Source organism: Staurois parvus, unplaced genomic scaffold (assembly GCF_062004578.1).
Source record: "Staurois parvus isolate SC_StPar_1 unplaced genomic scaffold, SC_StPar_1.0 ptg000274l, whole genome shotgun sequence".
Taxonomy (NCBI): Eukaryota; Metazoa; Chordata; class Amphibia; order Anura; family Ranidae; genus Staurois; species Staurois parvus.
The window spans coordinates 1,157,575-1,220,792 of NW_028318070.1; the positions used below are offsets into that span (position 1 = coordinate 1,157,575).

Here is a 63,218-nt window from a genome sequence, read left to right on the forward strand (position 1 = left end):
CTGATCTGTATTGTAACTGTACTGCCTCCTTTTATACTGTAAAGCAGTGTTTCTCAACCTTCTTTCAGTCAAGGCACCCTCTACAATTATGGACAGTCCCGAGGCACCCCTTTCTAAAATGTAAAAAACCTTTCTAATAGTTTTACATAACACAGCAGCATCCACACATGTAGGACACCAAAGCTAGAGGTGATTTATTCGTCTATAGCAAAAACACTTCTGCACAATGGTCCTGACTAGTATTACAGTGTTTCTCTCAGTTTTTCTCCATCACTGAGCTAATGTAACCCTAGCACTGATGGAGAGGGGCGGGGGAGGGTCAAACAGGGATGCTGTGCAGGCAACTGACATCCTCCTTATCAACTGATGATGTCATTGGTTGTCAGGACGCCGGCGGCTAGAAGGTTGTTGTCACACAATGAAGACCTGTGGCTTTATGTAACTAAAAGGCAGGCTTCTTCCACCCACTGGCTTGTATACAAGTTTTCGGCAATTTTTAGACATTTTGCCAAGGCACCCCTGAAGAAACCTCAAGGCACCCTGGTTGAGAGAGGCTGCTGTAAAGCACTACACAAACTGTTGGCATTATACTGTACAAATACCGTATTATAGTATTTATAAATAATAATACAAAGATGCTTCGGGGTTTGACCGGTGCAGGGAGAAAAATCATGTACAGAGTGAGAGTGAAAATGCATTTTTGTAACAACATAAATAAACAAACCCTGTCTACAAAACCAAGTTCTTCTGTAAAGGCTGAATTCACTCCACTTGCTGACCACAATACATATATATACACTGCAGCTTGCAAGTGGTTTACCTGGGTTATGGCTGCATATCAGCCATAACCCCAGTATTTTGTTTTTATTGAAAGTGGTCTGAGCAGTTCATTAGCCACTGGATTGCTTTCAGTAACATGTCCCCCCCCCGTTGCTCACTGGTGTTTCCTGGGCTTTCCGTTAAAATCAGCGCGCCTGAGAGATGATGCAGTGGTGTGGCTCGCTGGTCACAGGGGCGATGAGAGACTCTATCATCTCTGATCGTCTCTAAGGCCTTGGAGGACCGGAGCAATGTCTCTTCCAGTCCGGGGCGGATGTAAACATTTTTTTTTAAAAGCAAAAGATAATTTTTTTTTTACCTTTTTTTATAAAGGAGAGATTTGGGGTCTTTGTGACTCCAGATCTCTCCCTAAAGAGGACCTGTCATCCTTATTTCTATTACAAGGGATGTTTACATTCCTTGTAATAGGAATAAAAGTGATAAAAACATAAAGGGACAGTGTAAATATAAATAAGAAAAAACATATTTTGGAACGCCCCCCTCCCTCTATGCTCGCACGCAGAAGTGAACGCATACATAAGTCACGCATACATTTGTAAATGGTGTTCTCAGTTCTCTGCACACCAGTAAAAATGTTTAAAGCATCGCCTATGGAGGTTTTTAAGTACCATAGTTTGTGCGCAATTTTAAAGCGTGACATGTTAGGTATCTATTTACTCGCCGTAACATCCTCTTTTAGATTTTACAAAAAATTGGGGTGTGTATTGTGTTTTTTTTGTTTTTTTTTAATTACTTAGTGTATTTTTTCCAAAGAAGTTGCGTTTGAAAAACCACTGAGAAAATACCATGCGACAAAGAAAAATTGCAACAATCACCAATTCATTCTCTATGGTCTTTGCTAAGGTAAATAAATAAGTGTGTGTGTGTGTGTGTGTGTATATATATATATATATATATATATATATATATATATATATATATATATAAAATATTTGGGTGTTATAAGTAATTGTCAAGCAAAAATACTGATTTAAACTTGTAAATAAAATGTTCCAGTAAATGCTTGGTCTTCAAGTGGTTAAAGTGTTCACTGGAAAATAACGTTGAATAAGTGAATGATACCCTACAAACCTATAACAAAATATATTCCAAAATAAATTCATACAGCCAATACAGGTAAAACCAGGTCATGAGGAAATGCACAAATGATTAAATGTTTTCTAATTTTTGCATTTCCTCATGTCCTGGCTTTACTAGTGCTTGCACTGCAGGGAAGTAGTGTGAAGTGGTCCTCACTAAGGGGCTTTAACCTAGAAGCTTTAGGCTTCGATATAAATTATAGCTAAATGACCTTTAAGCTGGCTGTACACGAGTAGATCTTCATATGAACATTCATACAAATGTTCTCAGCAGGGGCGGACTGACAACTCATGGGGCCCCTGGGCAATAGGGGATCATGGGGCCCCTGTGTCCTTGCCCAAACTCAAAAAAGCCTATGAAAAAGGTACCAGGGGCATCTCATGGGGCCCCCTACTGACCCCCCGGCAATAGGGGATCATGGGGCCCCTGTGTCCTTGCCCAAATTCAAAAATGCCTATGAAAAAGGTACCAGGGGCATCTTTTGGGGCCTCCTACTGACCCCGGGCCCTCGGGCAGTGCCCGAGTTTCCAAATGGTCAGTCCGCCCCTGGTTCTCAGCATGTTCAATGACTGGATGAATGTCGTTCAAAAATACTTCAGATTTTATTTGCTCTCAAAGTGGACCTTCACTCTCTCAATTATCATGGACTATTTTGAATCCTTCTGTTGCTAGCCTTAGTAAATATATAGGAAAGTATATCACATTTACTTGTTTTAAACTTTCTTACATTTCTTCAGTTACTTCCTGGTTTCCATGCCTAGGCAAAGGACATCATACATCCTTGGAGTCTTCGGAAGGGAGGGTTCTCAGCTCAGCCTATGGGTGAGCTAAGGGCAGATGGATTCCAGGAAGTAAATCATCTGCTTTTACTCAAGATGGCCACAGCCAGAAATGCTAGGGGGGGTGTTTTTCAAAATGATTTCTCAGCAAAATAAAGCATGAAGACATGAATGGATGGGGGAGTTTGCTTTGAATATTAAAAATTAATTAAACTGTGTTTTCGGTTTGTGGTGCTCAGATGCAGTGTAGTTCAGCTTTTGAAGGAATGGGTTTCCCGAACAAAAACCACATTCATGGTTAGAAATGTGTTCTTTTGAGGAAAATTTTCCATCCTGCTCCTTCAAATTTTCTCATCACTATGATTGAAAATGATGTCAGTTTGACTTCTCCAATAATTAGAAAATCGATCGAACGCTCTCAGTTAGAAAAAAAATTCTAACAAAATTGTACTAGTGTATGGCCATCTATAGTTTTCTATAGCACTTTATATTATAAACAATTGATTTTTTTTTTTAAATAAAATACTTTTTTGGACCTTCTTGTTAGTTTCTTATATTTCGGTGCTCCTGGAACCTCTGTGTAGCCAAGTCCTGCCTAATGCACTCCAGCTTTGGTCGTATGGCATCGCTCAGGGTGGATTTCCTGATTGGGCCAACAGTAGACCATGTCGTCTTAATGTATGTTGAAGTGGCCATCCACTGGAAGCCCGTGTGACAGGTATGGAGCACTGTCTCCCTATAACAGGAAATGCCTGAACAAGGATTTTCATGGCAGGATCACCAGGGATTATTTCTAATAAAAGCTGCACATCTAAAAATATTGAAAACTTGTGGCTAAAATTCTGGTAATTTTATTGTGCATCAATTAGATAAAAATCTATAGAAAGAGAAAACTACATTTGAAATTAAATTACCATGTTAAAGCTTAAAATATTAACCATAAAAACAACATGTATTCTATTGTAGCTTACAAATTCTTAGAAGTGGTGGCTTTTCTTTTCGGGGCTTTTGTTTCTTTTATTTTCACCTGGTGATCTGGCCAGTAAGTCTGCTATTTTTCAGCTTGCTTTAACAGATCAAATGGTCCAGGTAAAATAGCAATTAGAGGAATGAGACCAACCATTTACCACTGACAGGGGTGCTTACGATGAACATATATGTTGTTGTAACGGAGTATAACGTGTTAATTGGAACTTTAACCACTTGCCTGTCGGGCACTATCACCCCCTTCCTGCCCAGGCCAATTTTCAGCTTTCAGCACATTTGCACTTAGAATGACAAATGCGCGGTCATGCAACACTGTACCCATATGAACTTTTATAAATTTTTGAGACAAATAGAGAACTTTGAGCAGCACTTTTGTTTTTATTTTTTGCTAAACAAACTAAAAAAGACCGAAACTTTAAAAAAAAAAAAATTTTTCTTGGCTTCTGTTATAAAATTTTGCAATTAAGTAATTTTTCTTCTTCATTGATGTGCGCTCATGAGGCTGATCTGATGGGCATTGATGAGGCTGATCTGATGGGCATTGATGAGGCAACACTGGTAACTGGCACTGATAAGCTGCACTGATTATCAGTGTAAACAATGTGTCCTGTCAGACCTGCCGTTATCGGCTCCCCTTTCCTCTCACAGAGACAGCGTGTGAGGAAAGGAATGCCAATAACTGGCAAATCTGTTTACATGACCAGGTGTGATTGGACACAGCTGATTACATGATAAAGACTGGCTATGATTGGCCCTTTACCACGATCTGTGATCAGCTGTGTCCAAAGGACACATCGGTCTCGAAGTGTGCCCAATGTGTGTGGGAAGCACACATGCAGGAGGACGTCCATGGATGGAGAACTGGAGAGCCATGCTGTAGCTGTCTTTCAGCAATAGCATGGTAGGAATCTACTAATCTAACAACCCTCCCTCCCCAAACTGACAATGCTGCTGTCCAAGAGTGTCTCCATTGCTCCTGCATCCAGAGTAGAGACACCCTAAAGGAGGAAGTTTGTTACTAGTCAGGTAAAAATAAAGGGGGAAAAAAGCCTAAAAATAAGAAAACTTGTGTAGCCACCACATTACAGTATTTGTAAATTGTATTTTGTTTTAATACAGATCTAAATGAGATTTTAGTAATTTGGCTCACCTATACTTAAAATTCTAATATATTTAAAATTTAATTCTAATTTAAACTGAATATTTTTACTTTAATTGTACAAAAAACAGTTGAAAGCCCCATTAGGTTTGTATGCCGGTGACGGTAAATACTGTTTAGCATGGTTCAATTGCTGTCTGCATCCTTATCTTGCTTCCTGTCCTTGTATGTTAAAGCCCCACACCAGGCAGCAGAAAAAATGACCCTCGCAGAGTCTTGGTGTTCAGATTTAGTGGAGACATAGACAGCAATAAATCTGCTGGAGATTCTGTCCTCTCCCACTCTATCCATTATATTCACTATATCCGCTCTCCCTGGACCCTGCATTCACTGTATTCGCTCTCCCCGAACCCTGCATTCACTATATCCGCTCTCCCCGAACCCTGCATTCACTATATCCGCTCTCCCCGAACCCTGCATTCACTATATCCGCTCTCCCCGAACCCTGCATTCACTGTATCCGCTCTCCCCGAACCCTGCATTCACTGTATCCGGTCTCCCCGGACCCTGCATTCACTGTATTCGCTCTCCCCGGACCCCGCATTCACTATATCCGGTCTCCCCGGACCCTGCATTCACTATATCCGGTCTCCCCGGACCCTGCATTCACTATATCTGGTCTCCCCGGACCCTGCATTCACTGTATCTGGTCTCCCCGGACCCTGCATTCACTATATCCGGTCTCCACGGACCCTGCATTCACTATATCCGGTCTACCCGGACCCTGCATTCACTATATCCGGTCTCCACGGACCCTGCATTCACTGTATCTGGTCTCCCCGGACCCTGCATTCACTGTATCTGGTCTCCCCGGACCCTGCATTCACTATATCTGGTCTCCCCGGACCCTGCATTCACTATATTCGGTCTCCCCGGACCCTGCATTCACTATATCCGGTCTCCACGGACCCTGCATTCACTGTATCTGGTCTCCCCGGACCCTGCATTCACTGTATCTGGTCTCCCTGGACCCTGCATTCACTATATCTGGTCTCCCCGGACCCTGCATTCACTATATCCGGTCTCCCCGGACCCTGCATTCACTATATTCGGTCTCCCCGGACCCTGCATTCACTATATCCGGTCTCCCCGGACCCTGCATTCACTATATCCGGTCTCCCCGGACCCTGCATTCACTGTATCTGGTCTCCCCGGACCCTGCATTCACTATATCCGGTCTCCACGGACCCTGCATTCACTATATCCGGTCTCCACGGACCCTGCATTCCCTATATCCGGTCTCCACGGACCCTGCATTCACTATATCTGGTCTACCTGGACCCCGCATTCACTATATCCGGTCTCCACGGACCCTGCATTCACTATATCCGGTCTCCACGGACCCTGCATTCACTATATCCGGTCCCACGGACCCTGCATTCACTATATCCGGTCCCACGGACCCTGCATTCACTATAACTGGTCTTCCCAGACCCTGCATTCACTATATCCGGTCTCCCGGACCCTGCATTCACTATATCCGCTCTACCAGGACCCTGCATTCACTATATCCGGTCTCCCGGACCCTGCATTCACTATATCCGGTCTCCCGGACCCTGCATTCACTATATCCGGTCTCCCGGACCCTGCATTTACTATATCCGGTCTCCAGGACCCTGCATTCACTATATCCGGTCTCCCGGACCCTGCATTCACTATATCCGCTCTCCCCGGACCCTGCATTCACTATATCCGCTCTCCCCGGACCCTGCATTCACTATATCCGCTCTCCCCGGACCCTGCATTCACTATATCCGCTCTCCCCGGACCCTGCATTCACTATATCCGCTCTCCCCGGACCCTGCATTCACTATATCCGCTCTCCCCGGACCCTGCATTCACTATATCCGCTCTCCCCGGACCCTGCATTCACTATATCCGCTCTCCCCGGACCCTGCATTCACTATATCCGCTCTACCCGGACCCTGCATTCACTGTATCCGCTCTCCCCGGACCCTGCATTCACTATATCTGGTCTTCCCGGACCCTGCATTCACTATATCTGGTCTTCCTGGACCCTGCATTCACTATATCTGGTCTTCCTAGACCCTGCATTCACTATATCTGGTCTTCCTGGACCCTGCATTCACTATATCTGGTCTTCCTGGACCCTGCATTCACTATATCTGGTCTCCCCAGACCTTTAATTTACTATATCTGATCTCCCACAGTACACACAACATGGAAATGCAATTATTTTTGTAAATATAAACTGCTAAATACCTTTTCTCATCACCAGTTAGAGTCCTGTGACTTCTATCAGTGTCCAGCAGAGCACATGCTAAAGCTTGTAGGAGGAGTTTTCATTTTTCTCTAGGAGGATGCGGAACCCCATGTCCTCTATCTGGACAGTACTGATTGGCCCTGTGCTGATCATGTGCCCTCTCCCAAGGAAAAAAAAAACCTCTCTAGCAATACACACTAAACTGAGCATGTGCACAGTGACTCCACACAATATGTCTTATCAGGAGATAAGAGGGGGACATTGGAAGAAGGGGAGGATCAGAGAAGTAAGGATCAAACAGCATTTTTACACAATGCAAAGGACCCTTAGGTTGCACAGTGAGTATAACAAGCATGCTTTGCTGCATATACAGACTGATTTTACTGTTGTGGGTTTAGTAACACTTTTTGTAGTCACTACAATATATTGTTTTTTTTTTTTTTAGTGAAAGCATGTTCTGTGTTTGTTTCCTGCACCACAGATGCATGTGTTGCCCATGCAATCTGAATGGGGGTGCCATGGTATTGTAATTGCACTCCATGCAGATTGCAAATGAAACGTGTTTGCAGGCCCCAGACAGCATTGTAGCATGTGGTTTGATGCGGTGCATTTTGAAACCGTATTGCTTGCACTACTTTTGCAGGTGTTCCAGTGTGATTTAGAACTGAATGGGCTGTCAAAATTGCTCCGCTTGGGAATCCCTGAGATCGTATGGGAACACACACTTTTCGGTGGGAACCGACTCTGAAGGCTTCTCCAAAGCATGCATTAGAAAGCAAAGGTGTTTCTCCCATGTTGCCCTCAAAGTCACATAAAGTCTCCCTGCTGAATATTATTTTGAAAAAAATTGTATTTGAATGGGTTTATACCCCCCATAGCAGTTCCCCTTTCCCCAGACCATGTGTTTGACATTCTCTTGCCTATTAGCCTTGGAAATGGCCAGAATTGATTTTCAAGATTCCCCCTCCCCCCATTGACTTCAGTGGGGTTCAGATTAAAGGTCGCCATTTACAAATGCCACTATGGGTTTGACAAACTGCCTGCGAATTCAAGTTAAACCCAGGCCGATCTACTCATTCCTAGTCATGACCAGTGTTGTAAAGGGAGACAGGCAAAAGTAGAAGAGACCTGCTGGTATACGGTGATTTACTTTTCTTTATATTTTTGTATTTGATGACACCTCTGGTGTTTGTGAACATTCAGCATGTTCTATAATTTGTCATCTAAATGAACATTTCTAGGTGCCCCCTCCCAGGTGTGTTTTTTTCATGACATAACCTAGATAGGAACCCATCACCTGCTCTGTATTCATGCCCCACTTTTATAATTCGGCCACCATGAGGAATGAGCTCAGACAGGCAATGCTTTGCTGTTATCTAGAAAGTGACAGCTGAGGACACATACCCTATATTTGGAAGATTTAGGGAGAATTGGAGATACAGGGATTTCAGGGGATTTGTGGAATAGCTAACAAACTGTTGTACCATTGGCCAATCTGTAGAAAGTTTGGGGGTAAACTTTATTGTTTTACAAGTATAATTTTCTGTAGCTTTTATATCTTTGAGTGCTGTCCTATAGCTCCCCCTGCCTGTCATCTGGAGGTAACGGCAGCACCATCACTGTGCTGCAGAAAGGTACTTCATATGTGGGATCAGCTTGTGTGTGTATGTGTATATGTGTGTGTGTATATGTATGTATAATATCAGTAGTAAGCTATAAATCTCCGTAGTATGAGTATTGCACCATGATAGTCATTGATTGGAGTTTAAGTTATACCGTTTAAAGGCTAACTTTAGCTATTAAAGCTGCAAGCTAAGCTTTTGGGACAACTTCTTCAGGCTTTTTATACTTTTTTTTCTTTGAAGAGATCCACTATATATTGAAAGCTTTCATCTTTAAAAACATAAGTTAGCCAATAAAGGTTATCACTTAAACTCCAGAGTTTGTACTTAATTATTGAAGGAGTCTCCAAACTTTCTAAAGAAAGGGCCAGTTTACTGTCTTTCAGGCTTTAGGGGGACCATACTGTCCTAGAAAATGTCCTAGTGTGGTGAGAGCAAATAACACCTTGCCAGTGGTGTCAGTGGGAGAAATTTTTGTCCAATCATTGCTGTCAGTTGGAGAATTATGCCCCATTGTTGGTGTCAGTGGGAGGAATAGTGCCCCATTGTTTGTGTCAGTGGGGGAAATATGCCCCATTGTTGGTGTCAGTGGGAGGAATAGTACCACATTGTTTTGTGTCAGTAGATGGCATAGTGAGTGGAACAATGCCCCATAATTGGTGTCAGTGGGAGGAATAGTTACTTGTATCGTTGGTGTCATTGGCAGTAATTATGGCCAATTGTTGATGTCAGTGGGAGGAATAGTTCTTTGTATTAGTGGGAGAAATAGTGCTCCATGGGCCGGATAAAGTTAAGCAAGGGGTTACATCTGGCCCCCGGGCCGCAGTTTGGAGATGACTGAATTAACGGCTACCACTGTACAATGTTCCTATTACTGATATACTGTATAAAATGTAGTATGTGTATATATAATTATTATTTTTGCAATAAACCCTCCAGTTTCCTGTTAAAGTCTGCACATCGGAATAGCTTTTTCATTACAATCTTCCCTTTTCCATATAACGTTTTCATGAATTTTATTGCCTACATTCAGCCTGAGAGTAGAATGATTTGGTGCCTATGATAGATTGCTTCTTATCACCAAGTTCTTCCATCACCTCATTCTGATAGAATAGAGGACTTTCAATATTTACACAGCGAAGTAGTTGACTACATTTACATTGCTGTAGAAGTCGGTGAACAGGTAAAGTAGCGGTGTGTGCACTGTAAGACCACATTGGATAAGTTGCACAGGAGGTGTTCACAGATATCAGTGGGGGGCAGCAATGGATTTTAGGAAGGGCACATATTGACTACTTGGCAGATTCTGCTTGTCTGTGCCAGTCATAGAGCACCCATGGACATAGAATGGGTGTTGATCCTTGTGTCTCTTGGTAGTGGCAGATAACCTTGTTTGGGGGGACTAGTAGTTGGGATTTGTTTGCATCTATTTGCTGCCATTTTCCTAGTGATAAGGCCAGTGGTGAGAATGTCTGGAGAACATGGGAAAGGCCGGTGCTCAGAATGTCTGGAGAACATGGGAAAGGCCGGTGCTGAGAATGTCTGGACAACATGGGAAAGGCCGGTGCTGAGAATGTCTGGACAACATGGGAAGGGCCGGTGCTGAGAATGTCTGGAGAACATGGGAAAGGCCGGTGCTGAGAATGTCTGGACAACATGGGAAGGGCCGGTGCTGAGAATGTCTGGAGAACATGGGAATGTCCGACATAGAAGTGTGAAGGCATATGAGCTTTCCTTCCTTTACTGATGAGTGTAGGTCAGTTGTGTTTCCTTGTTCATCTGTTGGAGTTCTGACTTACATATGATGTGTGAGTAGGTGATGACACCGATGTGACTGAGCACAGATTCCACAAAGCTGTTTGTGCAGTAGTTTTCCACCTGGCCAGGTGAGGATTCTGGGCGGGGAAGCAGGGGAGGAGCTGCAGGTATCTCGGAGCTAGAAATAGGACCAGCAGACTGATGGACAGGCACAGGGCTTTTGAAAGCTTTCTTGTCCTGTCTAAAGATGTCAAGGTGTGGAGAAGACTACAGCTAACATTGGCTCCTCGTTGGGACAGCCTCAACCTCTAAAGCTTTTGCATCCAGAAGATCCTGTGGGCACATCCCTTTACTGGTTTAGCTTTTTTTTTCCCTCCTGCAGTCTTTGTGTTTTTTTTTATCCAGAGCAGCAGATTTCTGCCACCTATAACTGTAAAGAATGGGTAGCAAGGTACGTTATAACCCAACTTACAAAACTAGAGCCTCATGTTATTCTACCATGTCCTTTCTGTTATTGTCAATGCAATCAATTCAGAAAAATCTCCTCTAAAGGCCAAGAAAATGTATTCATGTACGTTCCAAATTCTGTCTTTGGGGACAATCAGTTTTCAATCTGTGTAAAATAACCCCGCACGCATCTTCTTTTTATGACTGATGTAGCTAGCAGAATATAGGCATCAGGCAGTGCAGCACATCTATTATTTATTTAGGTGATTTAATTTCTAAGCGCTGCACTTTATTATTGTATATATATGTTTGGTATCAACAAACTATTATGTCAGCTGATTTATTAGCTTTGATGATAGGTAACCCAGCTACAGAATTTCGGTCTGGTTGTAGCTTTGCACATCTAGTTAGCTTGTATTAACACTGGTACAGTTTATACTATCATTGTTATACTGTGAATGCAGGTTTTATTTCTAATGTACCCAGGGACACGGCCACACTGCCTCTCCTTAGCTGGTAATGCAGCGGATTTCAGTGGACTAACTGTGCATTGTATAGCAAGGCTACATAGATTGTGTTATATATAAAGGCAGTAAAAGGGTTTTTTTTCCCAGCCGTGATACAGTAATAATTAAGAAATATGCCCATGCAGTACAGTTTTTGTTTTTTAGTTTATATTTGAAAATAAAATATTGCTATTCTAAAGTAAATCACGCTTTAGTTTTTGTTGCAGATTATTTCCTAACCCCCCTGACTTGTTATTATTTAGATGTATAGGGCAGCACAATGGCTAACTGGTTAGCACTTCTGCCTGCCAGTACTAGGGTTGTCAGTTTGAATCCCAACCACAGCACTACCTGCTTGGGGTTTGCATGTTCTCCCTGTGCCTGTGTGGGTTTCCTCCGGGTACTCCGGTTTCCTGCCACACTCCAAAGACATGCTGGTAGGTAATTGGCTCCTGTCTAGTATGTGTATGAATGTGAGTTAGGGACTTTAGATTGTACGCTACTTGAGGGTTAGGGACTGATGTGAATGTGCAATATAAAATAAAGTAAAGCGCTGCGTACATTTTCGGCGTTCTATAAGTACCTGTAATAAATGTAAATAATGTAAACGTAAATGTAAACGTAATAGAATGTGTAAGAAAGCCAGTATAACAATCTGGAACTATTGCTAGGTTGTGCTTTGATCTGTCTGGTGTGATCAGAGGACCTGACCTGTCTGTGGAGACCATAGTACCCGTCCGGACTACAGAGCAGCTGTCTCATCCGCAACCAGTGGCGCTTTATTGATGTGCTAACATCGCTGTCAGTGCAGTCATTTTCCTTCTACTTTTTATTTTGCAGGAAAACTCTGATATGTACACTGTGGAGATTAATGACACAAAGAATGCAGACTTACCAGAAAAGGTGAATGCAGAAGACGATCACAACAATTTAAAGAACAAAAAGAAGAAGAAGAAGGGGAAGGGCAAAAAGGTTGATGATCTTAAGCAGGAACTGGATTTGGTGAGGAATTCTGAGGGTTTTTTTTATTTGCTACAATCCGCTTACATTCTCAAAGCCCTTGTACTACATATTATGTTTTTATTTTTAAATTCTAGTAGAAAACACTTAGCGTGTGTGAAGGCTAAAACTTTCTGTAGATGACTAAAACTGAAGGTAGATGTCAAGTTTGGTTGTTTCATAACATAACTCTCGGGGTCCTGTCTTTACCTTCCAGATGTGTGTGTGTTCTCTGACATACATAGGGGTTATTTAGTAAAAGAGTGCAAAATCTGGTGCAGCTGTGCTTAGAAACCAATCAGTTTCCAGGTTTTATTGTCAAAGCTTAATTGAACAAGCTGAAGTTAGAAGCTGATTGGCTGCCATGCACAGCTGCACCAGATTCTGAGTGCTCCAGTTTTAGTAAATCAACCCTTGGAAGAGGACTTGGGATAGCATAGGCATCCAGTAGAGGCAAACTATAAGCATCCTTAATAAGTACTACTCCATATTAGAAGAACATGCCATCAACCAATACTATTTCTAATGTATAATACAAAGCAGAAAAGACAGGAAACATTACAGCATAGCGTTTGTGCTTTCCAATGGGAATAAAGATATGCATTGTGTAAGCAAATGTGTGAATTAACATACAGAATGATTTTATCTCTCATCCTAATATCAGTTACATATGTATACAGCTCATATCTTGGCACTAGGAGGTGTAAAGCCTTCTACTTGACGTAAGCATATATTAGTCAAATGAGGATTTCCCTTTATAATTCCCAGTGCTGTGATTGCATCTAATAGCAGATCCTTTCCTCATGATCTTATCACAACCAGTGTCACAGGCTTTGTGCTCTAGGAAAGGTTCCTGCTAAACTGTGAAGACACACAAGGATCAACACCCATTCTATGTCCATGGGTGCTCTATGACTGGCACAGACAAGCAGAAATTGCCAAGTAGTCAATATGTGCCCTTCCTAAAATCCATTGCTGCCCCCCACTGATATCTGTGAACACCTCCTGTGCAACTTATCCAATGTGGTCTTACAGTGCACACATGGCTACTTTACCTGTTCACCGACTTCTATAGCAATGTAAATGTAGTCAAACACTTCACTGTGTAAATATTGAAAGTCCTCTATTCTCCTATCAGAATGAGGTGATGGAAGAACTTGGTGATAAGAAGCAATCTATCATAGGCACCAAATCATTCTACTCTCAGGCTGAATGCAGGCAATACCTCAGCACAGCAATTTCAGCTATGCTTTTCAGTAAGTGATGAGGTATGTCTGAGTGGTACTCTTACACAACCAGCCTGTTTACATTAGTGGGCGTTAAGTGGCCCCACGATTCAAAGCCTCCATTCTCTCTCTGTTAAAGTGGCTGCTATGAAGTATTTTCTTTAAATTCAATATTGAAGAAATTGGCAGAATTGGCAGTTGTTTACCTTTTTGTCACTGAGATACTATACATTGCCCAGATGATTTTATTCCTTACCATTTTGCTGTGGATTAATGTGAATCTATCGCATTTGGTGCAAGATTCCAGTACTATAAATCTGATTGAAACAATGATGAATTTACTTATGTTCATACTGCTTTGTCGAGTGACCAGCAGAGTAGTGGTGGGAGCTTCAGAATGGCTGTATCTAGAAGGGAATTTTGTATTGCTTGGTACTGTAGTAATTGTTTAATCATTACAGACATCTTATTTTAACGCGGGGTTTCTCAACCAGGGTTCCTCCAGAGGTCGCTAGGGGTTAATTGAGCGATGAGCAATTTCTGCCTCTCAGATAAGTTCCCATTGATACAAATGATCTATTTAGCTATCTGTAAGGGGGGAATTGCTCCCAATGACCACAAGTGTAAGGGCATTCTTCCCACTGAGCATCACACTGATGCATCATGTGTTGTAGATGTAGTCATTTTAGCAGGGTTCCCTGAGACTGGGAAGATATTTAAAGGGTTCCTTTTGTGTTGAAAAGATTTAGAAAGGGTGCTTTAACTCATTGGTGAACTTCTACTTGCCTGCATTCCCTTCTGCAGGTAACAAATTTCCATTAACATTTCCTGTCACCAAATTAAATTTTTACACCATTTTTGAGATGCAGTGCTGAGTACTGACTTCCAGTCTTTCCAGTCTGCTTATTTTCTACAAAATATCAACAAAACATTTCAGGTTTTTCTGTTAAAAGGGATGCCTGTTGTTGTCATTTAGTTCTCATTTTATTGCATTATTGTTTTTCAGGATGATCATAAACTTGCTATTGAAGATCTGGAAACAAAACATGGAACAAGTCTTCTCAAAGTGAGTAGCAGAATAACTTTTATACTCCAAGGGTCATAACTCGCCATAAAAGTTAACAAGTTGGCTAGATACCAGTATGTGTCAAGTTCCTTCATGTTGTGCCCTATGGAGACATGTACCTGCTACGTGCCTCATCGATGCTCTGAACTCTACCTCTTTCAAGATAAAATCAAGCATATGTAACCCCCATGACCTGAAATGTTCCCTCCACACCGGATATGGTGATGGTTAATCAGCACTTGGCACTGTGCTGGGAATTCTTTAGCCTGGTCACTCATATCAGACACAGGATTATGTAGAGAGGGATGGAGTAGGCCAGCGCTCTACAGATGGCTATCACTGAGTACACACTGTTCAGAGTGGGAGGTGCAGACACATAGCCGGTCCCCATTAACAGAACTGGTTATGCAGAGTTCTAGGCTGCTCCTGCCTGTTTCTCTGCTCTATCTTAATAGATCAGGGTTAGCGCCTGGTTGTTTGACATATGCACAGGGAAAGCCATCAAGTCCATTAACCATTTTTCAATTAAGGTAGTGTAATCAAATTACTTTTCATACTGATTTACCACAGCTAAAGGGTGTAATGAGACGTGTGGTGGAAATGCCTTTTCTGAAAGCTTGATGGATGGCATGGGACAGTATTTGTCACCGGTGTGGCAGCGTTTAGTTGTGGCCCAAAGAATAGCAGATGAGGCCCTGGAATGGGGCCTGCAGAACTGTAGTCATATTTCACAGTGGAATCAGGTTTAAGTGTTTGACTTAGTTTACAAAACACCAGGCAGGTGCAACAATTATATTTTAACTTTGAATGTGTCTAGAGTTGCCCTTTAAGAAGCATATATTTTTCTAACTGGCTTGTCAGTTTATGCAGTTCTCTACTGTCCCTGTGTTCCTTTACATAAACCCAGATAGATGCTGGATTTCCTAGCAGGGCTTTCTTTAAATGATATATGTTGGAAATGACAGTTGCTCAGTCCTGTGTTTGTCCTCGTAGGGTCTTTCTAATGCAAAAGCTGCAGAGGTTCTGGTTCGTGATGGTCCCAACGCACTCACTCCTCCAAAGGGAACTCCTGAAATCATCAAGTTTATGAAGCAGATGATTGGAGGTTTCTCTCTTTTACTATGGGCAGGGGCATTTCTCTGCTGGATCGCATATGGGGTTCAGGTCGCTCAAGATCCCACGGCACTCAAAGACAATGTAAGCATCATGCAGTATTGCAGTTATGAGGAGAGTAAGCCAGAACTTACACATATAATTATTCATTTTATTGCTGCTGGCCTATAGAATTTTAAAGATTTGACGTGCAATTTATGACTAATGTTCTCTTTTGCCACAGTTGTACCTGGGCATCGTGTTGGCTGTGGTTGTCATCCTCACTGGTTGTTTTGCCTATTACCAAGAATCTAAAAGCACCAACATCATGGCCAGTTTCAATAAGATGATCCCACAGGTGAGTAAAATGGCAGCTACCTGAGAATCACAAGCTATTTTATATTTGAGTGGTAAAGTTGCTCTGCAGTAATATAGAGCATGCACAATATGGCTGCTGTCTTGATGGATGAATGTTGTTGTACTGTGTGAACTGTGCACTGGATTTACAAAAAGGTGAATCACCTACAGACCTGCAATAGAATATAAAGAAAAAAGTATATTCACATCCCGGAAGTTAAACAACTTCTTCCATCCCCTGGTGCTGTGTGTAGTCAACTGAGACTTGTTTTCATGGTCTGTGAGCCAATCAGAATGCACCAGCTTGAATGATCGCTGTTTCAACCGTTATTCAGTGTAACAGCATAAACCTGATAAAAGTTTCTGCTGCTGTGGCCTTCTCAATGCAGATTACATGATCTGACTAACTTAAGTTGCAAAAAACTAATTTTTGTATTTTTGTTTTTTATCCATGTTATAGCTCCATTAGAACACAAACATTTTATGCATTTTTAGTCTCTGCTGACCTTTTTATCATGTAGAATTGTGTTTATCATTAGTTCTCCTGTGCTTCTGTTCTCAATAAGGTGTTTTGGTGAATTCTAATATTTGTATGTAATATTTGCAGCAAGCGTGTGTCACCCGAGAAGGAGAGAAACTGGAGATCCCGGCCACTGAGCTTGTAGTAGGAGATTTAGTGGACATCAAAGGAGGAGATCGAATACCAGCGGACCTTAGGCTTATCTTTGCCCAGGGCTGCAAGGTAATTTTCTTCCAAAGCGTTAACCAAATGCATCTGTGTCCAGATTATGAACTTTAAATTATTTCTAGATTCTTAACAAACCATAAGTCTTATAAAAGCCACCCTGACCTCTCTAACTGTATATACTGTGAAGTAATGTGTCATCAAATATCACAGCAGAGACTCTAAGGTCTCAATGATAAGGATGCTGAGCCATGTATGGCATAAATGAGGCTGTGGCTTCGGCCACATAAACAACCGCCTCATCCAAGCTGTAGGGGGTCTTGCCACTCTTTTCATGAGGCCTTAGAATTGGGTTTCAGTGGGTTTCTAATAGCTTCAGAACTCCTGCCCAGTGTTTACCTTAGAAGGCTGCCACCATCTGCTCACCATCGAGTTGGGATTTTAGTGTCTCTGTTATGGACTTTAAAGAAAATGTTATTATGTCTATAGCTTCAGAAGTGAATGAGAGCTTGTTTTAAAAGGATTTTAATGCTTGTTTTGAATTTGTAAATTCAGTTTAACAGTAAAAATGTTATAGCTGACCTCATTTGTCAATGTGGACTCAAACCGGACGGGTCAGTAAATTTCTCCTGCATGTTTGGTCTCAGGTGGACAATTCCTCCCTGACAGGGGAGTCAGAACCCCAGAGTCGATCTACTGAATACACACATGAGAATCCTCTAGAGACTAAGAACATTGCCTTCTACTCCACCACCTGCCTGGAAGGTAATGACTAGCCCTGAGGCTGTATGTAAAACAGTGTTAAGAGACCTGACACCAATCGGTCTGGAGAAAATGATTGAGGAATCTTTAGAATCTCGAGCATCTTGCTGACATTTCACCAGTATTCTGAAGATCCCTACGTAAAAAAAAAAAAAAAAAATGTTTACACAAATAGGAGTGTTTTAGGTGGATTTGACACTAATCTTTCATATCTAGACCTTCCCTGGCAGGGTTTGTGTGGATTGGGCACTATCTTACATATGTAGACACTCCCTGGCCAGTTGCTAGTGGATTGGGCACCAGTCTTACATATCTAGACCTTCCCTAGCCAGTTTTGTGTGGATTGGGAACTAGTGTTACATATGTAGGCCCTTCCCTGGCCAGTTTCTGGTGGTTGGGCACCAATCTTGCATATCTAGACCTTTCCTGGGCATTTTATGTGGATTGAGCACTAGTCTTAAATATGTAGAGTGTCCCTGGCCAGTTCCTGGTGGGTTGGTGACTTGTAGACCCTTCCTGGCATCCTCAGGCCAAACACTTCTGAAGATGGAGCAGACAGTTGGGATTGAGCCTGATGGTTGATCCCTGTTTTCCCCATAAGCCAGTGCTCATTGCCCCTCTTTGTGTTCAGTGGCCAGATTTTGCATGCATGGATAACCACCATGTAATGTATGTAGATATCATTGCAAAGTATTTTTTTTTTTTCAGGCACAGCAAAAGGTATTGTGATAAATACTGGAGATCGTACAATTATTGGCCGGATTGCTTCATTGGCATCAGGAGTTGGAAATGAGAAAACCCCCATTGCTGTGGAGATTGAACACTTTGTTCATATTGTGGCGGGATTTGCCGTGTCTGTTGGTGTTATATTCTTCATCATTGCAATGTGTATGGGATACTCTATTCTGAATTCCATCATTTTTCTTACTGGGATCATTGTCGCCAACGTGCCTGAGGGTCTCCTGGCCACTGTGACCGTAAGTAGCCGTACTCCTGTCTAGGAGGGATTTGTGTGTGTGCATGTGTGTTTATATATCCGCACCCCCTCTTACATCTTGGTCCCCATCAGAATTTCTCCCTTACAGTTCACTAAAGTGTGGCTGTAGTAACGGGATAGGAGCCGGGAAATGATGTAGCTTGCATTGCTGAAAGTTGCATCGACCTGTGAATGCTGAAGCAAGCATGTGATTGGTTGCTAGGGTATCAGTGGTTCTAGCAACCATCGCCAGGGATGATGAAAGCACAGTGAGGAACCTGTACTGGTTACAGGAAAGGGGATTAGAAGACCTGAAGTGAGACCTGTGTGAGAGCACAGTAGGCCCACATTGGGGATACACCACTCACCCTAGATGTGGGCCAAATTAAATCTTGTAGTGGACCAGATTTAGCCCACAGGCTGTAGTTTGGAGTCCCCTGCTCTAGTTTGGAGTCCCCTGCTCTAGTTTGGAGTCCCCTGCTCTAGTTTGGAGTCCCCTGCTCTAGTTTGGAGTCCCCTGCTCTAGTTTGGAGTCCCCTGCTCTAGTTTGGAGTCCCCTGCTCTAGTTTGGAGACCCCTGCTCTAGTTTGGAGTCCCCTGCTCTAGTTTGGAGTCCCCTGCTCTAGTTTGGAGTCCCCTGCTCTAGTTTGGAGTCCCCTGCTCTAGTTTGGAGTCCCCTGCTCTAGTTTGGAGTCCCCTGCTCTAGTTTGGAGTCCCCTGCTCTAGTTTGGAGTCCCCTGCTCTAGTTTGGAGTCCCCTGCTCTAGTTTGGAGACCCCTGCTCTAGTTTGGAGACCCCTGCTCTAGTTTAATCCTTAGTGAAATCTGCAAGTCATGGGAATCATCAGTTCTTTATCTGCCATTGATGTTTCTTAATATGAACTGAACAGACAATGATGGATTCCAGTGCATTGATCCCAAGACTAGGTTCACACTGTTCTGATATTGATACAACTTTCAGTGCGATTATGTAGTGTTACTTGGATGCTACTTTGAAGTGCTTTGCATATTCTATGAGGCCATAATGACTCTGTAAATCGCAGAAATGGAGTACAGGAACCTTTTCCAAAATTGCTACAGTTGTGACCAAAATTATTCAACCCCCAATGCTGTAAAGGGGTTTAGGGACTATAGTGTACATTTGGAATTGTATTCAGAATCAAATCCTACAAGGACGTTGTAACTACCCAAATGCAACTAAAATGACATCAATTGTTTATGTAATACAGTAGTAAATGGTTCTTATGTGGTTTCTTCATTGCCACAATTATTCAACCCCTTAAAGACTACCACTCTGAAGAACAGAGGTTCATACAGGTGCTTTCCATCAGGTATTGAAAACACCTGTGGATGTCACCGAGCAGCAATCAAGCATAATAAGCACCAATTAGGCAGCTTTAAAATGACTGTGATACTCAGCTCCTTCTAGACATTTACTGGTGTGGTTACAAACATGGTGAAGGCAAGAGAATGGTCCAGGAAGACAAGAGAAGAGGTGATTTCTCTTCACAGGAAGGGCAATGGCTATAAGAAGATTGCAAAGATGTTAAACATACCAAGAGACACCTTAGGAAGCATCATTCGCAAATTCAAGGCAAAGGGCACTGTTGAAACGCTACCTGGTCGTGGCAGAAAGAAGATGCTGACTTCGACTGCTGTGCGCTACCTGAAGCGTAGAGTGGAGAGAAGTCCCCGTGTGACTGCTGAGGAACTGAGAAAAGATTTGTCAGATGTGGGTACAGAAGTTTCAGCCCAGACAATAAGACGCACACTGCGTAATGAAGGCCTCCGTGCCAGAACTCCCAGGCGTACCCCCTTGCTGTCTCCAAAGAATAAGAAGAGTCGACTGCAGTATGCCAAAAGCCATGTGGACAAACCACAAAAGTTGTGGGATAGTGTTCTGTGGACTGATGAAACAAAATTAGAACTGTTTGGGCCCATGGATCAACGCTATGTTTGGAGGAGGAAGAACAAGGCCTATGATGAAAAGAACACCTTGCCTACTGTGAAGCATGGTGGAGGGTCAATCATGCTTTGGGGCTGTTTTGCTTCTGCAGGTACAGGGAAGCTTCAGCGTGTGCAAGGTACCATGAATTCTCTTCAGTACCAGGAGATATTGGATGGAAACGTGATGCAGTCCGTCACACACCTGAGGCTTGGGAGACGTTGGACCTTTCAACAGGACAATGATCCCAAGCATACCTCCAAGTCCACTAGAGCATGGTTGCAGAGGAAAGGCTGGAACATTTTGGAGTGGCCATCGCAGTCACCAGACTTAAATCCGATTGAGAACCTCTGGTGGGACTTAAAGAAAGCAGTTGCAGTGCGCAAGCCTAAGAATGTGACTGAACTGGAGGCCTTTGCCCATGAAGAATGGGCGAAGATACCCGTAGATCGCTGCAAGACACTTGTGTCAAGCTATGCTTCACGTTTAAAAGCTGTTATAACTGTAAAAGGATGCTGTACTAAGTACTAAGATTGAATGTCACTTGGGGGTTGAATAAAACTGATAATGCTGTGAGCACAGAAAAGACATTTGTGGTTATTTCATTATAACTGTTATGTTATATTTGTCTGACCTACAAGTGCCTCTTTAATGTAAATGTAAGCAAGATGACTGAATGATCAAAAGCAATGTCAAACTGGCCAAAACACTCAATTTCAGTGGGGGTTGAATAATTTTGGTCACAACTGTACATGCCAAGTTGCATAGATGTGAACGGGCACCATTAAAAACCATGTGATTTCCATTATCATGTGATTTTGTGCGACTCGAGTCTCATCTGAAATCGCACTAGAGTGAATAGAGCCTAAATAATAGATTTCCCCTAAAGTTGTGCAATTATTTTTAACTGATGATATTACATTTTAGACTTCAGAGCTTCATTCTGGGCAGAGATATAAGAAATACGCTTTGTCTCTCAGGTAACGCTGTCTCTGACAGCAAAGCGCATGGCAAAGAAGAATTGTCTGGTGAAGAATCTTGAAGCTGTAGAGACTCTGGGCTCCACTTCTATCATCTGCTCTGATAAAACAGGAACCCTGACACAGAACAGAATGACTGTAGCTCACCTCTGGTTTGACGACCACATCCATTCAGCTGACACGAGTGAAACCCAAACACGTATGTGTGAATTCCATTTCCAATAACACATTTTTGTTTTATTATTTTTGCCTTCCTTTTGTAATCTGTCTTAGAAAAGATGACAGTTGCCACATACAGGACCAATATGGTCTTTAATAAATAAAAATATACAGCACTAAATGATCCCCGCAACTAGTGAATCGAAATAATTCTCATTTCATATATCATTATATCAATTGTATAAATAATAATATGGTCTTTTTGTATATATAGATCATTCATTTGAACAGACATCCGAAACCTGGAAAGCATTATGTAGGATCGTCAGTCTTTGTAACCGGGCTGAGTTCAGGGCTGGACAAGACGATGTACCCATTATGAAGGTATATATGGCGTTCACTGTTCTCTCTAATCTTAACCCCTTCACGCCTAAGGGTAAAACAAATCTAAATGCCTAAGCACAATTCTGCAACGTTGACGTGTTAGTAAAACCGTACATATCGTCACAACTACTTTGTACATCCAGGTGGATTATACCTTGTTTTTTTCAGGACAAATTGGGCTTTCCTTTGGTGGTAAATGGTAATGGATAGCTCCTAATTTTTTTTTTATTATTAAAGGAAAACTGGGCCAAAATAGTAAAAAAAATCATTTTTTTTAATTTAACTGTGTGTTTCTTGTTACGACCATAACCTACCACCAAAGAACAACCCAAAATACATTCTCCAGTTCTTGACGATCGCAGCGATGCCATATATGTGTATGTTATTTGTTGTTTGTACCCGTAGTACAGTCCAGAAACAACAGTGCGCATTTTGTTTTTGTCTTTTTTTTTTTTTTTTACATAAAACACACTGACACTGACATTGACATTAACACTAACTGACACTGATACCAATTTTTTTTTTAAATCCAGACCTTTGACCCTGACCCAAACACTAACCCTGGTACTGAACTAGATCAAACCTTGATCTGGGTATTTTTCTTTATTTTTTCTTTTATTTTTTAATATTTATTTATCTTTTTTTTTTTTACACACTTTTTTGTTATCTCTCTATGTCAGGAGTTCGAGAGATACAATGTATCTCTCTTCTCCATTCATAGAGAGAGAGAAAACAAGGGGGCCGGGCTGCACAGTGATTGATCACTGTGATAGCCAATCAGAGGCTATCACAGCGATCACGTGACCCGGAATCGGGAGTCCCGGGTACCAATCATTAGAACGGGACCCGGGGCTCTCAGTGACACCACGGTCTTGGTGCTGGGAGCGCGCCGAGCGGCGCGCTCCCAGCACAAAGACAGGTACGCAAATATGCGGCCCCACGGAAAAAAGCCCAGGTCCGTGAGGCCGCATATTTGTGTTACGTCGGCATCAAGGGGTTAAGGGAGGCACTTAGAAGTGCAGGCGCTTGCCTGAATGGTTTTCAGTACTGGCTGGAGTAACACTTAGCTCACACCGAATGCGGCTTTGATATCGTGCTACTTCAGCACAATTTCAAAGCTGGCGATCAATGCAACTTCATATGCGGCTTGCCGGCATCTTTGCAACTTCATGCACAGATGTCAATGCAAGTCGCAGGTGAAATCGCAAAAAATAGTGTAGGAACCTTTTTCAAAATCAGTGAAAGTCAGAGTGGCACCTATTTGAATGGTACCATAGGCACAAATAGGGTTCGACTTTGAACTGTCAGATCTCATGACAAACCACATTGCTGTGAACAGGGGTTCAAAGTCGTTGCAAATCAGAGTTGCAGTGATTTGAACAGTTCCATAGCCGACAATAGGGTGCGACTTGTCATGCAACTTTGATCTGTCAAGTCGCATGACAAGTAAAACCGGTGTGAAGCTGGGCTTAAAGTATTTTTCAGCTGCCAAGATGGTGTTCTAAAAAAAAAAATAATAAGGCGGGGGATTATTAGTGTGAAGGGGATGTCTTTACATCACCATAATTCACTATTTTTGTGTGTTTAGGGGGGTAGCTGCACCACATAGTGGGGAATATGTGGATGCTGGAGTGAAGACCTCATTGGGAGGATAATCTAAAAGCTGTGCGGAAAGCTCCACATAACAAATTTGAATCCAAAGAAATAATCTGATCCTTTTTTTCTGCAGAAAATTGTGGTGGGAGATGCTTCAGAAACAGCCCTCCTGAAATTCTCTGAGGTCTTAACAGGAGATGTGATGAAGATTCGAAATGATAACAGGAAGTTGTCTGAGATTCCTTTCAATTCCACCAACAAGTTTCAGGTATATGGAGTTGAAGTGATTCTACTGTCTCCACAAGTAGGTCTATGATCACATGAAGTAAACGGTATGTGGTTGTGTTTACAGCTTTCTGTACATGAGACGGATGATCCCAATGATAAGAGGCTTCTGCTGGTCATGAAAGGTGCTCCAGAAAGAATCTTAGACCGATGTTCCACCATTATGATTGGTGGTAAGGAGCTCCCATTGGATGAAACCATGAAAGATTCCTTCCAGACAGCTTACATGGAGCTCGGAGGTCTCGGAGAGAGAGTCTTGGGTGAGAACAATTTGCAGCTTATACTAGATGACTTGTAGTATAGATTTACTTGTTGCTGTGTAATTGGAATTATTGGGCTGATTAGAAAAAAAAAAACAAGCAATTGTATAAATGATCTGTAGGGTGCAGTCACTCATAGATCAGTAAAAGATAAATATGAATTTGTTGCACTTTGTAAGTCACTTGTTATCTCATTATATAACTCTTCTTTTCCCTGTACATAGCCATTCAGCTGCAGCTCATCTCTCTGCTGTTTTATACTTCCAGGTTTCTGCCATCTTTATCTCCCAGAAGATAAATACCCCCCATCCTATGAATTTGACACGGAATCCATGAACTTTCCAACCACAGATCTCTGCTTTGTTGGACTCCTCTCTATGATTGATCCACCTCGTTCTACAGTGCCAGATGCTGTTTCCAAGTGCCGGAGTGCTGGGATCAAGGTCTGCACTGTCTTAAATCAAGACACAATTTATTGTACAGAAAACTTTAAGATTTTTTGGACGACTGATTGTACTTTCCATTTCATTTAGGTTATAATGGTAACTGGTGACCACCCAATCACAGCAAAAGCTATAGCTAAAAGCGTTGGTATCATCTCAGCTGGAAGTGAAACTGTGGATGATATTGCCAACCGACTTAACATTCCTCTTGAAGAAGTTAACCCACGGTAAGAGGACAATCTGCTGTTACAGGTGGATGTTTGTGAAGATCTTATACTGTGTCTACAAAATCCTGCTAATAACAGTGGCTGTTGCTGTAGAAGCAGACCCGTATATGTGTGTGTATATCTATATAATTTATATGTAATATCTTGGCACAGATATAAAGTTTGATAATAGTTTTGCCACTAACAAATATTAGAGTAAAGACTTTCTCATTTCCTTTCCTACAGTGATGCAAAAGCAGCCGTGGTGAATGGCACAGATCTGAAGGAAATGGATTCCGAAGACCTGGATGAAATCCTGACCAATCACTCAGAGATTGTGTTTGCTCGGACATCACCGCAGCAGAAGCTCATTATAGTGGAAGGATGTCAGAGGCAGGTCAGTGTGGCTCATTTCTGCAGGTCTCAGTGGAATTTATGTAGAAGCATCATTTCCATTTTTCTTGCAATCTTTGCCCTGACTTGCCCCCTGTTTTTTTCAAGTAATTGTTAAGTAAAATATAAACATTGCTCTTAGTGCACACCCATGAACCTAAACAAGCAAACCGCAGCACTCACCAATATTGGAATACAAAATGTGTAGATAGCACAGTTTTAGTGTGAAAAGCGTTAGCCTCTACCCTCCCCTGCTTGAACATCTGAGTATTCTTTGGATTGATCAAATAAAGGTGTCTTTGGATCTATTATCGGGAGTATGGCATTCGGATTTCTTCTGTCTCGCATATCACAGCTACGACTGGGCGAGCACCCCAATACATAGAGATCTTGCCATATGTGCCGGCTCACCTTTGAACAGCGTTCATGCTTGTAGGTCATCAGTTTAGAGTCACCCAGCAGCTCTGACGCTAGAATAATTGCTGAAAGATCCCTGATGTCTCAGCTGAATCTAATGCAGTACAAAGTGAAAGGTGGGGCCTGAAAGTGATGTTTTACACAGCATTTTGGGTCATCAAGAAGAAAGGAGGGAGAGTGGGTGGATATTTGCTCAGCTTCTTCCCCTCTACCGTGCAGCACCTGCTATGCCAATTCTGGGTGCGTGGAGCAAAAACATGGTGGGGGCTCGATATGAAGGTATTGCCCTCATTGGGCCTAATCTGAACAACTTTACAGTTTTCCTTTGCATCAGACAAGAACCAGTTGCTGTTATGGCCAACATTCAGCAAATGCTCCACAGTGTCATTGTTTGAGATAACAAAAACTTCCTCAGGTTCCAATGGTATCACAACAATGATGTCAGCAATGAAGTCATAGAGTAATGAATGAGAGTACATGTTTTTGGTAAGAGCCCTTCTCCTGCTGTAACAATTTATGGACTGAGGACAGCCAAAGAAAGTGAAAAGAACTCAGATCTGATGCATGTGAATTTGTGGAAAATAATTTCTACGTAGATGACGGACTCAAAACTTTGCCTACAGAAGAAGGAGAAGCGATTGACCTTCTCAAGAGAACTCAGGATATGCTTGATATAGCCAACCTCAGGCTTCACAAAATTGTCTCTAACAGTGTGAAGGTATTGAAAGCCTTTCCCTGTGATGACTATGCTGTTAGTGTAACTGGATTCGATCTAGGAAAGGATGTTCCCCTTACGCAACATAGCCCCAGATTGCTTTGGGATGTCAAAAAATACATGGTCACATTTCAAGTTTCAACATGTGACATGCCCTTAATCAGGGGCGGACTGACAACTCCTAGGGCCCCCGCGCAATAGGGGATCATGTGTCCTTGCCCAAACTCAAAAAAGCCTATGAAAAAGGTACCAGGGGCATCTCATGGGGCCCCCTACTGACCCCGGGCCCTCGGGCAGTGCCCAAGTTTCCAAATGGTCAGTCCGCCCCTACCCTTAATAAAATCAGGAGTTTTGTCTGCTGTGAACAGCATCTATGATCCTCTGGGTTTCATAGCACCCTTTACCATTCAGGGTAAGATACTTCTATGATGGCTTACATCTGAACACACAGATTGGGATACCCCATTCCCTAGAGAGAAACAACAAAGGGAATCAAGAAAGGAGTCCCTGAAAGCACTAGAACAATTTCAGACACCACGCGTTTACATTTCTGCATCCCTATCAAATGCCATCAGAAGAGTTTTCTCTGCTGCTTCCATTGAAAGAATAGCTGCTACCTCAAACTTATATATCCAAGAGACAAAGTAAGGGTGGATTTTGTGCTTGGTAAGGCCAAGCTGACCCCAAAACAGCACATACCATTCCAAGGCTTAAATTCTGTGCAACCGTGTTAGCCATTTAAATTGCTTAGCTTAAATAACTTTGAAGTAGACTTTTACAAAGACAGCAAGATAGTGTTGGGATACATACACAACCAACCCAAACAGTTCTATAGGTATGGCACTAGCCGAGGAGAATGCATTGGAAGGTTCTCCAATCTTGTTCAATGGCACTATGGGCCTACAGTCCTCAACCCAGCTGATAGTGGCACCTGTGTATTTCATGGTCATTCTAATTTCTTTAACAACGACTCCATCACAATTCCCCTCTGCGGAACTTGATTCAAAGGGAGGTAAGAAGGACTGGTGAATGTTCCTGCCTTCCCCTCTGAAGATAGATTCATGGACTTCTGACATCTTACAGACACCAGTAATGACTTTGCAAGTAAAAACTCTTTTCCAGGAACACCTGATTATGAAGTACTGTAAAACCTGCAATGTTTGGAATTGACTCTTAGTTGGTTAATATTTGAAATATTAGATTTAAACGTGGGGTATCCTGTTACACATGCATTGTCTGTTTGTTTGCCTTTAATAATGTAGTCCCTACCTCACTCGGTCAGTAATGGATGCTAGGGGTAGTTAGTCTCTTCCTTCTTCATGCTATGGCCTCCATTCACCGCATGTACTGTGTTCTGCTGGAGCTAGACACACTATGATTTTTTGTACCTTCCACTTTGAAAGCTTTATTGTAATAAAGTCCACACACGTGGCAGGGACCTCACTATCCATAGTACTACTGCAATCTAATGGAATATTTTGTGTTCCAGAACTGTGTCGTTGCTGTGACTGGTGATGGTGTGAATGATTCTCCAGCTCTGAAGAAGGCAGATATTGGCATTGCTATGGGAATTGCTGGCTCGGATGCTGCCAAAAATGCTGCAGACATGATCTTATTGGATGATAATTTTGCCTCCATTGTTACTGGCGTGGAAGAAGGTGAGAAGACATATGAGCTAGAAATTCCCCATGGACCAAATGTTAAACTGGCCATTCATGGATTGAATTTCAGTTGATATTCGAGCTGTTGGTACCATGTAGCTCACCAAACTTTGGCTGGAAAATTGAAGGAGCCAGGTCAAAAGATGTCGGCCAAACAGTGACTGTAGCTAGTCAGATGTTTGGGTATTCAGACAGCCACAGGTGCCAGCAGTTTGAATACAGCAGCTGGCAGGGGAGATTCCCTTTCATTACACTGTTTGGCATGTATGAAGGAACCTATCTCATATCAGTTCAAGGGTTAAATAAGAAAAATCTATGCATGTATGGCTAGCTTTACATTAAAATACTCTCAGGTAGGTTGTACACATCTTAATCTCATCAGTGGGGATATGGTTTGCTACTTCACCATTCTCTGAACAATGAATACAAAACATAGAGCTGCAAACCACGGGGCAATAGTTTGTCAGCCTGTTACTAGTAAAGAGCTTCTTTCCTTCTTGTCTCAGGAAGTGTCTCAACAATGTTTTTGTTTTTTCATTTTACAGGGCGTATCATCTTTGACAACATAAAAAAGTCGATTGGTTACACCTTGACCAAGAATATTGCTGAGCTGTGCCCATTTCTGATATACATTGTTGCCAACGTTCCGCTGCCTATCGGCACCATCACCATCCTGTTCATTGACCTGGGGACAGACATTGTAAGTATAAACCTCAATACCATAAGAGATGATGCAGACGTTGCATTTGGACTGAAGTATTGCTTTCTATTCAATTCACTTGTAACATTACAGCCCATGGAAGTTGAAGTATCCCCTAAAGTATACTGTATGTCATTTTCTAGCCATGCACCAACTCATGCCTTGCCCTACGTAATACTGTCTAAATACAAGAGTCATGCGGATTCTTCTTTGAATCTCTGTTTTTCTTCCAGTTGCAGCATGACACCTTTCCTTTGTGCAGGAGATTCCTGTAATTATGGCCACTCACTGTGTACAGCAAAGTGTTGATGTCACTGCTGTGCTTATATTGTAACATTTGGGTTTGTAAGGCATTTTGGCGCACACAAAGTGGATTTATATTTTTTGTGGCTACCGCTATATCATTGGCCTTAAAGTACAAGCAAATAATATAAATATATATATTGACATCTAAACCTTTCATACTTCCACAGATTCCATCTATTTCATTTGCCTATGAGAAAGCAGAGAGGGACATTATGAACAGAAAGCCACGTAGGAAGAATGTGGACAGATTGGTGAATAAGGAGCTGGCTCTATACGCCTATTTTCAGATTGGTATGTATATCTATATGCCTACCTGCAATACAGAATAAAGCAGGCAGTGTCACCAGAGCTCAGCTAGCCGAAACAGGAAACATTGGCATAGTCTGGAACAATGTCGGACTGTTCCTGGTTTTTTTCTAGTCTGTGCCATTACAATTCAAACTGGCAATTTGGCTGCTGCTGGCTCATGCACTAGTTTTATTTATGACAGTTTTGTAGAAATAAGCCCTATCCTCTCAAGTAGAAAATACTGGAAATATAAGTGCAGTTTCCTCTTCTTTGTACCATGCTCTTACGCCTTGATTTTATTTACAGGGATGATCCAGTCTGTTGGAGGTTTTCTGACTTATTTCACAGTCTTTGCTGAACAGGGCTTTCTGCCATACACAATTCTTGGAATACGTGTTAAGTGGGAAGATCCAGCTATTCAGGAATTACAAGACAGCTATGGACAAGAATGGGTAAGTTATCACAGAGGAGTTTCTTAGGATGTGTAAAACATATGCAGAAAAAAAACCGCAATGGCAAGGCTACCAGACTGATCCCGGAATTTGTGGACAAGTTCAGCCTCTTTCCATCCATCACTTAGCAGATCCTAAGCTCCTAGCCGTCTATGAACTTACTGACCTGTATCAATAATAATCTGACAATCAGGGGGGTTACTGAGTTCTGAATTTCTTTTTCACCAGATACAATAGCTGATGCATAGTGAATACAACATATCTCCATGCTTAGGATTTAAAAAGAGGAACAGTGTTTATACTTTGTTCTAGGAAGCTCATATATATGTGTAAAATCGTGACATGTTGAATAGCAGCTACTGTATGAAACCAAGGTTTCTATCACCATACAACTCTCTGCAGCACACACCAGCTATATATATATGTCAAAGGACAGCATACACAACTTTGGCAGGCCATACACAGAGCTGATTTTCTTTTCTGCAACCATTTTAGCAGGGAAATTCCTCCCACCAAGCCATTTTTTTTGTCTTGGCAGGGGAAGCTTTCTCCACCGGGAAAAGACAGTGGTTATTGCTAGTGGCTATACCGTTGCTAGCGGTAATTGTAGGTAAAATCTGGGAGGTTGGTTGTACCCCAAGTTGATTGAACAATAAACTTGGAAAGTCAGCCTGCCAATACATGATTTGAAACTCAGCCAGTTCCTGATGAACTGGCCGAGATCTGAACCGTCTATGGTCGGCCTAAGAGCTTTGCCATTATGCATTTCCTGTATCATTGCAGACCTTCTTCCACCTTTCCTCTGACCATGTGTGTTTCATATTATTGCAGACTTTCTTCCAGCGCCAATACATGGAGTGGACAGGATATACAGCTTTCTTTGTGACCATTGTTGCAGTGCAACTGGCAGATCTTATCATCAGAAAGACCCGAAGAAACTCTCTCTTCCAGCAGGGCTTTTTTGGGTAAGTCCAAGGTCAAATAAAATGATAAAGAGTGAGCATTGTTGTCACTATTAAAAACAGACTAGTCTTCACAGTCATATGACAGTCTCAGACGAATGAGCTATGGCTGTATGGAGCTCTATATATCACTTACAGATAAAGATTTGGGCAAACGATTGCAAAATTAGCAGTGTGACCAAGCAGTGGGAAAAGTGAATAGAATTCTAGGGTGTATCAGTAGAGGGATCCCCACGAGGAGGTCCTGATTATCCTATGTAGAACCCACTTAGATACTGTGTTTGGTTCCAGAGACCTCCCTTCCAAAAATATATCAAGATAGAACACTTTCAGAGACAGGCAACACAAATGTTGAGCGGTCTGGGGGATAAAACAGATCAGGAGAGATTTCAGGAACTTCATCTGTACAGTCTGGAAGAAAGAAGGGAAATGGGAGATATTGAGTGAAACCTTTAAATACATTAAGGGTGGAAATAATGTGCAGGAGGGCAGTATTTTCAATATAAAGCCAACATGAAGAATATGGAATATGTCCTAAACCTAGCAGGTGGAATGTTCAAAATTAATCTTGGAAAGTATTATTTTGCTGACTGAATAGTTGATGCTTGGCATAGACTTCCAGCAGAGGTAGTGAGTCAGTCAGTGGATTCAAACATGCTTGGAATAAACATAGATTTATACTCTCTATAACAAAAATGTTTAAAAGAAAACAACAAAATAGAGCCAGTGGTCCATCAAGTCTGCCCAATTTTTAGTGTGCTAACACTTTGTCTATGTATTTGAGTGCAACATCTGTAATCTGGGTGAACACCTCTTAATGATCAATTTTTTTTTCTACTACTGCAGCAACAAATTTCTACTGCTGGGCCTATTGTCACAAATCATCATAGCATTGTTCCTGTCCTACTGCCCTGGGATGGCATATGGCTTGAAGTTTGTCCCTCTGAGGTGAGATGATATTTTGAGCCCTTTCTTGTTAGATCTCTGCAAGTGCACCTTGATGGAAGTGGCAAATTCATATGACTGTCATGTGAGACATGTCTGCAAAATCTTTCTTCAAAAGAAAGTTGGTTTTAATTAGCTATCTGGTAGCAGCCACAATCCACACAATTTAGTTTCTATTCCTCTTCTTCCCAAAACCAGTCTCCCCTTGTCATGAGCCCTTTGGAATGCCAGCACTGTCTGTAATAAACTCACCTCTGTCCATGACCTTTTTATTGCTAACCCCTTTAATCTACTTGCAGTTACTGGAAGCTGGCTTCATGAATCTGACTGTGCTTCCACTTCCCTCTCTCATGGTTTTATTTCACTCTGAAATTCCACAATCGCTCAGTGACTTCAAAATCCCTGTTAAGTTTAAAAGTAGCAGGACTATTAGTATTCTCAGTCCAGCTTCCTATTTTGACCTGAAGCAAGGAATATATGCTTCTATGCACTCTGATGGCAACGGCCCTTGACCTTGTGTTCTCCTACCTATTTACTCCGTGCAACTTCTCCATCAATCCTTTGTGAGAGACTGAAACTAAAGAGGTAGAAATCACAGAAAAACCGTCTTCCACCTCCTCCCTACAACCACCTAACAGTTACCCATAGAAACCTTTGCCACGTTAACCCTTCTCCTCTACATTTTACTAATGACCACAAAATCCCACCCCTGTCCTGCCTCAACCTAGCAAAGTCTGTTTAAAACAGTTCACGGTCATCCTCTCTGGACACACCCCTCACTACACACAGAGTCAGGCCCTGACTGCTACAACCTTGGCAAACAGACGACACCACAAGTAAAAAAAAAAAATGTAGCCATGTTCTTGAGTGCCTGTGGCATAAGACTAAGGCTCAGAAAGACTGTCTCCACATTGCCAAGCAGACCCATTTTATCACTCTAATTAGCAACCTCTCCTCCAGTCTGTCAACTCTTCTCTACCTTTAACCCTCTACTTCACCCTTCACTCACTAACTGTTCAGGAGATCGCCAATCACCTAAAAAAGATTGACATAATTTGTGATGAGATCTCCACTGTACAGATATTTCCTCTACTTAACACTCCATACTCCCCCCTTATACCCTGCCCCATAGGTGAGGTTGCAAAACATTTTTTGTAATGCCCACATAATCACTACAGTCACCCTCTGGAAAAAAGGTTGAGAGAGTAGGCTAGAGCCAGTCAAGGCACCCTTGACCATCCTGAGGCACCCCTCCCCTCTAAAATGTAAAAACCTAAATTAATAGTTAACATATTGCAGCAGCATCCATCCAAGTAGTTCAACCAACATTAGAGGTGATTTATTCTTTCAAAGCAAATACATTTTTGCACACTGGTACTCTAGCATTCCTTCTTCCTTATTTTATCTTATCTATGCAGCTGACCCCAGTGCTGGGGGGAGGGAATCAGACAAGGATGATGTGCAAGTGCCAATGTCCTCATTATCAACCAATAATATCAGTGGTTGTTTGGACACTGGAGGCTGGCCTGCAGAATGAAAACCTGAAGCTTTGTGTAACAAAAAAAAAAAGCAGGCTTGATCCACCCACTGGCCTGTACACAATTGTGGGGAAATCTTCTCAAGGGACTCCTGAAGAACCCAGAAGGCACCCTGGTTGAAAAAGGCTGCTCTACCTCACATCTTCAATCTCTCCCTTTCCTCTGGCATCTTCCCTAACTCTCTAAAATATGCACTAATCGCCTCTATAATTAAAAATCCCTCATTGGCTCCCACCAATCTTAACGTATGACCCATCTCCTTGCTCCCCTTTACCTCCAAACGCCTTGAACATCTGGTCTATAACCGATTTAAGCTACCACCTCACCTAGAATAACATTCTTGATCCTCTTCAGTCTGGATTTCATCCTCAACACTGCACAGAATCTGCTCTCCTTCAGTCTCTGTGACTGTACCCTACCCAATCTGTCTGACTATATCCTGCTCCCTCTACGTTTAAAAGGGAGAGTCAAATGACATAAAAGGGCTTTCAAGGATCACCTAGATTGTAAGCTCTAACGTGCAGGGCCCTCTGTTTGCTTCTGTACTGTCTGCTCTATATCATAATAACTTTCATAAGATACAAACTGTTAGTAGTTTATTCTGAATTTGGTGTACAAGTCACTGGCAGGACTAAAACTGTTGCAGATGTTTTTTAAATTAGACACAACACATTCCCAAGAGCAATTAGTAGCGCAGCACCTTTATTGAGTTCCCCCCATGTTTTTTGTCTGAGGAGATATTCCAAAAGGAATGCCACAGCTGCTACCTGTTTTCAGTAACAAACACTGATTTTTGCTATAGAGTATTTTACCCCGAGCCTAGCATGAGAACTTTTCATTTTAATGTTAATTTTATAATGAGTATTATTAAAGAGGGCATCTGCTTAGAGGCACAGCCGTTAAAAACTCCATATCATGAAATAGTTATCTTGACTAATCTGAATCTAGAAAACTTGTCATGAATTGTATACTGTGTAATAATGTCTTACAATCTGCTCTCTCTTGTGTCCAGAGCACAGTACTGGTTTGTGGCCATACCATTCGTCATCCTGATCTTTGTTTACGATGAAATCCGCAAATTGCTGATCCGGCGCTATCCTGGCAGTAAGTATGCTACGAATGCTTTGCACAGTTCAGACTCTACCCTGTGGGCAGATCTCCTCTTAATACTACCAGCATGTCTTGAAATGGACGGTTTAACCTGTGTGCTTAGCTGTTTAAATAACTTTTCCTGTTGGGTGACTGTAAGGTAAACACAACTTGTTTTGAGAGGAAGGTTTCTTATTTCTAACTTGGGAATGCATTGCAACACCTCTTTTATATAGAATGTCTGTCTTTTGAAAAAATAAAATTTTGTCATAGTAGATTGGATTATGAAAATAATCAAAATTCTATAAACATTACTATTCTCCCTGAAGAGCATTTAAAGTGGTGGCAAAGTCTAACCCCCACAGGTTAGTGTCAAAATATGCTGGTATTTGCTGAATACTAGCACATTGTAACAGACTTACCTCTTACCAAAGCCCTCCAGCAGCTCACTGCCACTGCTGTAGGTGCTTCCATCTTTACCCAGTCTACCTTGCTGGTCTGTACGAATGACTGGGCTGTGATGATGGCATGAAGCTCTGCAGACAGAGTACACTGCGCATGAGGCAGTGCCATCATCGGCTGCTGCAACTGTGAATATCTCCTGTATGGTGCACCTTTAGGAGATGTTTGCTGTACTTAGAGGTAACCCTTATTAAAAGCTTACCTGTAGGTACAAGTGATAAAGCATTGGATCAGTCTTTATTAGCTAATTAAAAATGTTCAGGACATAAAATGCAAATTTCCCCAAACTGTCAAGTCTGCAATAGAAAAAAATTGTATGAGTACCAATTTCTACCTCATTAGCAGAATTCCTTTACAGTGTGGCAGCTTTGTCTCTTATATCTATTAATTGTACTTCTCTCTTCTCCAGGCTGGTGGGACAAGAACATGTATTATTAAGGTTCGTTGGACCGTGTTGTACCAAAGCAATATTTCAATGCTATTATATATATATATATATAAATATTATCCTGTTTGTTGAACAAATTGGGATGAATAAATAATGTAAATGTAATGTATAAAAGGAAAAATGTAAAAAGAAATTATAAAGTACATTTCTCAGTTCTGTACTGTCAATGTAGGTTTTGTGTACAGCTACTTTTGTAAATATGATGCAAATAAAGTATTTTTAAAGAATATAGCACTACATCTTTTAAATATACGTATAGGTCCTTCATCCATGGAAGCAAAGCAAGCCAAGATTTTTAGTGTCTTATCACATTTTACCCCAGGGCCATATTTACATACTTGGACTCTGTGGCCACAGTGTACTGTAAGAAATATGTGATTGTAGGAATGCTGCTGTCACTGAGGAACTGTTTGTAACAATAGCAATTGTTTCAGCCCCCACCAGTGAAAACTGCCTTGCCCCTTCAACTAGATGCACCTCTACCTCAGGTTCTCCCTTAGCGCAGAATAGCTGCCCTTATGCATGAAAAAGAACGGTCTGTGTACCAAGAAGAAATCATATTCTTGGGACATTTACCCACTGAGGGACCAGCTTTGTCCTCCCTCCTGCAGGGGGGAAGAAGAGAGCCCACTGAGACCTCACATCAGTCTCGTCATGAGAGAGGAAGGAGGAACTGCCTTCATTGCAGGTGGAAACAGCATTTTTGATATGTGAGTACAAGGGGGAAAGGCACACTTTTATGGGAGAACCTGATGCAGGCTGGTAGGGGCCCCAGTACATTAATTTGCCCAGAAGCCCATGCCGCTATGAAGATGGTGGCAATGTGGCCAGTTAATCTGAGACTCTTTATGAGCCATCCCAATCTTTGCAGCAATTTTTGGCATTCAACTCTGTAAAGCACTTACACACCTAGAATGCTAAACAAGGATCCTACTCACAATATGCAAGGACAGCTGTCACCCACCAGCTTCCGAGCAACATTCTTCTGTGATAAAAGGAACCCTCTTGGGTCAGCTTCCATAGGTGATACCCTGCAGCAAATATCTTTCAATCTGGAGTCGTTCAGCCCCCAGCCAAGTACATACTGAGACCTACCATTAGCTCTCCTGTAAAACAGGCTGCAGCCCCAGGACAAGAACACTTTGAGCAAGCCTGCCAAACATTTATCTTCTCTCTCAGCCACCAGGCATCTGGGTGCCCTTTCTAGGGATTGCTGAGGTCAGAGAAAGATGCAGAACTTCAGTGACTGACCTTCCTACTTTATTCTGTGGGAGCCTTTCTAGAGCCAGGCAGGAGTAAGCAACAGATCATCACTCCACTTATTATAGCAGAACCCAAAAAAAATAAATTTAGCAAAATGATGGCATGCCCCTACCTTCTTTTGCTTTCTGACTTGAACAGAGACCTGGTAACCGCACTGACAATATTTTGAGAACTGAGCCCCACTGACACACAGTATAGTAATATTGCATCATTTACAAGATAAACTCCTATGCCATTTTCTGGATGTGCACTTTCCTACTAAATCACCTGTCTCTCTCTCTCTGATTATGAAGCTTATAGGAAGTGTGCAAAATGACATACCTGTTGTATGCTGGAAGGATCCTCAGCTATTATTGTTCGGGTAGAAGGAGTCCCTCTGCACGACAAAGGCAAAATCCGTATTGGCAGAGCAGTGCTTTAAAAAGAAAAAAAAAAGTTAAGACAAAAAAACTGTGAACTGTAAATGTACAAAGTCAGGCTGCAGCACAGATTGCCCCAAGCAGCGATTTCATTGCTGCCCAACTGTTCACACACAAGACACATTATAGAACAGTAAAATAATACACTCTCAGTGGTTTCTCAGCAGCTTGGAGGAATAATTACAAAAGATTGCATTTATTTACTCTGCAAAAGGGGCACTTCGAGTATAACTAAAGGAAAAACGTTGTTCTAATCCGTCTCCAATCTGTTCAAAACAACAACATCAGTCAAATTTTATTACTCTCTGTGTCCCCATTAAGGAGATCCCCCCATCTTCCAATGGGGACACTAGTTCTGGTGACCGGGGGCCCCAATAGATTCCCTTTATTTGCAGGGATTTATTCTCACTTCTTGTTGTGACTATAAGACAGGAAGTGAAGGGAAATCTGCCCAGCGGCACACAGATGGCCAAAACCCCCAAAAAACTGACAGGGGTTTTAATCCTCCCTTGCTCTATCCAAAATGAAAAAGAAAGGTTTTGCCTATAGTTCTACTTTAAGGTGGTTATGGTCACAATTTATAAATCAAAAGCAATTATATAAACTGTTTTACTCTGAGGTCCCTTAAGAAGACACATGGCCACAATTATAGACTGGATGAAAAGAAGTTTCATTGTAAAATGTCACTAAAGGCAAAACTTTTTCCATTATGACTAGAGTAAACGAGGGTATGCGAACAGTGGCAAAGGAAAAAACGACCCTAGGTGGGTGGTGTGACTGGAAGGATATAAATGTTTTCTGAGATAGCAGTGTCACTGAAAAAAAAAAAATGACCCTTCATTAGTGGTGTCACCGAAAGTTAAAATGTCTAAGAGTCAGTGGTGTCCCTGGAAGGAAAAGGTGTCACTGAAAGAAAAATGTCCCTGAGTCAGTGGTGGAAGAAACACCACTACAAAAGTTTCACCCCCACCCCCAGTACCAAGCTGTCTCTCAAACTTATCTGAGGTTTAAGATATGGGAATTGAGGCTGAGCAAAGGGGTCTAAAGGTGCAGGACTGGGGGCTGATCTGAAGTGTAAAAGGTGAACAATTTATTAAAATATTTAATTTCTGAGTTTAAGTTTCCATTAGCAGTACAACTATGAATGCAAACATTGAAAACAAACGATATGACTAATATGGGCTCTTGTTCATGCGCATGCCTGCTACTGAATAAAGTAACATTCAATGTTGTTGACCGCTTTATTACAATATACACTCACCAGACACTTTATTAGGTACACTTTTCTAGTGCCAAGAAAATCTCCCCCACACCATTACACCACCACCAGCCTGAACAGTTGATACAAGGAGGATGGATCCATGCTTTTCTGTTGTTTACGCCAAATTCTGACCCTCACATCTGAATGTCTCAGCAACCAGTCTGCCCATTCTCCTCTGACATCAACAAGGCATTTTCATCCACACAACTGCCACTCACTGGATATTTTTCTCTTTTTTGGATCATTCTCTGTAAACCCTAGAGATGGTTGTGCATGAAAATCTCAGTAGATCAGCAGTTTTTGGAATACTCTGAACGTTTCATGGTTGTTGGTGTCAGACAGGCTGGTCTAAGTCACCTAAATCCCCTTTCTTCCCCATTCTGATGCTCGGCTTGAACTTCAGCAAGTCGTATTCATCACGACTAGTTGCCTAAATGCATTGAGTTGCTGCTACGTGATTGGCTGATTAGCAATTTGTGCTATTGCGCAATTGATCAGGTGCATCTAATACAGTGGCCGGTAAGGGTACGCTCTATTCAGCTAAGATATTTCCTGCAATATTCACATTCACATGAGGCACTTCTGAACCCATTCAATGGATACTCCACCATGAACAAACCCCTAATCACTTAGCCAATAGGCAACTAGTCGTTCTCAGCCAGAAAAAAAGACTATCATAGATCTTATAATACATCCACTTTGAAATCTGATGAAGTCAATCAGTATAATGGTTAATAAAAACACCCAACAAATGCCTCAAGTTTGATGACCATTGTTATTCTACATGAGGCCATTGGGCACTGAAATGAGCCTTCTAACAATGTAACATCACCTCCTTACCCTTTGGGTTACTCTACGTGCAAGTACCCAGGGAAGAGAAACACTTCTCTTTTTTTTTTTCAAATCCACTCAATTTGTTTTTCTTACCCCATTTTCTCCCTCTCCCTTCCTTTTCCACTCCTCCCCCTGTTCCCAGATCTATTACTCTCCTCCCTCTTTCTATAGATATATCATCTAACATGTGGCTTAACAGCCTCTAGACCTACATATTGATACACCGGTTCATGGTGTACACAATGCATTCAGCCACACCTATGATTTGTGTTCCCTAAACTCCTCATTATATAAGTAAAGTCATTTTCATGTTATAAACACCCATGTTCAAACTAACATGTTCAAAATTGGTGCCTTTGTTTCATTATTTGCCAGAGAAATTGTAATGTGAATATGTACAGCCTGTCCCCATTCAAGACCTTGTGAGACTTTATACCACAGCCTGAATCAGTTTAAAGCAGTATTAAACCCAAAACTGAAAATGTAACATATTACAGCTTACCAATCTTTAGCTGTTTTGTCTGCATTAGTTTTCTTTTTTTAGGCTTTTTCCCCTGGTGATCTGGCCAATCACACACCTCCTGTATTAGACACACTGAAAGTTTAAGTGCCCCCTTACACTGGTGTCAGTGGGTGAGGCATCCCTTTTTTTGGTGGTCATTGGGGGAGATACTCCTTTACAATGGTGGTCAGTCTGAAAGGTTTCCCCCTTACATTGGTGGTCTGTGGGAAAGGCCCCCCTTATACTTATGGGCAGGGAGTTCCTTACATTGGTGGTCACAGGAGGAGTTCCTTACATTGGTGGTCACGGGACGAGGGGCTCCTTACATTGCTGGTCAGTGGGAAGAGGAGTTCCTTACATTGCTGGTCAGTGGGAAGAGAAGTTCCTTAGAATGCTGGTCAGTTGGAGGAGTTCCTGACATTGCTGGTGAGTGGGAGGAGGAGTTCCTTACAATGCTGGTCAGTGGTTGAGGTGCTTCCTTGCATTAGTGGTCTGTGGCAGAAACACCCTCTTACACTGGTGATGAGTGGAGAAGGGCCCCCTATCAATGGTGGTTTGTGGGAAAGGTATTTACCGGGAGAAATGCCCCCTTACAGTAGTGATCAGTAAAGATAGTGCGCGCGCGCCCCCCCCCCCCCTTTACTTTCGTTCAAAGTAGAATGGCCTTACATTGGTGGTCTGTGGGAGAGGTGGTCCCTTACACTGGAGGCAATGATGGCCCCTTGACACCCCCCCTTCCTCCTAGAGGATGGGAGCCTTGACTGCTGGAAGTTTGGGAGCTACGTGGGAGTAAACCTAAAACAGGTAGGTTAAGTGGCTCCACTAGGATTGGCCACCAAGATCTAAGGTAGCTGGGTGGAGCTTGAACTATAGAAAATGCTATAGAACTATGCAGGGGCACCTCGCACTACTCTGAAGAGATCCAGACATCACAAGAGTTGCCCACCCGCCCGTTGTGAGTTTTGTCACAGCTTTATCGGCGGTTTTACCTTGCCAGCGATTGATATTGCTTTATGGGCTATGCCCTCAAGTTTAATTCTGGGGTCAGCTTAATGCCTGTTTGGCACTGATGGTGAAGACAGGCCTCTTAGACTATCTGTGTTTTTGTTATGGAAGCTCACAGTATAACCGTGACTGGCATTGTTATATGGTTTCTTTGAATGTTGTTACAGCTGTAAAGTTCAATAAAGCTGTGGCCTTGTCCTAATTCCACCTTAACCAGCAACTGTGTCTTTTTGGGGTGGGCAAGATTTTGATACATTAGTGGTCAAACCGCACCTATGCTTCTCAGCAGTCATTCTCCTTTACTTTGGTGGTTAGTGAACAGTGGCAGAAGGGTTAGTTACAAAAATCTAACAAAGATCGTTGGTGTCAGAAGTTGATTACCTGAAAAACGAGAGGTGAAGCTCCACTGGTCTCACTGGTTCTACTGAAAGATCTAAACCTTGGAACTATGCAAACAGTTAAGTGGGAGATCAATCCATCAATGTTCACAAAACTTTTAGCATCCTCTGGAAGTACCCTGGTTGAGAAAGTCTCCTACAAAATAAGAGAGATATATACATTTCACAGTGATACAGCTGATAGGGTAGTTCTGTTATTGTACATAAAAAGATCATTGAGGGCAGTGAGGAATTGCTATGTGTGGCACAATCCTTCGACAGAATGGTGGAGGTCTTGTCTATACAGAAGATCCTGCACTGCTGTTTTATCAAATTAACAATCCCATTTTTGGGTTGGGGTGGCATCTGAATAGCACAATACTTGGAGAAACCTGTTTTGTAACCTGTTCTCGCTCATTAGTTGTACTTGCTCTTACTTTTGTGGGATCACAGCAGAGTTGTTGGGAATATGATTAACCTGTAGGAGGTTGAACACCCTTCCACACTTTCTTTCAGACTGCACTGTGATCAGCTTTCTCATCTACTTATCAAATATTATGAGAAATGGTCTCATGTCTACTGTTCTGTATTAAAGAAGACTGTCAAGTACATCATTACATTCTGCTTTTACTTCAGGTTTAATATGTTATCATCAATGGTCACACTTCTGCTCTTTCTGACATGCACCACCAACATGGTATTGAAGCTGTACCCTTTGGTTCCTGGACTCCCTTAGTAGTTTTGGAAAATCAGATTGTACCTCTGCTTCATAGTAAAAGATATTATAATAACTACAAATCACATACCATATGTACTAAATTTAACCAATCTTGGCCTAGAAAGTACCAAGTAGTCCCTATGGAACCTTTTTTTCTATTTTAAGATATAAGCGTCTAGGGCCATCATCCTTTATCCTTGCCTAACTTCTTGGCAATTTGCTGACCAAAACAAGCAAGTGAAGTGCAGATTCCTAACCTACGTATGTATTCAAAGTCACTAACTCATTAGCTGGTCCATTCATAAAGCAGTGATATGGCCTTTTTGTCGTCACACCAATGCTTTAATTTTTGGCAGAGGTGAGGGTTAGAACCCAGAAAAATGCTTGGCCTTTAACTGAACATTTTCATTTCCCTGACAGGCTAGTGAGGTTTGTATGACAGAGGTGAGAATGATCTTAGTCCACACCCAGGATGTTCACCTCTGGCTGTTCAGCAATGGGAATGTGCTGGTACCAGCAACATGACTGAGTGTAATTGTTTATATCATGTAGCAAAACTTGTTGCGTGTTTAATTTAAAGCAGAATTCCAGCTACAAAAGCCGTCATTACAATATATTACTCAATAGTTACAAATTATATAAGTCCACTTTGTGTAACCCAAATGTAAAAGTGACAAAGGCATCATCACTGTGCTGTACATGGACTGTGCAGAGAGCAGAGTTGTGGGAGGGACCGAGAAGGCCCCACCCACTGCAGAAAACTACAGGGGGGGACGGGGGACAAGACCAGTCACCCTGAACTAGGAGAGAGAGCAGCAGTGAGCGGTCTTTATAACAGGAAGTCTCACACTCGATTCCTGCACCGATCTGGAAGATATACACAAAGCTCACCAAAGATTCGAGGAAGAATACACATGACAAATGGTTTCAGACAATATACGAGGTGGTATCAAAAAGATTCAAGACTAGTTTTGTAACACGTCAACAGATGACAGCATGAGGCTGCATGCACAGTCACAGGGAGCACCAACATTCATAAGTCAGTGTGCCAAAATATATTGTCCTGTACACATTGGGAGCTGCGCCACTGGTGCTATTCTGACCACATGCCTTACCATGTCTGTTCTAACTTGCTGTCCATGATGAAATAGCAAAGAAAAGGCGTGAAATTCTACATGAAACTGGGCAAATCTGCCACAGAGATGCTTGACATGATTTGACAAGTTTACGGCAATGCTGCAATGAGTCATTTGAGGTGGCTTGAGTGGTACGCACACTTCAGTTGCGGAAGAACATCACTGGAAGACGAGAGATCAGGAAGACCTTCAACAAGCTCAACCCCCGAAAACGCCCTCTTTCCGAAGATAGAGATCCAGCTCAAAGGTCGCCATTTTGACAACATTGCCGAGGTCCAGCAATTTGCCTGGTTTCATGCAAAATTTCATGCTTGCTCTTTGCTATTTCATCATGGACAGCAAGTTAGAACAGACGTGGTAATGCACGTGGTCAGAATAGCACCAGTTGCACAGCTCCCGATGTACACAGGATGATGTCTTTTGGCACACTGACCTATGAACGTTGGTGCTACCTCTGATTGTACATGCAGCCTTGTGATGCCATCTGTTGGCATGTTACAAAACTAGACTCAGAACTTTTTAATACCACCTCGTATGCTTACACCAGAGCAGGGGCGGACTGACCATTCGAGCACTCAGTAGGGGGCCCCATGAAATGCCCCTGATACCTTTTTTATAGGCTTTTTTGAGTGTGGGCAAGGACACAGGGGCCTCATGATCCCCTATTGCCCGGGGGCCCCATGAGTTGTCAGTCCACCCCGGCCCCAGGGTTCACAGTTAAACATTTTAGAGGAAGTCTTCTGGAATTATAAACACAGAAACATGTATTCTGTGTGAACGTACAGCACATAAATTATAGAATCATGTTGGTTGTGTATAACTAGTGAATGGTCAGTTCTGGTCCAGCATTGAGAGGCTAAGGTAACAGATATGAATGCAAATTAAAAAAAATGACACATACAGTATGATGACGTCTCTTACTAGCATTAACAAAGCAGTATTGCTGTTGTTCTTCAACTTCCTTTAACAGACCAGGCTGTGCAGCAAAAGTGGCAGTTAGTAGTAAATGGTTTGTCTCAACCGTCTAACAGGAGTTCTTACATAGGTCAATTTGCATTCATTTATGTAAAACCTTTATCCAATATTTACTGTATCTCTACCTCCTTAAAAAGTGTTGTCTGGAGTTCAGCTTTGCTTTGTTAGTCAAGTCCTGTTAAACCTGCTCATCCATCTAATACTAGCCTCTCCTTACAATGCTGCTGTCCGAGGCTGATTCCCTTGCTCTTCAATAGATAAGGGAATTGCCGTGAATTGGGGTACGCACTACGAGAAAATCAAAAGAAAAATTCCATACGAGGAACGACCGTTCGATTTTCGTACAGTGTGTACACAACTTGCAACTTCCGATTCAGACTTTCCAAATGAAAATGTCCAAAGGGACATACTCCCAAAATGTTTCTCATATATGAACAGAACCAACGATTTTCATTTAATGTGTACGGTGTTCGTACAAAAACAAATCAGATACGAAAGACTTCACATGATCTGAAACAATAAACAATAATACAATGTTCCTACATCAAACAGAAAAGAAAAAGTCTTTGTCGTTTGAGAATTTTCATGCAATTAGTACTGTCCTTGGGTTTGACTTGTGAAACGTCACGGAAAAGTGGATGATCGTTCACCCGATTTTCTTATAGTGTGTACCCAGCTTAAGACAGAAGGTGTGTTATTGGCCAGATCATCTTTGAAAAATGCATTGCAATCGGATCGCATGGTAGTTCTGTGGCATGGGATCCACTGCAGGCACACAATGTATTTGGGAACTGCATTTGGGGAGGGGTGCATTTCATTGACATCTGCTGAAGATCACAAGGGTAGTGTGGTGTGGGAAACGTGCCCAGAACACAAGTTACCCACCACGCGCTCTGGTATGACGGGCCCTTAATCTGGTGGTTATGATTTATCTTTGATTGTATTGTATATACACACTCATCGGCCACTTTATTGTGTCCACCTTGCTAGTGCCAAGAAAATCTCCTCCACACCATTACACCACCAGCCTGAACCGTTGATACAAGGAGGATGGATTCATGCTTTCATGTTGTTTACGCCAAATTCTGAGCAGGGGCGGAATGACCATTTGGAAACTCGGGCATTGCCCGAGGGCCCAGGGTCAGTAGGGGGCCCCATGAGATGCCCCTGGTACCTTTTTCATAGGCTTTTTTGAGTTTGGGCAAGGACACAGGGGAGTTGTCAGTCCTCCCCTGATTCTGACCCTACCATCTGAATGGCACAGTGACCTGTCTGCCCATTCTCCTCTGATATCAACAAGGTATTTTCCTCCACACAAATTGCAGTAGATCAGACGTTTTTGAAATACTCAGACCAGCCTGTCTGGCACCAACATCCATGCCAGATTCAAAGCTACTTAAATCCCCTTTCTTCCCCATTCTGATGCTCAGTTTGAACTTCAGCAAAGTCATCTTCACCACGTCTAGATGCCTAAATGCATTGAGTTGCTGCCATGTGATTGGCTGATTAGCAATCTGTGTTACCAAGCAATTGAACACGTGTACCTAATAAAGTGGCCGGTGAGCGTACTGTCTTCCTTTATTTCTCAAAGCGCTACTCAAACTGTAGGCGCTATATGAATCCTGTACAATAAGATAATCATACCCTGTGATCGTGTGTCCCTAGTTGGTGGGCATTCATTATATAATATAAACAGTGTTGCTAAGCAGCAATATAAATAGTTGATTTTATCATTTTCTTCCCATCATACCGGTTTGTAGGGGGAAATCCACCTTTAACAATAGAAGTGGAGAATGCGCTGGTACCAGCAACCGGACAACTTCTGTCTCCATGATATGTTACTGCCCCCCAGTGGACATCCCACTTTGCATACACTAGCCACCTATAGTAGTACAGTGCCCATATACTGCCTATGAATGCATTAAACACTCTGAAGGCAATTATAGTTACTATTATTATACAGGATTTACATAGTGCCAACAGTTTGTGCATCACTTTACAAAATAAAGGCAGACTGTATTGTTACAACACAATTCAGTTCAAAACAAGAAAGTATCAGAGAGTCCTGCTTATCAGAGCTTACAATCTAAAAGGCAATGTCCAAATACACTCATTGCTTATAGCAGCCTTTCTCAACCTTCTTACCCCAGAGGAACCTTTGTAAAAACTTTCAGGTGTCCAGGAACCCCTGCTAAGATTTGTCCTTCAGGGGTAAAAAGGAAAATGCCCATTACATTGGTGGTCAGTAAATGGAACGACCCAATACAAAATTGGTCTCATGCTACTGGCTCTGCCAAGTGGCAGTGCACCTGGAAATAGGAAGGCACCATCAGATAGGTGGTCGACTAGCCACAGCTCAAGGAACCCAGAGCAACCTCTGGAGGAACCCTGGTTGAGAATGCCTGGCTTATAGCGTAAATATGGTTCATACAAAAGTACGGTACAGGGAGATACACACAGACCACTGTTGTTTACTACAGTCCCCAGGTCTCCAAAATCCCTGTGCAAAGACTAGAAACATTTAGGAACTGATCTGGGGGTGCAGTAAAATAAATCAGAGGCATAATGCCAATAGTGTGACAGAGATGCATGGAACCAGTATTCCCTGTTCACTCAGCACTCTTCTGTACCACCAATCACAACCCAGAAGTAACATTTGACAGGTAGTGCAGTGGTGGTGCAGGAGCAAACAGGGAACGCCAGCATGTATTAGGCTGTCATCAGATGCCCTCTTGTATCAGGTGTCCCTATCAGAGTGCCCCCTTACATCAGGTGTCCTCATCAGAGTGCCCCCTTACATCAGGTGTCCTCATCAGAGTGCCCCCTTACATCAGGTGTCCTCATCAGAGTGCCCCCTTACATCAGGTGTCCTCATCAGAGTGCCCCCTTACATCAGGTGTCCTCATCAGAGTGCCCCCTTACATCAGGTGTCCTCATCAGAGTGCCCCCTTACATCAGGTGTCCTCATCAGAGTGACCCCTTACATCAGGTGTCCTCATCAGAGTGACCCCTTACATCAGGGTCCTTATCAGAGTGCCTCCTTACATCAACTGCCCTCATCAGAGTGCCCCCTTACATTAACTGTCCTCATCAGAGTGCCCCCTTACATCAACTGTCCTCATCAAAGTGCCCCGTTACATCAAATGTCCCCATCAAAATCCTGCTTACATCAAATGCCCCCATCAGAGTGCTCCCTTACATCAACTGTCCTCGTCAGAGTGCCCCCTTACATTAACTGTTCCCATCAAAATCCTGCTTACATCAAATGTCCTCATCAGAGTGCCCCCTTACATCAAATGTCCCCATCAAAATCCTGCTTACATCAAATGCTCCCATCAGAGTGTCCCCTTACATCCTTTGTCCCTTTACATCCCAGTACCCCCCTTGATCCTGGCCTATCTTGAAATAGGATCTGGCCAGCAGTTCACATTCATTCCATGTTAATTCTGAACTCAGTGCAATAAAAGGCTGGAATACATCCATCACTGACCACAGCCTATATGTGATAAGAGATCTATAGCTAGAGGCATCCAAGCTGGTCTGTCATGTTCTACATCACCTGGGGCGTCATGTCCCATTTATTTTACCCAGGATGAATACTTCTTCACTGCACCTCCAGGAACTGGCTGACATCTGAATTGTACCATCTAACAATATACTATACTAACACTCATCACTTGTCACCTGCTGGCTTTTAATATAGGAAACAACATAATTAAAAAGCGAAACTTCACTCTCTCAATCAACATGGACCATTTTTAATCCTTATTATTATTCAGTATTTATAAAGCGCCAATAGTTCACTCAGCGCTGTACATTACAAAGGGGGACAGAACATGTGACAGAACAATAACAATACAATGCAAAACATGAGGGGATCGAGGGCCCTGCTCTTTCGAGCTTACAATCTAGGAGGGAGGGGATGGTGGCACAGGAGATAGCTGTGGGGGATGGGGTGGTAGGAAGAGTGGAGGAGGTTGGCAAGTTAGCAGGGGGTGGGGTAGGCTTCCCTGAAGAGATGGGTTTTCAGGGTGCGCCTAAAGGAGAGGAGAGTAGGTGATAATCTGATGGGTTGGGGCAGGGAGTTCCAGAGGATGGGTGACACCCTGGAGAAGTCCTGGAGGCGGGCATGGGAGGAGGAGACCAGGGAACTAGAGAGAAGGAGGTCTTGTGAGGAGCGGAGTGTGCGTGCTGGGCGGTACTTGGATATTAGGTCAGTGATGTAGTTCGGGGCAGTATGGTGGACGGCTTTGTACGTCAGTGTTAGGATTTTGAATTTGATCCGTTGCGCAATCGGAAGCCAGTGGAGGGATTGGCAGAGGGGGGTGGCGGAGACAGAGCTGTTGGAAAGATGAATGAGTCTGGCAGCGGTATTCAGGATCGACTGAAGCGGGGATAGCCAGCGGCGAGGCAGGCCAGTAAGGAGGGAGTTGCAGTAATCGAGTTGTGATATGATGAGGGAGTGGATGAGCTGTTTAGTGGTTTCTGGGGTTAGGAACGCGCGTATTTTGGCGATGTTGCGAAGGTGGAGTCTGCACGAGCTTGTTAAAGATTGGACTTGGTGTCATTCTGGACTCCAACCTATCCTTCCAGCCCCAAGTACTCTGGCCTGTGGGGCAGGTTTGATGGTGGCGTTGTTGGATGTGATGGAGAAGTCAATGGGGGGTGGTGTCCGGGCTGGAGGGAAGACAAGAAACTCGGTTTTGGAGAGGTTCAGTTTAAGGAAGTGGAGCGACATCCAGTCTGATATGTCGCTCAGTAGGTGTGTGATACGGGCAGAGACTGAGGTGGGGGGTTGATAGATTTGTGTGTCGTTGGCATATAGGTGGTAGTTGAAGACATGAGAGTGTATGAGTTGGCCAAGGGAGGAGGTGTAGATGGAGAAGAGAAGGGGCCCGAGGACGGAGCCTAGAGGGACCCCAACAGAGAGGGGGAGTGAGAGGGAGGTGGTAGCATTATAGGTAATGCTGAAAGAGCGTTGTGACAGGTAGGATGAGAGCCAGGAGAGAGCAGAATCTCTGAGGCCAAGGGAGTGTAGTTTTTTGAGGAGGAGGGGGTGGTCGACTGTGTCGAAGGCCGCAGAGAGGTCAAGGAGTAGGAGCACTGAATAGTGGCCATTAGCTTTGGCGGTTAGCAGGTCGTTGGAGAGTTTGAGTAAGGCAGTTTTGGTGGAGTGTAGGGGACGGAAGCCGGACTGTAGGGGATCGAGGAGGTTGTTGTTGTTGAGGTGAGAGCTTAGGCGGGTGTATACTAGGCGCTCGAGGAGTTTGGATGCTAATATTAATAGATAAAAAGATACATTATATTTACTTGTTTTAAACTTTTTTTTCACATTTTGTCAGTTACTTCCTGGTTTCTATGCCTAGGCAAATGATGTCATCCATCCCAGGAGTTTTCAGGAGGGGATTTCTCAGCTAAGCACACCCTTCTGCCTGCATGCCTGAGCTAATGCAGATGGATTCCAGAAAATAAATGCTACATGACTCATTTGCCCTTACTCAAGATGGCCACGGCCAGAAATGCCAGGGGGTGTTTCCCAAAGCTGGAGACATGGATAGATGGATGGATGGGGAGTTTACTTTGAATAATAAAAATGAATTAGATAGTGTTTTTGGTTTGTGGTGCTCAGAATAGGGAAACATGGAAAAAATATTAAATAGTATAAAAGGGGAAAATGATTATGGTATTGATGATTATTAAGATGGTCACAAATGACCCTATTCTCCCCTCTTCTATATCCTGAACCACAAGCCCCAAAAGCCAAAGCCACATTGTTGATCAAAGTCATCAATAACAGAGGCAAGCCTGGTCGCGGGTCCACCCCATAACTATATGCTGAGTTTGGCCGTGTCCTTTGATGACATTACAGAGCTCTGGAGGAAACAGCATTGAAAACCGATATAAAAAACACATTATTGTGGCGTTGCATTCACTACCACATTGTTAAAAGTATTTTTTCAAAATGCAAGCATTGTATGTACCTTAAAGTGGTATTAAACCCAAAACCAAAAATGTAATATATTGCAACTTACCAATCATTCGATGTGGTGACTTTTTCCCTCTGTTTTCATCTGGTGATCTGGCCAGTAACACACTTCCTGTATTAGCGTGTCCCCACTCTGGATGAAGGAGCACAGGGGCACCTTTGGAAAACAGCACTGCCAATCTGGGGGGAGGAGGTGTTAGCTATACTAGCAGATTTAGATACACTAATAAACCAAACTCCAACTGTTTATAAGCAGTTACAGCAGTTTTTTTTCCTTTTGGGATGAAGTTTTTTCATAAATAAAAATTGTGTATTGTACTGTAAGCACCATTGTCAGTGTTAAATTACTGTCCCAACCTTCTACATCTGCAAAATAGCTTGTTCTATTGAGAAAAGAACAGATTTAGTGTCAGGATCACCAGGTAAATGAAGAAAGAAGGCCTAAAAAAGAAAACTAATGCAGCCATCACATCTAAGAATTGGTAAGCTGCAATATAATAAATGTTTGCTTTTGGGTTTAATACGGCTTTAAATGGTCTTGGTAGCCATTTACAGTTTCTCTACAGCAGAGCTCAGCTGGGAGAGGGTGAAGCAGCACACGGAGCCAATCAGTTGTGCTTTAGTGCTCGTGTGCTAAAAATAAACATCCTGACAGGAGAAAAAAAATGGGGAAAAAATGGGTGACAGAAAGATCAGCTCATCGGTCTGCGGCTTCTCATTTTACTGGCCAGACCCTGGCTGGGGGAGGAACAAGACCTGTAAGAGTTACTGAAATATGAGGTCTCCTGCCCAGCCACACAGGACTGAACTGTGAGGCATAGCTGTATAAATCTCAGGACTGGATAGACAGAAATACATATTCTTCAGTGGATTAAACACGTCCCATACATAGTTATACAGTTAGGTGGAAAAAAGACACAGATCTGTCTGGTTCAGCCAATAGATACATGATTTCATCCGTGTATTTAGATGTTTATATTGCTTAGTCATGGCAGAACACAGGAGAGGATGCCATGGCATATTTGCTGAGCTAATCCATATTCCTAAGAATGCACTCCTGTTCTACACTACCAGCTAATCTACCGACCATAAATGTCCGGCTGTGGTTTCTATCATTAGTTCGTGATTTTTAATTTTTTTAAATTTTTTTCTTTATGACAATATATATGTTATGATTAAAAGTGGTTCTAACGTTTTTTTTTTTTTTTTACCTTAACGTATTCTCTGCATTAAGGTAAAAAACCTTTGTGTCCAGGAGCGCCCCCCAGCCCCCTCCCCCCTTATACTTACCCAAGCCCCAGGTTTAATATCCCTTTAAAATATGTATTACATGTGCAGACCGATACCTGGAGGGGTTCAATGCCAGGGGGGTCTGCACTCTCTATGGACTTTAATGCACCCCAACAAGAGGAAAGTTCATGCAGGGTGTGTATAGAGAGCAGAGAATGCGCTGGTACCAGCAACATGCACACATGAATGACACTTGATTGATAGGTGGAAGGTTCTCTCCGATGTACTGGTACCAGCACATTCTCTCCATTATAACGAGCTCCCCGCCTGTTCTGCAGCCATTCCAGGTAATCCGGCGCAAACTGGCTACAGAGCATGAAAATAGACCTGGGTGGAGCTCTGGCCTCACTTGATGGCCCATAATAACACCACACTATTTATTTTCTTTAGAAACAGTAAAAAAAGAAGAAAGGTAAATAGACACACTCTGCGACTACCTGAACAGGCAACTTTGTGACCTGGAGGGATGAGAAATGAAGGTTTAGTGAGCATCAAGTTACTGCTGCAGTATAAAAGTACACTACAAATAGTGGAAGCATAGTATACACAAACAATATATATATATTTATTTCAGGTACTTATATAACGCCGTCAATTTACGCAGCACTTTACATATATATTGTACATTCATATAAGTCCCTAACCCTCAAGGGGTGTACAATCTAAGGTCCCTAACTCACATTCATACATACACATACTAGGGCCAATTTAGACAGGAGCCAATTAACCTACCAGCATGTCTTTGGAGAGTGGGAGGAAACTGGAGTACCTAGAGGAAACCCACGCAGGCACAGGGAGAACATACAAACTCCAGGCAGGTGGTGCCGTGCTCGAGATTTGAACCAACGACCCTAGTACTGCCAGGGGAATGTGCTAACCATTTAGCCACTGTGCTGCCATATATATATATATATATATATATATATATATATATATATATATATATATATATATCTCATTATGTGACTGTAAATTACCTAAATTGTTAAACGTAACACCAGGAAAATAAACATAACTGTCATACCTCACTTTCTTTTACAATTGTAAGCATTACGACTGCCTGCTTTCATTACTGATCTGCATACTTGTTCTAAGTCACTGAATAAGGAAAAATACAAAGAAAAAGCATGACAATCAGGCAGTTGGCATTTTTCAGAAGACGACGACCTGCTGAATATTTTAGAACACATTCCTTTCCATCCAGCATACTATTGGGGGTCCAACCTTCTCTTCTGCAAAATCTCTGGCAGGTGCGAGAGATACTTAAAGCTGAACTTCCCCTCTTGGGTGGAGCTCCTCTTTAAGGATTGGTCCTCCACTCCCTGTTAAGGATTGGCACCTTTGGGGAGCGGGGAGGAGGGAGCGGGTACCCAAAACAGACAGGTACCCACTTCCGCTGCTATCACTTAGGCGATCGGAAGCGGAATTTGTCCTCCCCCCTCCCCGTAGTCTTCTGGGACATGTGACAGGTCCCAGGAGCTGACGGGACCATTCACAATGCGCAGCGCTACTCGTGCATGCGCAGTAAGTGCCCGGCTGTGAAGCCACAAGCTGTCACAGCCGCATGCCCACACTGAAGATGCCGTCGCCAAGAACACAGGGCGGCCGATGAAAGGGGCTGAGGGGGTGACACCGCTGGATTGAGGGACAGCTAAGTGTTTTTTAAAAGTCATCAGCTATAGTTTTTGTAGCGACTGACTTTTTTTTTATATTCACTGAAACCCTGCTTTAAATATAGGAAGCCCTGCATTCTTTGCCACTCTTCTAAAATGAATGGGTGGTGCTTCTCCTTTCAACAATCAGATGGTGCTGTGCATATGGCAAGCATAAGGTAAATAGCATCAGAATGGGGAAGTGTCACTTTTTTTTCAGCACTTGGTTCTCAGTGGGACAAAGAACAGTACTGTAATCCTACCTGCAAACTTGGACAGAGCATCCCCTCAGTGCCCTGTAACAATAGTTGCAATGTTGGACAGGGTGCTCCCCTTTGGAACACGGCTGTCTGACACCAGAGCTAACAAGGAGATGGATAGTGCTGTAGCGCTACCTCCATAGGGGCTGCTTGATAATGCTTGTCCCCAGTGGTTGCCCTGACCTTGCAAGCCTCCCGACAACTCTGACATTCTGAGTTCAGACATATTTTACCAGTATGAAGTAATGCAAGAGACACAATTCTGTAGTAACACCTCTATATTAGACTTCTTCAAAAGAGTAGGCCACAGGAATATTGGGCTTAGGATGTATAACCCCAGTTAACGCACAAAAACAGAACACTGGTAAAATAGGAATCGATAATTAGCAATATTAAAAAAGGTTATACAGTCATGAGTAGGAAGCTTCAAATATTGAATTGCAACACCAACAGCAAGAGGGGGAAGAAAAGGCTTGTTGACTTATCAGCTCCCTGCGTGCCTCCGGCGCTGCAATGGGGGATGCAGAGAATTATGTAAATGTATACTTTGGCACAAATAGATACAGTATAAATACCCCAAGTTGAAAAACAATTGCCTTTATAAGAGATAAGGTCCCTAGAGATTGCGACCAGGGGCGGACAGACCATTTGGAAACTCGGGCACTGCCTGAGGGCCCGGGGTCAGTAGGGGGCTCCATGAGATGCCCCAGTACCTTTTTCATAGGCTTTTTTGAGTTTGGGCAAGGACACAGGGGCCCCATGATCCCCTATTGCCCGGGGGCCCCATGAGATGTCAGTCCACCCCTGATTGCGACTTGAGTCCCATGATGTTTAAAGTTCCTTATATGGTGGTATCTGTTGTCTTCTGCTAGCGATGGTGGGGCCCATAAGCATTAGTGAATACTGGTAATTCAATGAAGTTAACCACTTCAAGTTCAGAAACATTCACCCCCTTCCAGTCCAGGCCAATTTTCAGCTTTCAGTGCTGTCATACTTGAGTGACAGTTACTCAGTCATGCAACACTGTACACCCATATGAATTTTTTTCACACAAATAGAGCTTTCTTTTGGTGGTATTTAATCACCAATTTTTTTGCTATATAAATGAAAAAAAACTGAACATTTTGAAAAAAAAAAAAAAACCTGTTTGCTTAATTTGTGTCATAAATAATCTTGCTTCATACATAATCTTGCTTCATACATTTAGGCTAAAATATGTTCTGCTACATTTTGGGCTAAAAATAACCCAAAGCAGTGTATATTATTTAGTCGGTGTGAAAGTTAAAGAGTCTACAAACTATGAGGTGCATATCTGAAAATTGAGACCCTAAAATGCCAGATGCTGATATGGGGTGTAGCGGTAACCAGGACATTTGAATGAGGTATGGTGGTAATCAGGACACTGGTATTGTGTATTGCGGTGATCAGGACACTGGTATGGTATATGGGGTGATCAGGATGCTGGTATGGCATACTTGGTGATCAGAATGCTGGTATGGGGTATTGCGGTGATCAGGGCGCTGGTATGGTGTATGGTGAAGATCAGGGCATTGGTATGGCATATAGCGGTGATCAGGGTACTGCTATGGGGGTGATTAGGACATTGCTATGGTGTATGGCAGTGTTATTGTGAGCACAGGTGCTGCATATTTTCTTAGGGCTACACTGGGACAATCAGGGACACCAAGGCAGTGATCAGGGACACTAGGGTGGCTAGCTCTGCAGTCTGTGAATGTACATGCAGCCTGACAGGCTGGTGTACACTCACAGGCTGCAGGAGTGTGAGAGCAGATAGAACCAATGCTTGCTTTCACTTTCTATTGTTTACTATGTGCTTGCTGTGATTGGTCACAGAAATCACATGGTTAAACACCCAAATACAGCGGATCAAATAACCACTGTGTCTAGGTGATCACATGGTGACACATGGATTGCTGGGCTCCTCAGTGCGTGCTCTGTGAGCCACGCAGGAGCCGCCAATGCGGGCTGACATACAGATACATTGGCCCTGCATCGGCACTGTTTCCCAATGTCTGCTGATTATAGGCAATGGTTAGATGGGAGGCGGTAAAACAGATTAACTATGGTACTGCTCAAAGCAAAAGGTCTACTGCCAACTGAGGTTTAAAGATGTCTGCATGCAGTGTCTCTAGAGTGATGACAGAAAGAGGTTGGCAATCAACCGTTCACCAATCCTATGGATATCATGGCCTCCTAGGAACAGGAATAGTTCTTGGCTGTTTGCAGGGATGTGCAGAGTTAACACCTCCAAGATCCTCTGCTGTCAGAAGAACTGGATCCACTCTGCTAACAAGAAGTGATGTAGCAGTTCCAGTACTGAGCACTAGGGGGAAAAGGATTAATCATAGTCTCATCTGTAAATGTGCCTGTAAGGCACGGGTGTCAAACTGGTGGCCCTCCAGCTGTTGCCAAACTACAAGTCCCATTAGGCACTGCAAAATTGACAGTTTCAAGCATGACTCCCAAAGGCAGAGGCATGATGGGAATTGTAGTTTCGCAACAGCTGGAGGGCCGTCAGTTTGACACCCCTGCTGTAAGGCATAATGATATAATCTAGCTACATCTTCCTAGCACTTAAAATCTTTGGTCCCCAAAAAGGTAGTGGAGCCCACTATAATATTAATGTTCACATTTTTCCTTTCATATTAAGTAATTAACTGTAAACGAGAAATCAACCATAACTCATATTCACAAGTAATTCACAAAAATCAGGGTTCATTTGCAACCATTTGCATAACTCATCAGTTAGAGTGAGATTACTTTGTTGGCAAGCCAGTGAGATGGCAGTGGCCCACCCAGTAGTTTCAGAGGGCAAGTGAAGGTCACCTTCTACCCAATGAATGTTAGTAGGATCTGGCATTTTACTTGAACGCTGAGTAGTGGGTAAAAGTTCAGCAGAGTTTTCTCCCAGTGTATCGTGTGTCAGTCTCTTGAGTGAGTTAATATTCTGCCTTTGTCTGGAATGCATAGAATCTTCAGGCATAAGCTCACGAGTTGAATCAGAAGCACTTGTGTTGAGGGAAATCAGCAGCACAAAAGGTACGCTCTAACTTCAAAGATGCAGGCTTGTGGACTGCTGCACTGATGCCTTGACAGGACTCAGCCTCCCGTGTCTCCAGCCCACAATCAGGACAAACAACAAATGAATTGGGCTCAAACTCAAAATCATTATCAGCTTCAGGCCTTGTCAATCAGGCCATCATCACTAGGGTCAGCCTGACTCTCAATTCCTCTTCTGAAGTGTGGACTGGCTGTTTTGGCTTGAACTTTGATAATGTCCATGGGTGTGGGGGAGATGGCCACTCCTGGCTCAGAGGCTACTCCTGTTTCCTCAACCGAGAGAGAGGTGGCACTATTTTCCTACAACCACAACCAATCAGGCGCCAACTCTTCTCCATCACTCTCATCCTCTTACTCTGTTTGAATGTTAGTTTGACATTGCCAGCGTGATCTAGGCCTAAGGTTTTGTGGTTCGATTGGTTAGTCAGGAGACTGAGGTATTTGGATGCCATCGAAAATGGGCAGCAAGTGATTTCAGTGCCACATTTTCAGCAGGCCTGTTTTCCCTTTAGGGCAGATTTGAAAAACTGGCAGCCCGGGAAGTTGCTTACAGATGATAAATGGTTAGGATCGTTAGCTTGTGTTTCCTGGGTACTCCAAGTTTCTCAACAGCACACAATCCCTCGGCTGAAGGTATTGTACTTTCATCTTGAGGTCAAGGTTCTTTTTATTTCTATGCTCTCATGTGCTTGTTGTCTCTCTTACCTTCTCATAGGCTTGCTTTAACATTTTCCATAGTCGGTCAATATACCCCTTGTATGAAGACAGGGATATGTGATCTGTGGAGGTACCAAGGTACCGAAAACAAGATTGGCAGGCTGTTGAGCTTCTCTCCCAAACATTAATCTGTAGGGAGAATACCCTGTGGTATCATTAGTCGTGCTATTGTAGGCATGAACTACAGCTGAACTATGATTTCCCCAATGCTGTTTCGTCTTTGAAGGCAAACTTCCTAGCATATTCAACAGAGTGCGGTTGAACTGTTCAGGTTGAAGACCTCCCTGTGGATGATAACAGGAATAGCTTATGAACAAGTCCTTACCTTGGTCGGAATGTATTCATTGGGGCAGACCATGAACAAAAATCTTTTCCACCAGTGCTTGGTGGGGAAGGCTTGAGCATATCGAGTAAAGTGGTTGGTTAACACCAGAACACTGCTTCTCCCCTTGATCTATATTTCAGCTGTATGCATAAAGTGTGTTGATCTAACAAGTTTTAATCTTTTTTAATAAAACTTATTTACATTTTATATGCGTGTATGTTGCCTGTAAAGTCCCATTACTTAGGTGGGGAAAACTTTTTGGTCTACTTGTCAGATCTATGACAATGAACCATTTCACCCGACAGACATTGAAGGACATCTTTGATTTGAGCAGTGGTATACTGATTAGGAATGGTTCTGTTGTTCAGAGTTCTGTAGTCAATATACAGCAGGATCCCATTTTTCTTCCTCACTACTACTATTGGAGAAGTGTAAGGGCTCCTGGATTCTCAAATGACTCCAGACTTCTTAAGCTCAGCAAGTTTTTCTCTGAGTTCATCTAGGTCACTTAAAGGTATTTGCCTTGCTCTCTCCCTAAAATAATTGTCTTCCTGCAGCCGAATCCTATGCTGAGCATTTTTAGCACATCCTACATCAGTCATTCTTGGAAAACATCTTTTCCCATCTTGAAAACTGATTCTTGATTCTCTTCTCCCACTTAGGACATAGTGGGGTGTGCAAGGAAGGATACTCCCCTTCACCAAATCGGTAGGTGTTATCGGAGTAGCCAAACTCACTTGTCAAATCAACATTCAGGACATTAACCTGAAAGGAGAGTCGGTAACATTCCAGAGACTAACTGGCACCTTCTCTCCATTCTGGGACAGGGCTCTTGTGGGCATTATTTTAGAGACCAGCTCCACTCCTATCTTGACATGAATCAGTCTCCAAGACAATGAAGGGTCTTGGCTAATCCCCAGTTTACTTGACTGTGGCCTTCATACAGACTATTTTGCCAGGTTGCAGCACTCTTTCCCTGGATCCTAGCCTCCACAATCTAACCACTCCTTCTGTTAGGGCTTCCTGCTTTCGAACCACCCGTCAAAAGGTTGGTGCAATTGAGGGTGTATTGCCTTGAGTGTGAGGTCTTCATTATCAGCTAGCAGGATAAGCAACCTTCTCACTGGGTAGCGTTGGTTCACATTAACAGAGTTTTGACGCATCCCTGGAGGTCGGGAACATACAACTGCTAATGTATCAAAAATCTCTATGTTCCCAAGGGACCAAAAGTAATTGTAACTGGAACGTAGCCATCATATGGCAATTTTTCAAAGCCAATACCCCAGATTTCCAACTCTTCCAAGTTCCACAAAGGAATATGTTTCAGATATTTGTCATAAAAGTTTCTGTATAGCAGGGTCACTTGGGTCCCAGTGTCTAGCAGTGCCTTAGTGTACACTCCCTTCGCCTAAATTGACACTATAGGAGAGGATCCTACAAGCTTCTTGGGGAAAATCAACTGGCATTACATGCTTGGCTTGACTCTTTGTTCTCCTGGCTAGTTGTTGGAATGATCTGACAGTGACTTTAGATTGAGGTGGTGCATTGACTTTCTGCACATTTACCCCTGACTCTGGTGGCTTTCAATTGGACTTTGCTGAGGATTCCGATGAGCTTCTAGGAGATTTTTTCCTACATGCTTGGATTTCAGACATTTCTGTCTTTTGGAGCACTGACTTTTCTCAGAGCTCTCAGTTAGCTTCTTCACTAAGGCCCCCTGAGGTTTCTGCCCTTTCTTAGCAAGAAGAAGCTTCTGTATTGCCCTTAGCATTTCAGCCATTAGGTCTGGCTCAATTTTGTTTTCCTGGAGCACTGAGCCCTAAAATATCCAGGTTCTCCACACCAGAAGCACTTCCACTCTTCATAAACTAAAGCATGGGCTCCCCTCTGATCCTGAAAAGATGATATGATGGTATCCGCTGTCTTCTACTGGCAATAGTGGGGCCCATAAGCATTAGTGAATACTGGTAATTCAATGAAGTAAACAGATAAGCCGTGGTACTGCTCAAAGCAAAGGTTTTCTGGTGACTGAGTTGTAAAGGTATCCGCATGTAGTGTTTCTAGAGTGATGACAGAAAGAGGTTCGACATCCGCTCACTCACCAATCCCATGGATATCATGGCCTCCTAAGAACAAGAGTTCTTGCCCAGGTGCTAGGCTGTTTGCAGGGATGTGCAGAGTTACTGCCTGACAGCCTGTCAGTGCGGCGAGCAGACATGTCTGTGTAAATACCAGACAGTGACAGTCCCAATGCAGAGAAGCTGGTGCGATTCCAGCGTGGCGATTGGTGTCACCACTGTGCTGAACTGATGTACAGAGTCCTGCCGCATTAGGCTAGCAATCTGTCTCTGGAGATCATGGGGCCCCCTGAGTCCCCACCCACACTCAAGCCACACCCACACAAAGCCCCACCTACATATTGCACTTCCTGCGTTTGTCACAGAATTTCTCTATACAATGTTCAAAATAAATGTTTATTATAGAAAATAAAGAAAAAAAACTGACATGAAAGAAAGAGCAACAATGAAGGCTTTAATGAATGAACACACTTATTGGGATTTTCTTTACCAAAAACAAGTAGCAGAATACATTTTGGCCTAAATTTATGAAAACATTTTATTTTTATTGAATAGGTTTTATGGCAGAAAGTAGAATTTTCAGTAAATAGAGTCCACCTGTGTGTAATTTAATCTCACTATAAATACAGCAGTTCTGTGAAGCCCTCAGAGCTTTGTTAGAGAACATTAGTGAACAAACAGCATCATAAAGGCCAAGGAACACACCAGACAGGCCAGGGATAAAGTTGTGGAGAAATTTAAAGCAGAGTTACGTTATAAGAATATCCCAAGCTTTGAACATCTCTTCTCATTGTTTTTATCTGTATTGCGCCAGCATAGTGCACTTTAACTTAACTATTATTGGTATACATTATGTCAGTATTTTTTCTTATATGCTATGAGAATTGATCTGCACCAGAGGCACGGAGCATCTCCAGATGAAGACAACTCCTGTGACCCAGGGATAATAGGGTTAAAAGCGCATTTGACCGAAATATAGTAGGTCATATATACAGTTGTGGCCAAAATTATTCAACCCCCAATGCTGTAAAGGGGTTTAGGGACTATAGTGTACATTTGGAATTGTATTCAGAATCAAATCCTACAAGGACGTTGTAACTACCCAAATGCAACTAAAATGACATCAATTGTTTATGTAATACAGTAGTAAATGGTTCTTATGTGGTTTCTTCATTGCCACAATTATTCAACCCCTTAAAGACTACCACTCTGAAGAACAGAGGTTCATACAGGTGCTTTCCATCAGGTATTGAAAACACCTGTGGATGTCACCGAGCAGCAATCAAGCATAATAAGCACCAATTAGGCAGCTTTAAAATGACTGTGATACTCAGCTCCTTCTAGACATTTACTGGTGTGGTTACAAACATGGTGAAGGCAAGAGAATGGTCCAGGAAGACAAGAGAAGAGGTGATTTCTCTTCACAGGAAGGGCAATGGCTATAAGAAGATTGCAAAGATGTTAAACATACCAAGAGACACCTTAGGAAGCATCATTCGCAAATTCAAGGCAAAGGGCACTGTTGAAACGCTACCTGGTCGTGGCAGAAAGAAGATGCTGACTTCGACTGCTGTGCGCTACCTGAAGCGTAGAGTGGAGAGAAGTCCCCGTGTGACTGCTGAGGAACTGAGAAAAGATTTGTCAGATGTGGGTACAGAAGTTTCAGCCCAGACAATAAGACGCACACTGCGTAATGAAGGCCTCCGTGCCAGAACTCCCAGGCGTACCCCCTTGCTGTCTCCAAAGAATAAGAAGAGTCGACTGCAGTATGCCAAAAGCCATGTGGACAAACCACAAAAGTTGTGGGATAGTGTTCTGTGGACTGATGAAACAAAATTAGAACTGTTTGGGCCCATGGATCAACGCTATGTTTGGAGGAGGAAGAACAAGGCCTATGATGAAAAGAACACCTTGCCTACTGTGAAGCATGGTGGAGGGTCAATCATGCTTTGGGGCTGTTTTGCTTCTGCAGGTACAGGGAAGCTTCAGCGTGTGCAAGGTACCATGAATTCTCTTCAGTACCAGGAGATATTGGATGGAAACGTGATGCAGTCCGTCACACACCTGAGGCTTGGGAGACGTTGGACCTTTCAACAGGACAATGATCCCAAGCATACCTCCAAGTCCACTAGAGCATGGTTGCAGAGGAAAGGCTGGAACATTTTGGAGTGGCCATCGCAGTCACCAGACTTAAATCCGATTGAGAACCTCTGGTGGGACTTAAAGAAAGCAGTTGCAGTGCGCAAGCCTAAGAATGTGACTGAACTGGAGGCCTTTGCCCATGAAGAATGGGCGAAGATACCCGTAGATCGCTGCAAGACACTTGTGTCAAGCTATGCTTCACGTTTAAAAGCTGTTATAACTGTAAAAGGATGCTGTACTAAGTACTAAGATTGAATGTCACTTGGGGGTTGAATAAAACTGATAATGCTGTGAGCACAGAAAAGACATTTGTGGTTATTTCATTATAACTGTTATGTTATATTTGTCTGACCTACAAGTGCCTCTTTAATGTAAATGTAAGCAAGATGACTGAATGATCAAAAGCAATGTCAAACTGGCCAAAACACTCAATTTCAGTGGGGGTTGAATAATTTTGGCCACAACTGTACCAGGTGAGTGGCTGACAGTGACGGTATCACAAGGCGGTGATATTATCAGTTTTGGCTTCTTGCACACGGATGGGATGAATTCAAGCTATATGAAAGTATTTTAAAAAAGGACATTCATGTATGAGGACTTTTATTATTGTGAATGCAGAGGCATCCTGAGGTCACAGCGTTCACTTTAGTTTTGTATGAGGATTTTATTATTGTTTTACATGTAGCACGAATGCTGTATTGTATACTATATGTGGTGTGATCATATGGGGACTTAGCAGCAACATATTCCTATTGATTTATATCTGAATATTTCAAGTACGTTATTTGTTGGATTCAATATAAGTGATTGCACAAAGGTTCATTTATTTATCCACTAAGTGTACAGATATCTGTGTTATAGAACACTGATATCTTTACACTTAGTGTTATTTCCTAAATATAACACTGACATCTGTACATTGAGTGCCACTCAGAGTACAGATATCAGTGTGGACTCAGTGTGTATATAGAAATCAGAGCTTTTAGATATAGGGCCGGGATAGGGAATGGCACTCAGTGTACAGACAACAGTGTTATATATAGGGAATAGCAGTCAGTGTACAGATATTAGTGTTATATAACACTAATATCTGTACACTGACTGCTATTCCCTATATATGTGTTATATAACACTGATATCTGCACACAGACTATTCCCTATATATAACACTGACTATTCCCTATATAACACTGACATCTGTACACCGACTATTCCCTATATATAACACTGACATCTGTACACTGACTATTCCCTATATATAACACTGACATCTGTACACTGCCAATTCCCTATATATAACACTGACATCTGTACACTGACTCTGCTATTCCTTATATATAACACTGATGTCTGTACACTGCGTGCTAGTCCCTATATAAAACACTCATATTTGAGCACTGAGTGGCACTCAGTGTACAGATTTTAGTGTTATACATAGGGAAAGGCACTTTGTGTCTAGATATTAGTGTTATATACAGGGAATAACACTATGTGTACAAATATCAGTGTTCTATAACACTGATATCTGTACACTGAGTGCTATTCCCTATACAGAACACTGATATCTGTACACTAAGTGCCACTCAGTGTTCAGATATCAGTGTTTTGTATAGGGAATATAGAAATCAGGGTTATTAGGGTCAGGATAGATACTGGGCAGGATAGAACACAGTGTCACCTGGCTGGGGATTACGCACACACTCAAACAGTGACGGTCTGCCCAGCCCTCCAGCTCTCCGAGTTCAGCACCAGCGGCAGGGATGTGGACCCGCCCCTCTGCTGAATCCCCAAGCCTGCCTCAGTGCTGCCCCATCCAGCATCACTCAATAAACACGGGCGGCCAGTATTTTCTTCTTTTGCATTCTGGGCACATCCTTGGGATGGACTAAACCTCTCATGAGGCACTCTACTGACCCCGGGCCCTCGGGCATTGCCCGAGTGGTCAGTCCACCCCTGGTGTCAACCTCACCTTCCTCTGCACTTGCTTGTGCTAGTATTT

The 63,218-nt window shown here is 42.7% G+C and overlaps 1 protein-coding gene and 1 long non-coding RNA gene across 2 annotated transcripts; one reads left to right on the forward strand and one right to left on the reverse strand.

Moving 5' to 3' along the window:
- The first annotated feature begins 10,657 nt into the window (after nucleotides 1-10,657).
- LOC149459108 (potassium-transporting ATPase alpha chain 2) lies at nucleotides 10,658-35,425 on the forward strand. Its single transcript, XM_089681641.1, has 23 exons — nucleotides 10,658-10,900; nucleotides 12,243-12,404; nucleotides 14,634-14,693; nucleotides 15,687-15,890; nucleotides 16,030-16,143; nucleotides 16,750-16,884; nucleotides 17,475-17,592; nucleotides 18,298-18,566; nucleotides 21,490-21,688; nucleotides 21,923-22,032; nucleotides 23,762-23,896; nucleotides 23,981-24,173; nucleotides 24,441-24,616; nucleotides 24,707-24,843; nucleotides 25,069-25,219; nucleotides 27,837-28,005; nucleotides 28,554-28,708; nucleotides 29,182-29,305; nucleotides 29,609-29,754; nucleotides 30,586-30,719; nucleotides 31,563-31,664; nucleotides 34,212-34,303; nucleotides 35,160-35,425. Exons 1-23 carry the CDS (start codon nucleotides 10,889-10,891, stop codon nucleotides 35,186-35,188), a joined length of 3,126 nt encoding a protein of 1,041 aa, XP_089537767.1. The 5' UTR covers nucleotides 10,658-10,888; the 3' UTR covers nucleotides 35,189-35,425.
- LOC149459109 (uncharacterized) lies at nucleotides 28,817-41,010 on the reverse strand. Its single transcript, XR_016313346.1, has 4 exons — nucleotides 40,864-41,010; nucleotides 36,783-36,876; nucleotides 35,085-35,160; nucleotides 28,817-31,127 (listed from the first exon to the last, which is right to left on the reverse strand). It is a non-coding gene; the product is annotated as an uncharacterized LOC149459109 (long non-coding RNA).
- Between the last annotated feature and the right edge of the window lie 22,208 nt (nucleotides 41,011-63,218).

What these genes read in the sequence shown, in the direction of transcription:
- LOC149459108 (XM_089681641.1), top strand. An exon ending in CACGAGTGAAACCCAAACAC is followed by an intron (nt 21,689 to 21,922) that starts GTATGTGTGAAT and finishes TTGTATATATAG; the next exon opens with ATCATTCATTTGAACAGACA. An exon ending in ACGATGTACCCATTATGAAG is followed by an intron (nt 22,033 to 23,761) that starts GTATATATGGCG and finishes TTTTTTCTGCAG; the next exon opens with AAAATTGTGGTGGGAGATGC.